The sequence below is a fragment of the Mastigoproctus giganteus genome, chromosome 13 (assembly GCF_048544385.1).
Source record: "Mastigoproctus giganteus isolate SK-2022 chromosome 13, ASM4854438v1, whole genome shotgun sequence".
NCBI lineage: Eukaryota > Metazoa > Arthropoda > Arachnida > Uropygi > Thelyphonidae > Mastigoproctus > Mastigoproctus giganteus.
Genome location: NC_143587.1, coordinates 65,973,668 through 66,045,756, shown reverse-complemented (window position 1 = coordinate 66,045,756; position 72,089 = coordinate 65,973,668).

Sequence of the window (72,089 nt, the reverse complement as noted above, 5' to 3'; positions counted from 1 at the left end):
AAAAAGAATAATAAAAAAAAGTAAGTAGATGTTTTTATCAAAATATTAATGATTAATAACTTGTAACCTCAAGATCTTATCGACAAAAAAAATAAAAAAAAAAAACAAAGAAAAAACAAATTAACCGAAGAAAGGTAGTGACTACGAGTATTATGAATTAAAATTTAAATATGCTATTCGTAACATGTAACGTTATTTGCTTTGAGATGCGTGTCACATATACCTGCATTCATTAGCTCCATAATTAATGACAAGCATCGAGAACTGAATGAAATATGAAGATTATTAATAGAATGTTCTGGAGGAATATATTTTTTCATTCTTTATGACGTGAATATAAAGAAGGTTCCGCAATTAACTATATTGAACAGCCCAGGAGTTCATAATAATGCCATTAATATCTAATTATGTTACTTCTGATAGGAATTAATTTAAATAAGATGTACTGAACTGCTACGTAAGTAATAAGAAATACATAATAATATGAAAGAGACTCGAATTTAATTTCAGAAATTGTGAAAAAAAAAAAAAAAAAAAGTTCAATGTAATGGAACGAAGCTATCATTTTTTTATTATTATTCAAGACGAATATTTTATATAAACTTTTGATCCATTTTGGATATGGTATTTATTATATATTTTAAGTGATTATTGTACTTTATATTTAAAATCCACATGATTATTTTCGCTTTATTTAAGATTATAAAATAAAGATTTAAATTAATTTATATTTAAATGCTTAATTTATTTAATTATTATTTTTTTATAGATTACCATGGAAGTCTCCATTGCTAAGCGAAGCCAAGCAAAGCCAAGCCAAGCCAACCAAAATTTAAAAATAAATAAAGATTTAGATTTTTAAAGTGGCAAAATATATACGCAGCTTAACCTCCCAATAATAAATGTTTCAAATTAATTTTTGAACTTACTATAAATCAGACACCACCTACTTATATAGATAATTCAGTTCGTATATATGGGGTGGGGTTTTTACCTTCTGGCAAAAATGTTGACAATGGAAGAACAAATTATCCCTAATGACCAGACAATAATTAGTCACGTCCACATACTCTCCACCGACAAAGAAGATTTAATTAATTATTTTTAAAATTTATTGTAGGAGATTTATGTTCCTATTGTACTCTAAGAAATTAATATTCCGGTGAACACTCAAGGGTGCGCTTTTACTTTCGTTTCATTACTCAAAGCTGCATCAAAAAATTAATTGGTCACCATTCATCAGTTCTTATAAAGCAACCAACTTCAAAAAACGAAATGTGTTAAAAGAATATTTAGAAATCATTGTAGCCAACCACCAGTCACGTAAAAATTAATTTTCTCTCTTCTTTGGTCTAAAGAAAAAATGGGGGAAGGGTGGATTTTAAAATATATTTATTCATATTATAAATCTGCGATATCTTTTATTTGACTCTAATATTTAAGATCATCTACATTCCTTCTTCTTATACTTCGAAACCAACCAATTGCTAGAACAGTGGTATTTCTGTTGAGCTGCCCAAAGAGAGATTGTCCTACTGACCACACCAATCATGGTTTAGCCGGAAAAAAATTATCAATGGTTCCAGCTTAAGCCATGAAAAACAGGCACGGACCATGGCACGCTCTTTCTTCCCCAAGCGCTTCATTGTCGGGACGATACAGTCAGGCAAGTAGCTTTCTTCGACGTCTGCCACACCCATGCATGACTATCAGACTGGAAGAGCCACCGTTTAATGTTTTTCCCCTGGAGAAAAAGTACCTTCTGCAGTGGCATAGACACTGGGTACTCACCATTTTTATAGAGATATTCTCCCTCCTTAATTCCCGTTTATTATTGAACGAATCTGGAGCCCTATTCAATCAATGGAATAATTATAACACACACTTAGGTAGATTTATAGATGAGATCGAATGGACTATACAGCTGCATTCCATGCTGGATTACACCAGTATTTGCTAACTAATACTGATGCGAGGCCCGTTTAACATATTAGACAGGTATACACGAACTATTCATTTTGATTGGACATTCGTCCGTTCAAAATCCTACCATCGAGCAACGGAGGAAAGCCCATATAAGATGAATGGGATTATTAAATTAGTTATTAGATTAATATGTACCTAGGCATAAACAATATTAATGTGCCCAAACGGCCCTACATCATTAGTTAGCAAATACTGGCATAAACCCACCAGGAATGCAGGTGTATATAATTCAACCGATCTCGCGCTCCATTAGACAGATGTCTAATGTATAAATCTACTTAAGTTATGTTGTATTAAATGTGCGTATAATAACTGATTAATTTCACATGTTTTACTTACTTTTTTAATTCAGTTTAAAATATCAATCCCACTCCATGCTTCCGTTATCTGGTCCTCATATCCACAAGCACAGCTCACTAGATACTATAAACCAGAATACTGGATCTTGAGGTTGGTCAATCAGTTAACTGGGCAACATTCATAATCTCTAAGCCAATTCTCTACAACAACTTTGGCCAAACTCCATGGAAAATACAGATTCAGCAGCAAATCTCAATCTGCTAGCAAAACTCACCACAGGGATCGTAGACGCACGCTCGATTTCAAGTATTACTGGATGCAGAAGCCTAGCAAGGCGAGAACCAGGACGCACAAGACTTCCATTTCGGACTACTATCAACAATTTAATGTCTCAAAAACATGTTTCCATCCAACACAATTGGTTTCTACAATACACTCGCCATAGGTCTTCATAAACTTTGTAAAGAGAACAGCTACAGGAAAGGCACGCTCAAGAACACTTACCACTTCGCAGTAGCCACTGCCGATGTTGAACAAGAGCGAACCGTGATGACCAGTTTATCATTTCAAAGTGGCATTCTCCTGGAAAACTTCCAGTAGGCATTCTGAAGCACGTCTTGCTTCTTCGAAAGAAATGATTGGTACTAGAGAATATATTTGATTGTCACCTTATAAAACTGTATGCAATTCCAGCCTGAATTTGTAAATACGTTTATAATCGGTAAGTATTGACGATATCCTGGTGATAGTCATAAGTATCTGTAAGTAATTATACACGTTTTCATCTGTCACTTGTAACCTTTTACCTAAATCGAAAAGCACATCATCTCGAAAATGAAACAGAAATGTTACATTGAGTTTTATCTGTTAATTCAAACTTCGTATGTTTGTGTGTATGCATGTGAATCTCAATAAGATTGATATCTGGTGTTTGGAATAGCAGTTCAAATTCATGTTCCGAGATGTTGTCCAAGTGTCTTCTTATATCCTCATACATTACGCATTCAAAGTGGAGATGTTGCCAATTTTCTTTTTCTCCACAGTAGCGCCAGTTCGGGTTGCTTCCAACAAACAACAGACGTCTGTTGGAAGCAACCCGAATTGGTGCAATTTCTCTTTAAAGAGAAATTGCAGTAACCAATATAGTAACAAACTATTATATTAGGGTCACACGGGTGACCCTAATATAATAGTTTGATTTTTTGTCCTGCTGTGTGAAACCACGTCCCAGCAGCATGAATCACAATGGGCAGAAACACAACGTTATAACTTTTGGAAGCAACCCGAATTGTTATAATACAGGGAGAGCGTCTTATATGACAATCCCCAGTCATTCCTGGAGACCCTAACGATCGCAGCAGAGAATCTTTTTATCTTAGCCCCAAAGAACAAAATGTAATCCTTTACTGTTCTGTCGGCGGGAGGTGATTCGAACCGTTCGACGCCATTCTTTGTACACAGTGGGCCGTGAGAATCTCTCTAGTGAACGAAGGTTTTTCGGCCTTTTATACTGCGAGCTATGCGGCATAGTCCATTACGGATGGGGTGATCATACTTCAGTTATTACTGAGGTGTGCTTATATAGAGGGGTTTTTGAAAGGTCTTGTCAAATTTTTGGAGTGTGTTCAGCTTATCATAGGAATAAAAAGTTCATATGCATACTCCAGAAACGCTTTCCTTTTCAGTTAGAGTCCATTTTATTTTTAAATAGAGATAAGGCAAATACGCCTGTAATTTGCATATCTGGCGTCAGAGTACATGCATGCAAATGTCGGAAAGAATCCATCTACCCTTTCTTAGTGGGACAACCTAAAAGTGCGTTCGTTGGTTGCTCTGTCAGTTGTTTTAAAGTTAAGCGAATCAATATTCCTGTTGTTATTTTGAATTCACTTTTTTTTTCTTAATCCACAAATGATTTGTATATTTTTACCATGACCGTGAGTAATCTGTATTCTAACGTTAAAATGGTAGACATTCATTTCATTCATAAGCTGAAATAAATTTATTTCAATAGTTTAATATCTCAAATGGATTAAATATTTATGAATAGAACTTAACGTACACCATTTTTAAAGTGATATGCATTTATAATATAACTTAAAAATTGCCTGAGCATTTATGCTAACCGCATATCGTCGCAATTCCTTATTTTTCGTTTTCAGGTAATCTAAGTGAAATCTTTAAGGCTAAGTGAACCGAAGGTAAGAAGGAAATATCCACATACATCTAACTCCGAAAGTGCCTTGTCATATTTAAACATCATGTTTCTTAAACAAATTTTAATTTAGACCTGATGACAGGATTCAAAAAATCCAGAAACGTTGCTGATATTAAGCTGATCAGCTGGTGCACTCTATAATTCACTTGGCAAAATAAATTCGCTTTATAATTATTCATTGGTCTATTAGAAACAAATATCTAAATAATTTATCTAGTTCAGGGTACCGCATTTTCACATAGTCCATTCAGATGAAACTCTCAGTTTTCCTTAGCCGATGGGATTTACTGTACCCCGAGTATAAAATCTTGTTTATTCAAAGATGTTATAGTATATCTCTTTTCGCCTTCTAGACATTTCTTCCTTCCGTTTTCCTCCGTTAGTTCTTATCTCAGTATGTTCTTGTACCCGCTTCCTTCATCCTCATCCTTATCACTCAACAGCAAGCTTTATCAGTGCATCGTTCGTAGTTTAGTGACTTAACAGTATCCAACCTAATACACAATGACACGATCGTGGCAGTTGTAGGCCTAATTCTCGCTTATGAAGCTTGTGGATAAACGCCTGTCGGTTTATAAAATGAGAGGAGTAGACTTTTTCTTCCATTTTTTGGAACATTAGTTTTGAGACATATTAGAAGTAGCATCAAACACTTATTCTACATATAGTCCCCGCTATCTCTGTCACTAACAAAGAGTTATGCTGGCACACGGACAGCAAGCCCGGCCGGATAATGAACACAATGTAGCAGGCGAAACTCGGCAGTAAATCTTCGTTCCCGCTGACAGCTGGATCTTCAGAAGGCTCGAGGAATACAGTAGACGGTATTTGCGCCTTTTGTCTTCCCGTTCTGCATGTCGGGACTGGGGTCATTGCAGTCTGCATACGGGATGAGAATCTAAGCCTCGATCCTCCATTACGGATAAAACCAGCGAGTGTACGAGCACTTTAGGGAGGGGGGGAGAGTGGTTTCTGCAATGAACTACGAGGTTTTGTAAGCGTAATGCCCTCTTCGGGTATTCTAATGAACTGGAGGGAGGAAGGGGAAGATGATGCTCGAGGGGGTCTTTCCATCAGAGCAGTTCTCATTTGTGGCTTCTTGTGGCTACTCTTCAATCTTGTAATTCCACGAGACGTCCCCCCAAATCCCCGCTGGTCGCGCGGTAATCCACTTAGAGAAGTGTCGGCAGTGTACTTGGTGGAAGAGATTTGCTCCTGTTTGTGTGCACACACATGGGCCTTCCCTAACCCCGCGAAGTGTCCTAACTTCATAACGTAGTTAGGCGGCCGCTAATAACAGTCCTGTAACGCTCCGGAGTTGGTTAAGACGGTTCTGATGGCGCAAAGAAAACAACAACCGAAAAAACGGAAAGGATGACGATCCTATTTGGTAGTGCTTTCTTTCTCCTCCCGTCATGCTTTCTTTTTCCTTCGCACATAATGATTAATATGAATCCGCTGTTGTCGTTTTGCATTTTCTCTCTTTTTGTAAAATAAAATTGGCATCCTGTCTTGTTGGTCGACTTATTTTGGCTTTATTCAGTAACAAGGCATCAAAGACTTTAACTTAGACGTGTTGTCTGACGAGATGCCTCACCACTCTCAGATTAATAGCCCCATCACGATTCTGTACATCAATGGTACTTCTTCCATTCGGTAATAGACTGACTTTAGATATGGTAATTGTGTTGATTCAAACTCTTTTAAAGTTTAATATTTTGCTCTTAGTTCCTGGGAATGAAAGTGTGTTTCCACTAGGGTATATCATTCATCAGTTTTTAATCAATCTGTTAAAGAAATTCTAAAAGGCAGTACATCAAAATTAACATATATTAATTGAATGTAACAATAATAGGCTTGCAGGTATATATATATATTTTTAGTGTAGTTTATACTTTGTCAAAACTTACTGCCGGTACTGAAAAATGTTGTTAGTATACAGTGAAACCACTTAAAATATTTTAGAAAAGCTGCATATTTGATACAGCAAATAGAATCGCTAGCCTTCGTGGGTAGCACAGTTGGTAGGATCGCCGTCCTCCCCCACACCGGGTGGAAAAGACCTGAGTTCGAATTCCGTCGATGACAGGAGGAATTTTTATGGGTATTTTTCACAACGTGGCTGAGTTAGTCGGTCTCAGGTGAGGATAGCATGGTTTTTCTCCCAGAAACTCGGGTTTTTCTTCCAACAAACAGAAAATCGACCACAGAACACACAGTTTATAAACAATATACACGGAGCAACATGGCCTTAGTTGCCGATGCTCCTAAAACCCAACCAACAACATAGAATCGCTGCAAATGAATTTCATCTACTATCTTTCCGGACGTAATCCTAAGTTTTACCACCGATTTTTCTACCCGAATCTCTGTTCTTACTTCAAGCTTTAATCTATGGAAACTCAGAAAACTGTTCTCGATCTAAAACTGTTGTACCATTTCTTCACTGGTTCAACCTACCGGCCGGATCTTCTATGCCACATTGACCTTTACGCTCCAGAGGTGGCTAGTAGACAGAAGACTACATTCCACATCAACAACTGTATATTAGAGATATGCATGAACTTCTTCTCTAAAAGAGCATTGGCACTCGTGAACAAGTTTCATCTGGATATGGCTTTAAACAGGAAAGAGTTTCACAGAACTATTTGGAGTAGGTTGGCTGGTTGACGTATGAATTAAAGGTTTAAGAGGTCCTCATCAATTCGTGTGTGTGATGATGTCTCCTGCAGCTATCTGCTTTCTGCGATTTTCCTGGACTTATGATGTCATGAACACCTTTTTTATTTCCTTGATTTTCTGGAGTTACCATCCAGCAAATTTGAGAATTTTCCTTCTCCGCCTCCCTAAGAAATCGATGCTCTTAAGTGAACAACATCTTTTTCCGTTTTCCATTAGTTTAGTGGGAAAAAAAATCTACGAATATCTTATCCACAGATTTATTGCAATTTATAAAAATAAATCTTTGGTTTAATGATTCCGATATCATAATAATACAGTACAGAAAAAGCAAGAAAATAACTAGACTTAATAAAAATGGAATTGTGGAGTTTTTCTAAGTCAACGTTACATCATCCGGAATATCGGCCCACTTCTAAATTGCATTTAGACATCATCTCCATCAAAAATCCATCTTATCTGTTAATGGAAGAAGCTTAGAGAATGAGATTATTTAGCGATTAATTTGATTGCACTTTCAATTAAGAATATTTAGTAACATTCAAATGAGTTTTTATTCTGGACTTAAAAAATTTAAAAAAGAATTAAACCAGGAAATTTTTAGATCCATAATCGTTAAATCAGAGTTTCAGAGTTTCTGTAGGATACCATATGAAGAGTCAGAAACAGAGAGCGTAACAGAATATTTTACAACAATTTGTTTTATATCCGGATGAAAGTTAATTGGTTCTAGATCAGGGCATAGATCAGATTGGCTAATAATTGTATTTCTACTATGATTTAATCTTTTTGGTGGAAACGATTTTAAATTATTTTAAAGTCCTGATTAGAAGACTCCAATAATTTCAATTAAAAATTGTCATATTTCCATGCAAATAGTCTACTACTATTATTGCTTTGAAGGAGAAATTTCAGTTCGGTACTCTGTAGCTACTCCTATTTTATTTTCCTTCAACCTCGTGTGTAGAATGAAATTATATCCCTGAAGCATCTAAATCTATCTATAGAAAAATCCGAATCGATTGCAATAATCAACTAAAGCATATCCGAATATCTGTAGCAGAACATTACTAAATAAATGATTTCAAAGAAAAGACATCGACACGCATGCGTGAATCCATACAGGGAACTCTGTGGCCTCCCTAAAACACAAAACGCCTCATTAAAAGTTTGCTCGCCGGATAAATTAGAATGGAAGTTGTGCAAGCTTCTTCGTACATAAGCAAAAGAGAAGGGGGAGGAGGAGGAGGAGTTAAAAGTTTGTGTTGAACTGAGAAAGCAGAAAAGAAAAGACACAGAAAGATATGGAGATAAACGCATGGCCGTGTCCAAATTAATGTCGCAAGCAAATCTAGAAATATTACCATTGTTACGAAGCGAGACATGAACAAGCGGGTCACGCAATGTTTGCGTGCTGGGGGTACGAAACATCGCAGCAGACGAAAGTGAATCACAATAAGTGTGATATGTGTGTTATGGCTGTTTCATCAGGTATTCTCCAAACATCCTATTCGGCGTCTTTTCTGAGCACCCTAACTTCACACATCGATGAACACAAGTTTGGTAAGAAGTTGAAAGAAAGCTGTTTCTCTTCCCCCTGCTCTCTTTCCCCGCTTTATTCTCCAAGTTTTTTTTTAGATAAATGACAAATGTACGTTGTCTTTGTTACAGGAAATACATTAAAAAAGTCCAAGAAAGGATTTGAGTTTCTCTTTTTATCTATCTGTCTGGTCTTAGGCCTCTTTGCAATAACAGGTTCTCTAACTATCCATTAGATTATTCGCAGAAAACCAGTTCATAAACGCGAAGGAGGCTTAATTGGCAAAGTAGTAATTTATATAACTGCTTCTGTATTACTCTTTCCTCTCCATGTCCCTATCGTTCGTTCTCTATATGAAATTAATATTCATTAAAATCCGGGCCTTATTTCAACTAAAAAAAAAACAGGTTTTACAAGCATCATGATCATTACAGTCATTAAAAACTTGTAGGCTATTTGTTCGGTCACAGTCGTCTGCAATAATCATTTCTTTTCTTGGCCATTGTTGTGTTGTCGTTTGGCCATTTAGCATTGTCACTTTTTTCTTTTCATTCTTGTTTCATCGTTTGGTTTTTAATATTTTTAGGATTTTTTTTTATTATAAACTTAATTATTGTTAAAACAACTTGGAAAAGGACTTTTAGCTTTTTTTCTGATTAAAATCTTACCATACATACTTGCCTGGTGGACTTTGAAAACAATGAGGGTTGCTCTAGTGATTTTCCAGACAGATTCTTTATCGAATAAAACACTCTTCCGTGAACTTATCGAAAATATTTAAAGAAAACAACAAAAAAAACTATTAATTGTTCTTTTTTACACCATTCTGAAGAAATCTTTTGCTCGTTATATCATGCGTGATAAAATCTGGTAATTTATTATTTTTTAAAGTTGATCAAGGTGTGTCCTTGGCAGTAGAAGCACAACTATAAGTCTGCTTCGTCTAGCACAAATCAACTGCATTAGTAAGGATAAAAAACTGAAGATAATTTTTCCTCGGAAGAATTAAAATTCTCTCTGTTTTTTGCAATATACTTTTATTTCTTCTGAGTTTATTACAGTCAGAAATTAGTCATAAACAGGACTTGGAAATATTCATTGCCCTTTGAAACCCAAACAAAGTAAAGATGTAATGGGCCATATTGCATACTTTTCTATGAATCCATCTGGGAAAAACACTTCCGCAATACTATTGTCGCTAGATGGCGCTCGGTTTCAAGGCATTCCCTTTGGCGGATGGTTGATGAAGAGCCGTTTCTTCCCGTTAACCTTGGATACGGCCCTGAAGAATGGAAAAGGAGGATAATAGCCTGTTATATGGAGCATATTTGACTTAAGAAAGTTTCCTTATCTCTCAGACTTATCAGTCTCTCTCTCTCTCGAAGTGAGCTATAATCCTCACTTATCAGTTTTGAAGGTTGAAATGGTTATAGAAAAACTGGGATGTGATGTTGCCGAAGGTAATCGTTATGACGGAAGTCATGACAGAAATTATACGATGTTTTCTTTAAATATACGGTTTAAGGATTCAGATAAGGGAAATATTTTCTCTCTCCAGAAATTGTATGGGCGGGAGAGGGGATTTCTCCACTTAGATACAGCGTGCATCTGCTTTAGAGAACAAACTGATCCGAAACGCAGTTGAATATTTTGTTTTAAAAAACAAGAAGTTTATCGAAGCAGAGCTGGTAGAAATGTTGACAGGATTTCATCTGGTTTTAAGGCACCCACGAGTTAAAATAAAGGGAAACGTAGAGTATTTTTCATATAATAGTTTTTATACGTTATATTAATTATAATCTTTCACTGCACGGCCAGCACTCATTTTTAGTAAAGCTAAATAATTAATAAAATTAATTATATTTTTATTTAAGCGTTTTATTACAGTTTTTTTTTTATTTTTTATTTCGGACTTCGAATGGGATTATGTTCTTTCGCTATGAAAATTATATGTGGAAAGGGCACAAATTTGACGAGGACTTAGTAACTTTAATTATTACAATTTAGAACTAAAATGCGCAATTTCATCTCCTATAACGAAATATGTGCTTCCAAGCCATTGATTAATAATTAAAAAGAATTTCTAAAATTGTTTTAGAACTTCATAGAATATTATGAAACATTCTCTCTGTTTACAGACCGGGAGTTCTAAAAGAATTAATATGACCAGGTTATTAATCATAACATTAGGGTCACATACACACATACATATTTTTGAGAAACAGAAAGTGTATAATAATAAACCAGTGATCTCTTTAATAATCCCAAGTTGAGTACATAAGATATACGGATTACATGGAAATCCCAGAACAGAGATCATGGGGCCTTTATAAATAATAAAAAGGTAACAAATCAAAGTTTAAATATAAAACTATAAATTATTAATTGCTAAGTTTGCAGCAAGCATCATTTATTTATAGTTTATATTAAATTCAACAACACACCATCTTTGATCATGTATATGTGTAGTATATATTTTTAAATTTTATCATTTTTGTTGATGGATTGTGGAGTTCTTCACCATAGAACACTTAGCGCCATTAATATGAAACAAAGTAAGGGATTTCATTTCAGCAAGAGGTAGAGAGAATATAAAAAAAAACGAAGAGAGCGAATTGGAGCAAAAGACAGAGAATTAGAGAGAGGAGAAAGAAACAAAGAGAGAGAGACAGCAAATTAGAGAAATAGCGAGAACAGAAAGAAGAAGAGACAGCGAATTAGAGAAATAGAGACAAAGAATTAGAGAGAAGAGAAAGACAGAGAGAAAATTAGAGAACGGAGAGACAAAGAAAGAGCAAATTAGAGAGACAGCGAATTAGAGAACGATATTGAAGAGAGACAAAGAAAGAATGAATCAGAAAGAAGAGAAAAAACAGAGAGAAACAGCCATTTAGAGAACGATATAGAAGAGAGACAAATAAAGAGAAAGAGAGAATTAAAAAGAGAAAAATAGCGAATTAAAAAGGGAAAGAGAGGGTGGAGAGAAAGTAAGAGAGAGAGAGTTAGAAAAAGAATAAGAAAGAGAATTAGAAAGTATGAGAGAAAGAGAAAATTCTAAAGAACAAAAGAGAAAGAGTGAATTATAGAGAGAAAAAAGAAAGAGATTTAGAAATAAAAAAGAGAAAGAAAGCGAATTAAAAAGTGTGTGAGAGAGAAAGAAAGATAAAGGAGGAGGAGAGAGAATTAGAAAGTGATAGAGAGAGTCGAAAACTTAATGGAAAAACTAGTTTTAAATTGCTAGTGCTGCAGTTGTTGACGTCTGCACCCCTCCATTACATTTGCATGCTTTTCCATATCTTCCCCAAACTGTGTCCTTGTCATGCGCAGCCTTAAAATATATTTCGCCTAATAAATCGGCCCCGATTATTGCTGTTTTATCTTAATTTTGTGCCATTCAGGCTAAACTGCAACCAGGCTGCAAAACGCAATTTTAATATTGCGCAGGTTAACGTAATTAAAGCAAGAATTGGCCAGCACGGGAGCATTTTTTCCTTTTTTTCACTTCGCAGATAGAAAAGAGAAAGCCACGCTGGATATCCGAGAGGAATGGCATTTTTACAGATAACATATCAGAGAGAAAGAGAGAGAGAGAGAAAGAAAGATGTGGGCTGCTGGCCAAGCGTGCACAGTTCTACACTACTACGGGCGTGATTGTAGCGTGACCTGGTGGCTTTTATATTATTAAACCGAGTTCATTTATTCCGTCCACACTAAAAGACGTAGACAGCAGATTTTGCAATAACACAATCCTATTAACTGTAATATGTTTTTTATTAAGCGTCACACTAAATAAATTATCAGAGGAAATGCGGGGGTACCAACTCACACGTGCCATTAGGGCCTACGCTGTATGCTGATGAACTCTATAGACGGCGCTGCAGTAGAAAGATGAAAAAAAGTAAAACTACTTTTAAAGCCTTCGAGTTTTCTTAACCAAAGTCTTCAGCTTTGGTTAAGAAAACTCGAAGGCTTTAAACGGAGTAAAAATAATAAATGCCAATAGCCTTCCACTGCTCCAGCATTTGTGTGTGGGAAAATACATTTGTCACGTGACCACATCGTGTGATTCTTTCATTTATATACACTGGGTGTTCACAATTTAAGCACACCTATTTAGAGCTGTGTGGAGAGCGAGCTAATGAAGGAAATGCGACACATCGTTCTTCCGAATAGTTCGGAGGATGCGGAAGAGAATTATACGAAAAATAACATTACGAGCGGAAAGTTACAAGGAGTGAGGTCCATAGCCATAGTACAATTGTCATATATCCCGTTATCATATATTACAAATCGTTTCACAATACACTCTTCCACCTGGAAGTCATTTCTCGTAAATTTGTTTTTCGGGCAATTCTCTTCCGCATCCTCCGAACAACATAGAAAATATTTTTGCGGCTACGTGGTATTTCATTTGTATGAAATTATTATACAGGCTGTTTCAAAAATGGTGGTAAATAATTTAAAGATGAATAGTACAAACTAAAACAAGCAAAAAAAAAAAAAAACTCCCAGTGAACATCGGGCCGCAAATGAACCGTTTTCGAGATAATGCACATTTTCTTTTAAGACCCGTTACTGACTATGGGAGCACTAGTTTAGCAAAAAGCTGTGAATCCTTTGCTAAGGGTGGTTAGTTTTATTAAACATAAGATAATATATTTTTAATTTTTGGTTTCAACACCACAGGATTTTACAGATGTTACATGTTACAAAAGGTGTTCAAAATGGTGTCCTTGCATCCGTACGCAGCTTTGTAGTCTTCTCTGCATTGAGTTGCGAATCCTCTCAGGCGTTCCTGGGTCATTTTTGATTCGGTCACTTCAATCCGACGCTGCAATTCCTCCTCAACTGTGTTAATGTCAGAAGTGTACCAAGCTTTTTTACATGACCCCAGATACAAAATTCCACAGGATTTAAGTCTGATTATCTGGGAGGCCACATTACAGGCCCACCTCTACCTATCCACCGCTGGCCATACCTTCTAATTAGATACCGAGTCACAACTCGAGAAAAATGTGCCAGTGCACCATCATGCATAAACCACATGTTCTGGCGTTGCTGAAGTGGAACATTATCATCATCAAGGAGGTTTGGAAGAACATTCTGCAGGAACTGAAGGTACAGCTCTCCTGTTAGCCTGTTTGGCAGAAAGTGTGATCCAATTAGACGGTCTCCTAATAGTCCTGCCCAGACATTCAACGAGAAACGTTGCTGATGTCGTGACTCGTGAATTGCATTAGGATTTTCGTCGGACTAAACGTGACAGTTATAAAAATTAAAAATACCATCACGAGTAAACCCAGCTTCGTTAGTGAACAAAATGTTGTTTAAAAATTGTGGGTTCGGGACACTGTTTTTGCAACCACTGGCAGAAGTTCACTCTGGGAGGGTAGTCTGTATTGCTGAGACCTTGTACACGATGGATATGGTAGGGGTACAGTAATTGGCGATGTAAAATTCGCCACACACACTGCTGACTCAGTACACGCTCTTGCAGAGCAACCCTCCTTGTCGAAATTCATGGATTTTGTTCTATTTTTTCTAACACCCTTTCTTCAAAATCAGGTGTTGTGCTCCTGGGCCTACCTGCTCGTACTCCATGTTCTCTAAGGCGTTGGTGTACCCTGATGAATGTACGCCTGTTAGGCTGCCTCCGGAGAAATGCTTCTTGGTACAAACGTGCACTGCCGTTGGCTTTACCATACATGAAGCGTATGTCCGCATACTCTTCGTTGCTGTAACATCTGTCCATGTTGACTATCCTTTGACAAGTACTAGTATGCCTGCTACGTCTCAGAGCATTGAGAAAGGGAGAGAATGAGCATAACCTAACCGAAACAAACAAGTCAGTGGTGGATCCCAACTCTGTACAGTTCACCTTGTCAGTGGTGGAACCCAAGTAGAAATGTGCAATATCTCGAAATCGATTCACTTAAGGACTCATGTTTACTTGACTTTTTTTGCATATTGTAGTCTGTACAGTTCACCTTCAAATTATTGACCATCACTTTTGAAACAACCTGTATATAGGTTACCGTGTCTAATATTTTTGGGAGTGAGTATATATTATGACTAGTTTTATTGTAATTGGTATTTCCAAGTTTCAAATTTAATCCTAGGGATTTCTCAGTTGCATACGAATTCCGAAAAGGATTTATTCCTCGGTTAAAGTACAGATTGGCAATCTCCTATTTTCAATAAGAATTTTAATGGGAGATTATTCGTATCATGGAATTCTCAATGACGTTTCGAATTTTCATATCGTAGAATCTCGATGGAATATTGGTTTCCATTTTCAAGGAAATGATGATCTTTACGTGTTAAATTGACTTATTAAATGAGCCTGAAACTATATAGTTATCAAATGAGCTTTATAAGGATATTTAGGAATGGTGATGCTTCGAATATGAATTGAAAGAAAATTTTGGAAACTGATTTTATATTAATTCGGGAGTTCGTGTTTTTTTTTTTTTTGAAAATATCAAACAAATCATGGAAATTTTGTTGTTTGACATTATTGTCAATGCGAAGTCCGTCCAAAACCTCTTCCTTTGTCTTGAACATAGTCGAGGGTTTTATTTTTATCTGATCTTTTCGAGATTTATCTCGCGTGCTGAACGGAAATCGAATATTTCAGCCGCTTCTGTGGCGGGTTAATGTTGTCGTTAGGTGACCAATTACCGATTTTGACGGCCATATTAATGGATCTGTCAGCGTGCTGATATCAGCGTTCGTTGCTCAGCTAAAAGCAGCGTTTAAAAGAAAATATTTTGATTAAGTGCCCATTTAAGGTTAGCTAAGATATTAATAACCAAATGTTCGGCTCCATGAAAAATCTGTTCTAAACTGGCACTCTCGATTATTTTTTTAAATTTTTATTTTCGTTACTTCGGGAAATAGATCGCCCCTTATAAATTTGTGAACGGTGCCACATGAGAATATTTCTCTAATTTTGCACACGGGTCTGTTCACGAAATAATAATCGAACAAATAGCACTAAGGTGCCGTTCTCAAATTAAATGCGACACAAAAAAAATTATACCGAGGCGTCGTTCATCAATAAAAACCGGACAACTTAATACGTCACGCACTAAAGGCGCCGTTCACGAATGTCATTTCGGCTGTTTTTGATCCCTCTTTTGTACTGCCCATTCATCTTATGGTACATATGAGTTAGGTGAGCGAGGAAGAAGAACGCAGATAAGAAAAACAACCCTCAAATGTCCTTTAAAAGAAATAAAAAAATTAAATGACTACCGAAGGAAAGAATTGAACTGAAAACATCTAATAGCTTTAAGCGAAACTCGTTCTGGAACTTCAAACTCTGAGTGACAAAAGCGCCCCCTACGGTAGAAAGTATATGTTTCAATGGTGATTACGAGTTATACAGTTATACAAATAGCCCCCTTTGTGTCTGGTAGCCCGGAACGTTTTTTTTTTTTTTTTTTTTCGACTTATCCATCAATGTCTGCAGCTACCCCTGCTAGAAAAACAATTTTCGCTCAGACGCAAGAGGCAACACTGACTATTAGTGGCGTTCATCCATAGCATAGGCCAAGCTGAAATGTAAAAAAAAAGAACCCCCTCAGGTTCCTACCTTCTATTACAGAACAGGTGAAGCGGTACAGCGAACTGTTCCGAGATATCTTTCCGCTGAGGTCAAACGACAAACTGCGTTTTTTACGCTTTTTTTTTTTTTTAACCAATGCACCTGCTGACACTTTTACCGCGATCAGCGAACTGCTTCAAGACGCAAATGCTGTTTCTATAGCAACCAAGAATCGTTTTGAATCCGGTAATTAGTGTTTGACTGTCAGAGAAAAGATACATTAGAAAAAAATTAAAACCATTTTGTCAGTATGAATACTACCAATACATAAATGATGACATAACTCTTTGAGCATGCGTAGTAATTGAGGAAACACAACTGGAGAATAACGGAAGTGACTACTGCAAGCGATGCTCTTTTGTTCCCACAAGCATTTACAGTATTAAATTAGAAATAATTTTAATTAAACGAATTAATTAATTTATTTGAGTTAATTTAACTTAAAATAACTGAAATGATCCAAGTCTCGTAGCAACAATAATTGATTAATAACCAGATAGTAAAGCTGTCTATAAAAAACAGATTTGAAACTCATTATTTGATAAATAAAACTGATACGCTTAAACGTTGGTAAATACTTTTTAATTTTCCAAATTAAAGATTTAATATTATTCTATAGAATAAATATAATTAAGTTTATTTAAATGAATAAACCGATTTTTTTAAAAATAATTTGTTATAATAATTTATCTGAGATTTATTTCAGTGTTATCTGTTGGATATGTTTGATTTCTGCAGTCCTATCGTCTTTACACCATTTTTTTTGTCATATCTGGATGGCTAATTAGAATTGTGAACGACATATCAATATGTCGTTCACAATTCTGATGATGTGAACGACATATCAATATGTCGTTCACTATCAATATGTCGTTCACAATTCACATTTTCTATTCATCCACTGCAGGATGAAGGCCTCTCCAGCAATTTTCTTGTTCCTTCTGTTTTGTGCAATGGGCATCCATTTACTACCCATGAACTCGTGTATTTCATCTGTCCATCTCCATTGTTGTCTTCCAGGTTTTCTTCCTCTAGCTCCTCTTGGGTACCTCTGTTATTTTCTTAGTCCATCTGTCGTCATGTCTTCGAGCTGTGTCCTGCCCAAGACCATTTCAGTTCTTTAGTTTTGATAAGAATGTCCTTTACTTGTGTTTCTCTTCATATCTAACAGTCTGATTACTAATACAATTCGTTCAATTCTTCGCTGTGTAGTTTTCAGCTTCTCTTCCATTCTTTTGGCGGCCCGTGCCCAAGTTTCACTTCCATAAGTTATGATGGGGAGTATACACTGAAAGGACGAAATTCATGGGACACCTTATTCTTGGGCAACGCGACACTATCACTCCTCTCACTAGTGGACGGACCCACCACTTGGGAAAGTATATAGGTACACTGTATTCACATAGACGGTAATTCGATGTCAATATCGATAAACGTCGTGAGTTAACCAGCTTTGAAAGAGGGATGATAGCGGTGCACGGGTCACTCTATCACGGAGATGGTAGGGAAACTGCACTATCCTCGTTCGTCAGTATCAAGAGTGTATCGGAAACACGCCATTTCCGGAATAACAACTCATCGTGGACAGCTCTGTGGAAGGAGAAATGCGGTGGGTCAAAAAGGCCGTCGACGTCTGTCTCGCAGTTTCAGCCAACCGGCGAGCGACAGTGGCACAAATCACAGCCGACTTCAACGAGGGAGGTGCCAGAAATATCTCCACCAAGACCATCGGGCGATCATTAGCCGCAATAGGTTATGGGAGCCGCCGACCCACCAGAGTCCTATTGCTAACACCCCGACACAGGACTCTAAGCTTCAACTGGGGGAAACAACATCGGCACTGGACCTTGGATGATTGAAAACGGGTCTCCTGGTCCGATGAGTCTCATTTCCAGATAGTTCGAGCAGACGGGAGGAGGGGGCATATCTGGGGGGAACCGCACGAAGCTATGCACCCGTCATGTCAACAAGGAACTGTTCAAGCACGTGGACGGTCAGTAATGGTCTGTGGCGTGTTCAACTGGCACACGTTGGGACCTCTGGTACATCTAGACACATCTCTGAACGGTCCAGGTTGTGGACATGTGTATATGTAAGGACGGCACTTAGAACGTTTTTTCAACTCCTCGTCGTATCTCTGTGACGAATAACACCACTATAAAAGGGCCAGAATTGTGTCTAGTGTAGGTTTGTGTGTGTTGTGTTGTTATGTTCTGACTTCTTGACTACCCAGAAGCATCAGTCACCCTGACAGATGTTTCTGGGTACTCGTCCACACCACGGGAAGGTGGGCCAGTCCTAGAAAAACACGTATCGTCTCAAAAGAGATTCTGACCCTTGATGTTTGCAGCGGGTGGGCCAGGATCTTCTGGGGGCCCATTCTAGAGCGAAGAGAGGAGGGAAAAAAAGAAAAGAAAAAATCCCGTAGTGCCGGTTGTAAAAAAAAAAAAGGCAGGTAAAAAAATAATAATAATGAAAAATTAATTGAAAATATAATAAATAAATAATAAAAAGAAGCTAGTGGTGCCGGTAAAAATAAAATAAAATTATATATAAAAAAGTAATAAGTATGGCAAATTTAGCAAAAAATAATAATAATAAATGAAATAAAAAAATAAATATTATTATTATTATTTTTAATTTAGCCTTTCTTTTCACCAGTGAATTCTAGGCTGTAGAATCACTTATGTGGTTTTGGTTGGCATTGACATACAAGGTCTTCCGCGCGGGTAAAGATTAGTTGATCCACCTGGTTTGGGGAGAAGTTGGGAATTTCTCTCCGAAGTTGATCTCTGAGATCCTTGTACAAGTCGCAATCAAAAAGAAGATGGTACCAGTTTTCTTTGGCTCCACAAAAGCATAGGTCAGTAACTAGAAGCCTCAGTTGGTATAGCTTTTCATTCAGGGAATCGTGGCCAGTCACCAAAAAGGACGTCTCAAGGCTGAGAGAGAACAGGATCTCTCTCAGAGAACAGGAATGTGGACATGTGGACATGTATATATGTAAGGGCGGCACCTAGAACGTTTGTTCAACTCCGCCTCGTATCTCTGTGAAGAACAGTATCACTACAGATGGGCCAGATGTGTGTGACGTCGGTTTGTGTGTATTATGTGTGTGTTCTGTTGTTCTGTTCTGGCCGCTTGGCTACCCAGAAGCATCAGTCACCTGGACAGATGATTCTGGGTACTCGTCCACACCACGGGAAGGTGGGCCAGTCCCAGTAAAACACGTACCGTCTCGAAAGAGACTCTGACCCACCTGCTGACAACAGCAGGTGGGCCAGGAACCTCTGGGGGGCCCATTCCAGAGGGAAGAGAGGAGAGGAAAAAAAAAAAAAAAAAAAAAAAAACTACCCGTGGTGAAAGTTGTAAAATAAAAAAATAAAAATAAAAAAACTACCCGTGGTGCAAGTTGAAAAAAAAAAAATAAAAAATAAAATAATAATAATAATAATAATAAAAGTAATCCATTGTAATATATTATAATAATACAGTAATATATTTATGTATGAGAAAAAAATAAATAAAGAAATAAAATAAAATAAAAATTGATAGTATGGCAAATTTAGCAAAAAATAAATAAATAAAAATAAAGTAAAATAAAAAAAAATATATATAAAAAAAAAAAAAAAAAAAAGAAAAAGAAAAAAAAAATTAGAATTTAGCCTTTCCCTTCACAAGAGTGAAATCTAGGCTGTAGAATTGCTTATCTGGTTTTGATTGGCATTGGCATACAAGGTCTTTCGCCGGGTAAAGATGCCGGATGCAAAGGCCTGCAGGGAGGAAAGATTCTCTTCGTTACTGTGCCTTGTGGCGATGTGTTCCACCTGGTTTTCCAGACGTTGACCAGTTCGTCGTAACATCGTGTTTTTTCACGCCTTACATCCGCAGTGAGATTAAGCTCAATATCCAGTATACAGGTTGGTATTTTCTTTTTGATTCTGAAGAAGAGCACGCGGAAACTGTAAACAAATCAAGCGGGAAAGTTCCCGCAATGACCTGAATAGCTGCCGTGGAGACAGTCCTGAAGTTTCGGTGGGTGGCCAGGATCAATCCTCTTTGAATGGAGTTGAGTTTGTTTCTCATTTTTACAATAATTGCACGATGGAACCACACACCAGCAGCATAATTTACAATGGATAGGAATACTGCTTTGTAGTATAGCGATAACGTTCTCTTGGACAAACCCCAATCAGTTCGGGAGACTGAAAATGGAAACAGAAACACCTTTAACTTTAGTGCTGAGGTGTTGGAGGTGTGGGAAGAAGCAGAGTTTGTGGACAGTGGTGACTCCTAAAGCCTTTGCCTGCGTAACTAAGGGCAGTTGCACACCCGAGATCTTGACTTGCGGGAGTCTCCGCAGGTCAAGTTTGTTCTTGAAGAGCATTATTTTGGATTTAGCTGGATTTATGTGGAGCTTGTTTAAGGTTACATGTTCATCCTTGCAGACCATCTGCATCCGCTCATGGTCATCGTGCACCCACAGAGCAATGGACTCTTCCATCAGGATAATGCGCATCTCCACAGAGCCGTAGTGACTAGAACATGGTTCGAAGAGCATTCCGCAGATTTTTACCACCGGACATGAACCCTGTGGAGCATCTTTGGGATGCTGTGGAAAGGACCGTTAGAGTTTTGGATCCTCCACCCAGGAATGCGACGGAATTAAGGACAGCGGTGCAGCAAGCATGGACGGAAATACCTATGGAACGCTTTCTTTACCTAATGGACTCAATGACTCACCGTGTGACTGGTTTTATTCGGGTGAAAGGTGGCCTACCCATTACTAGATATGTATCCCATGATTTCTGTCCACTCAATGTACATTGGTTCATTATTTTACGTTTCAGACAAATTGGGATATTGCCCCGTCCTCAGTATGTGACTGTGTTTCCCGAATGCTATCCATCCGAGATTTATTCTTCTCTCGACTTCCAGCTATTTATCATTATTACAGCTAATGACTTGTCCCAGATAAGTATATGAATCCACCTTTTCAATTACAGCTCCTTCAATCATTATATCCCTTTCTGCGGCATACTTGTTCACCATTACTGTTGTTTTAGCCATATTCATCTTTAGTCCGAAATCCTCACTAACTCTGCATCACTAATTAGGATTTTCTTCTAATTCTTTGTGATCGTGGCTTATGACCACAATGTCATCTGCAAATTGTAAGCAGTTTAGGTATTCTCCTTTCACATTGACTCCTTTCTGCGACCAGTCTAATCTTCTGAAAGCTTCCTCAAAGGCAGCAGTAAACAACTTCGGAGATATTGTGTCTCCTTGTCGAACTCCTTTCTCAATTTTAAATATGCTACTTTCTTTGTCTAGTCTAATAAAGGAGGTAGCGTTCTCATATATTTTCTCCAAAATCATAATATGTGGGGTATCTAGGCCTTGTCTTTCCAGTGCCCGAAACATTTCCTTATGCTGTATGGAGTCAAATGCCTTTTCATAATCCACAAATGCCAGGCATAATGGTGTTTTATATTCATTCGCTTTCTCCATTAGCTGTGATATTACGTGAAGGTGATCCATAATTGAGAATCCTGTCCTAAAACCAGCTTGCTCTTTCGGTTGATGTTGATTCTCATCAAGTATTCTTTCTAATCTGCTAGTAATGACCCTTGTGAACAACTTGTAGATGTGGGGTAACAAGCTAATTGGTCTATAATTTTCAATTTCTGATTTATCTCCTTTCTTATGCAGCAAAACTATGATTGCACTTTGTGAAGAGCCTTGCCAGTTTTTGTGTTATGTCTCTTCCTCCCAATTTTAACAACTCTGCAGTAACTTCATCTTCACCGGAGGCTTTTTTGATACTTCATTTTCTTCAACGCATGTTCTACCTCATCAGGAAGGATATCGGGTATGTCCTATGTGTTACTAATTTGCACTCCATCTTCCCCACTGCTGACATCATTCCCTCCTCCTTGTAAAATTCTCTATAATAGTCTTCTGCTATTTGAATTATGCCTTCTCTGCTGTTTATAAGTACACCATCGCTATTCTTCAGTTTCAGTATCATTTGTCTTTCTGTATTACTGCTCATGGCTGCCGAATTAAGTTCTTTGTTGGTGTCCCTTAATACTTATTCTACTTTTTTTGTGTTAAATTTTCTTATGTCCTCTTTGAGTCTCTTTCCAATGGCTTTGCATAACTCAGTAATTTTGTCCTTTTCAGTGTTTATCTTGCTCTTCATTTGTCGCCTTCGGTTCATCATGACAAGTGTTTCTTGACTAATTTTTTCTTCTTTAGATTTCTTTTTCCCTATAGGTTTCTTGGGCTTTATCACTTTCAGAAAGTTGTAATATTCCTCGTCGATATCTTGGTTCTGAGCAGTTTGCAGAAGCTCAAACTTGTTCTTAAGTTCCAGTACATACTGCTTTTTCTCCTCTTCTGTTATCTCAAAGACATTCATATTATTTACTGGAGTCAGTATTTTCCTTTCTTTTCTTAATCTATATCAAGTGTACATCTTACCATTCTGTGATCACTTCCAACATTTACCTTATTCAGAATGGTAACGTCATTCACGATATATCTTCTGTTAGTGAGGCTTAAGTCGATTTCATTAGTTGTTAATCCATTTGGACTCTTCCATGTCCACTTTCTGTTCACCTTTTTCTTGAAAAAAGTGTTCATTACTGACAATCCTCGAGATTCTGCAAATTCCACAAGTCTTTCGCCTCTTTCATTTCTTTCACCAATTCCAAAATTTCCTATAGTTCCCCTTTCTGCGCTGTTTTGTCTCTTTCCAACCTTAGCATTGAAGTCCCCCATAATGATAGTGTAATGAGTTTTCTATTCATCTTGAAGTCTCTTAATTTCGGTGTACATTTCTTGAACCTCTTCATCATCAGGGCTCGATGTTGATGCATAAATCATTATAACCTTTAGTTTGTACCTCTTAGAAATCCTGAGTAGTAATCTTAATACCCTTGGTTATGTTCTTTTGAATTCCAAAATGTTGCTTTTTATATCTTTATGGACCAAAAGCCAACTCCACATTCAAGAAGAAGAAATGAATCACTTATAAGTGATTCATTTCTTCTTCTTGTTACAACCAAGCCGATGATAATCCAATTCATATTTTCTAATTCCTTTTCAGGTTCTAATATCCTCTCTTCACCGATGAGCGATCTTACATTGTAGACCAAGTTCAGTTTGCTTACATGGCAGCCTGGTCGTATCCAGAGATTATTAGAACCCTCTGTTTCCAGCCTGATCCTCTCGCTGCCATAAGAGGGAAAGTGAAAGCCTCTGAAGACTGAGGGCCATTTGTTTCGTCGTGTTGTCATAAAGTGCTGAAGGGTTTGGTCTTTTCCTCTTCACACTGACCAGGCGTCTTGAAGAGAACCCTCTCCACGTTCGTTGCCATCAAAGTGACGTAACAGGGCTTACCAACGAGAATGTGTGCACGAGTGGATTTTAGGGAAGCAGGCCAACCGGACTTCTTCTAAAATAGAAAGATATTGGATCCATCAGTGTTTTAGACTGAGTGTCTGTTCCCCTGTAAGCTCCCACATACGGAATACGAGGGGAAGGGGGGTTCAAAAAAGATTTGTAGTCACTCAGAAGTAGTTGTGATAGAAGGTTGAAACAAACACGATGCCTTACACTTTTTCAACACAGTCACCACACACATTGACACATTTCTGCCACCTCTCAATACACTGTCTTTCAAAGCACGACTAGGTAGCGGAAATCACCTCATCATCATCATCAGCAAATTGTTTTCCACGAGAACACGAAAGAGGAAGAAATCCGAGGGAGCAAGGTCGGAGGAATAAGCAGGATTCAGTAATATTTCAAACCCACATTCGTGGGCGCACCTCACTGCAGCATGCGAAGAATGTGCAGGGGTATTATCGTGGAATAGGAGCACACCTTTTGACAGCATTCTTTTTTTTTTTTTTTTTTTTTCTTTTAGAAGGTTGGAATAATACTTTGCCGTCACAGTACAGCCCTTTTTGAATGTACTCTTGTTAGTATTACACCATTCTGACCCCAAAAAACTGACAGCATCACGTTGCCAGTACTTGGTTTCACTTTGCCTTTTTTTTGGGAGAGGGGGGGGGGTGATTCTGCATGCTTGCATTGCAGAATAACTCAGGTACATTACCTCATTATGAATTTCAAAATCAATACGCAAGTACGCCTTTCTTTTCTTATCAGAAATAATTAAATTATTTTAAATTGTGTCTACAATACACGTTGGAAGAAATGAACACTCAAATAAACATTGGGTGAGTGTACCTAAACACAGCTCGTGTAATAATTCTCACATGAATTTGAAAGAAAAAAAAAGAAAAAAGAGGTTAAATTTAGTAGATTAAAAGTTAATTACATTAGTGTTCATAATACATCCATGGCTGGAATCCTAACTGCGTGTGTCCAAATAACTGTGAATAGTTGAGGGGGGTTTTTTTGGCTTTCCGTTCCATTTTTTTCCTTTTATTTCGAGTTAATTTACCTTAAGTAGCTGAAGTTGAACAATTCACTTCTTTTATTAGATTATGCACTAATCAATTTGGCATCTCAGTAATTTGAATAATAAATGACTTATCTATATATAGTAAAATAAAAATAATATCCCGAGTGCATGTCTAGGGCAGGTATATGTCAACACATCATTAAAAAAGAGTCGCCTAATTTAAATAATATTAAGTAGGTTTTGGTCTTTAAACTTTGTCCGAGAATATTTCCCTCTGTGTTGTAATTATTGCTACTTTTATTTTGCTTTCATATTTATTAGAATCTAACTTATTGCCCCTCCCCCAAAAGGTGAATACGTTGTTTCGATTTTTATCAAGGCAACTGAAGCGGTGTGGTGCAAATTGCCCATCTAGACGGACTCGAACCCATGCCCAAGAGTGCATAAACTTTTATATATAGAAAGCTATCTAAAAATAGCAAAAGCTATTTGCAGATTAAATAGTTTATTAATCACTTTATGCAATATACTTAATGTTTCTCCAATTGCAATAAGTATTTGATTTAATATGATTTAAAGAAAATTAAAAACACTATTACACCACCTGATAGAGTCATAAATGTTTCTTGAAGTGTAGCACATCGATTTACACTTAATACTTTTGCAACGTTTCGAGGCTAAACTGAATTCCCCTTCATCAAGCCTATAAGGGAACTTAAAGCATGAAAGAAATCAAATTAGCAATTGCAGGATTACAACTAGATTGCATCATGAAGTTTCATTAATGAATTTTAATACGCTATTGGCATTAAGTTAAGATAAATTGCTTTAAAATAAATTCTTTACAAAATTGCGAAGAATATTTTACGAAAAATTGTCCACAAAGAATATTGAGAAGATTTGAATTTAAATTTAATTACAGTGAGTTAACTCTCAAGAGTGGAAGGAATATGGAAGTAAAATCTAAAGATGGCTTATCAGTTAAGTAAGATTTTGGAAAGGCTTCCAAATATCTTAGCCTACTGCAGATCAAAATTATCCCAGAGATTAATGACATATTAATCCATATTGACAAACATATCTAACAACTCCTAGGAGATACTTGCACGAAAGAGCGAATTATTAGTCGCTATTTTCCACTTCCTTAGCCTGCAAGATCACTCGTCCTGACTCCAGCAAACATTTGGTTGTGGACATATCTGAAATACCATGTTTACAATCTCCCTTCAACTCCTGTTTTGAAGGACAGAGTTCGCGGGGTCAGAAACTATTAAACTTTCCATCAAAAATTTTACCGTTGTGTTATTTTTCTAAATTAACCACTTCGCGCGCCCCCGACGGTAGGTTTCCGAACTACTTTTTTCTTTAAACAAAATTTCAGAACAAAGGTGATGATGTATTATTACTCTAGACCTAACGTGATTATTATTAAAGAATTTCTGTTGAATTGTTGGTACTCCAATAACTCATTAGGGGGTTGATTTCCGTGCAGGGGAACTGTACTTAATGCTTTATACTAATGCCATTCGTTTCTTATATCTTGTGTTTCTTGTAGTACTTTATATTGCGCATTGTTTTGGCAGTCTGCATTATTCGAAGTCTGTTTTCTTTGCTTTCTTTCTACAAATAATGGCGAAACATTACTTTCAAAACAGAGCAATTTAACTCTTTACGAATACAAATATAGTAAAGCAGAAAGAATGGATCCTTAAATAATATAAGTATATAAACGATTAAAATAACTTACAGCCGAAAGACTTTGCGATTTTATTGTTTGAAGAGACTACGAAGCTTAAGATTTGCTAAGGCTATTATCTAGCGTTTTCAAAGTTCTCTTAAGTCTTTCCATGACCTGTAAAAAGAAATACAAACCATTATTTGTAAGATGGGTTGCCTCTGAGCGAAGAAAGAGAATATTTATTATCGTAATGAGACACCAAAAGAAAAATCAAAACTCTGGAAAAGTTGGAAAACAAATTGTGTATTTTGGGGGGAAGAATTAAATAATAAAAAAATAATTTATAGTTAAATTATGAATTTATTTATTATTTAAACAAATGAAACTCTAGTAATATTATAATATTAATAAAATTATGAAATAAAATAATTATTAAATTATATGATTATATGATTACTATCCTGCCCACTTATTTTTATTTATTTATTTGCGATTAGCAGGATTTAAACTTAAACTGCTTATTTAATTCTTACTAAATTCAGAGATAATCGCTGTTTAAGACTGTTCACTGCATACCGTTTCATTCTCGAGATTTGATCTGTTTTTCTTTGCTCACTAAATGAATAGAATCAAAGAATTTTACTCTGAGCCCTGACCTTGCCACGTACGATTTCCACCAATTTATACTAATTACAGTTCAGTAGCCAGCTTGGTTCATTTGAGTACCTTTACAGCGCATGTCAAGATTAAATCCAAAGAGACACAACAGACAGCAGGTCGTTCAATTACTGCGCACAAACAAAAGCAAAAGAAATAGGATTGCGCTTGTGCAGTCATCGAGTACATAAAAAAGTGCAGCAACAAACAAATAAGAAGTAAATGGCAAAAGCTGACATATTGCGTCACGTCATTAGCTGGTGCAAGCTGCAAGGAGATAGAGTGCGCGTCAAGCAAGATGTTGTACTAGGGTAGTCTTGACGTTTTTCCCACCAAAGATGATGGAGCATCTGCCTTCTCCCCAACTTATGGATTGTCTGGACACGAACAACAAGCGGGCACAAATATCTAGTTTGGATAAAATAATCTGTCTTATCTGGGATGACACTGATGAGGATAGACAATCTAAAAAGTTCCGGACACTACGTATGAAGACGGATCTTTCTGTTAAATGCTCTTTGCCGATATCAGGTACAGGTGTGCGTACACCTGTGGAGGAGTGAACAGGCGCGCGCGCTTTATCAGTGCACTCTTTCGCAGAGATCACTGGGCCAATTCGTCATCTCCGTGAAGCGACATTAAAATATTTTCTCAGACAACTTCCCTTTTACTTCTTTACATTCCTTTTTCTGTGTTTCTTTCCTCCTCCTTTCACATTTATCGCTCACCTATTTTAGAATTCATAATTTCAACCATCCGTCTCTCTTTCCTTTTATCCCCTCATCATTCTTATTGTCCTTTCCACACACACTCTCTCCTCTTCTGTCTGCATATCTCTGTCTCATTTCTTTCTCTATCTGTGTATCTCTTCTCCCTCTCAATTCTTTCTCTTTGTCTGTCTCTCGGATTATTCTCTCTCCTTTCTTCCCCCATCAATATCATTTTTCCTTCTTTCCACTCTCTTTCTCTCTCTCGTTTTCCATTCCTCTCTCTATCTTTCTCTTTCTGTCTGTATGTATCTCTCTCATTTCTTTTTCTTTTTTTTCTCTCTCTCTCTCTCTCTTTTTCATTTCTTTCTCTTTGTGTGTCCCTCTTATTATCTCTCCCTATTTTTTCTATTTGTCTTTTTGTTTTTTTTCATCTGTCTCTATCTTAGAGAAAGAGAAACAGAGACAGACAAAGAGAAATAAATGAGAGAAAGAAATTCTCTGTGATTCTTACCCTGTCTGCATGTGTGTCTCTTTCTGCCTGCCTTTGTGTTTTCCTTTCTGTTTGCATGGAAAGGCAAATAAGAGTAGGAGTGTGTTATAGGCCTAAATAAACTGATAAGTATAATGAGGAATTGTGCAGAATGCAGTAAACCAGAATGTCTTATAATAGGGGATTTTAATTTTCCAGATATCGACTGGAACATGTGGGTTGGTCACTCACTCACACACTAGCGAGACTTTTGTGGATTTATTGGATGACTGTTTTCTGCAGCAACACGTTAGAGAGGCAACCAGAGAGGGTAATACTCTTGATCTGGTTATCAGCAGGGATTCTTCATGCATTAAGAATTTGCAGATAAAGGAATCACTGGGTGACAGTGATCACAATGTACTGATGTGGGAATTACTTAAAGGTGTAACTACCATCAGGGATAAAGGGAAGGGTTTTTACTTTCGTAAAGGTGACTATGGCGGTCTGAGACAGTATTTAAATTCTGTACAGTGGGACCGACTGATGATGCTACCATCACCAAAAGCAGTCAAAGAAATAATCTTTGAAGCTTCTAAGATTTTCATACCAACTAAGAAATACTGTTCAAGGTTTAGGCCTAAATGGTTGTCAGATGAACTAATGAGACTCGTGTCAGAGAAGAAATATGCATGGGATGCATATAAATTATCAGATGACACAGAAGCCTGTGGCAGATATAAACTAGTCTGTGATTCAGTCACAATGGAGGTTAAGCAAGTGAAGGCAGATTATGAGAATTGATTTGGCAAAGGATGCAAAGAAAAACAGCAAACGCTTCTTTACTTATGTAAACTCTAAAAGGAAGGGGATGAATCTGATTGGTCCACTTGATATCGATGGTTCAACTGTTGATGATCCTGCTCACATAGCAAACAAACTGAATGAGTATTTTGCATCTACATTCACACAGTTATTAAGGGAGGAAAATGCCAGAAAGTTATCAAATTGTAGCAGGGTACTTAATGATTTTGTAATAGCAGAGGAGAAATTGCTGAAGCTAAACATAAACAAGGCACCTGGGCTGGATGGGATCTATCCAGTTATATTAAAGGAAGCAGCAAAGGAAATAAGCAAACTCTTAGTCATAATTATGGGAGGTTCCCACGGACTGGAGATGTGCAAATGTATTCCCAATCCACAAAGGGGGATCGAAGGGTGACACGAGTAATTACAGACCAGTTAGTTTAACTTCTGTTCCGGGTAAAATAATGGAGGCACTGATTAAAGATGCATTGCATGATCATCTAGACAAGACTGCAGCAATAATTCAGAGACAGCATGGGTTTGTTAGGGAAAGTGTTGTCTGACAAATTTGATAGGATATTATGATGTGGTTACAAAGGAACTGGAGGTAAAAAATAATTTTGATATCATATATTTGGATTTCAGGCAAGCTTTTGACACTGTTGCGCATGGAAGACTATTGTACAAATTGGAGTAGAATGGTATTAAGGGTAAGTTGCTACAATGGATAAAAGGATGGTTAAGTGGGAGAAGACAGAGGGTGGTAATCAATGGGTGCTGCTCTTCTTGGACTAATGTTATTAGTGGAGTCATGCAGGTTTCGGTGTTGGGTTCACTGTTGTTTTGTATATTTATCAAGGATATTGATGAATATATAAAGGCCGCCGTAGCCTAGTGGTCAGGCGCGCGGGTGTGCATAAGTACACGTGCCTTCAGTGACCGGGGTTCAAGCCCGTGACTGCTGAATACGGTGCTGTTTCTTGTATTCTGTCTACCTTGTGAACTCCTCTGACCGTTTGGTCGTCCCGGAGTATAAACAGAAAATTTATTTTATATCAGGCTTAATGCGTCCAAGTTTGTAGACGATACGAAAGTTGGCAGGGTTGTTAATGACAGTAACGAGGGTACGCGACTGCAACAAAATCTAGAAAATTTGGGCAGATGGGCTGAGAAGTGGCAACTGAAGTTTAATATTGACAAATGCAAAGTACTGAATATAGGTATCAGTAACCCCAGCGAAACGTACTAACTCTGTGGTACTACATTTAGGGGTGGTAGAAAATGAAAAAGACCTGGGAGTAATTCTGCAGTCAAATATAACGTTTTCTGAACAATGCAGAGAGGCTGCAAGTGTAGCTCATGGAGTTTTGTCAATGATTTACAGGAACTTCGCTAGCAGGGAAAAGGAGGTGATTATCCTTTTGTACAAGGCGATGGTCAGGCCACGCCTTGAGTACTGCGTACAGGTCTGGAGGCCTCATTTTAGGAAGGATGTAGATTTGCTTGAGCGTGTACAGAGAAGGGCAACAAGATTGATGAGGGGAATGAAGGGATCCTCTTACCAAGAGAGGCTTAAGTTCTGCAAATTGCAGTGGCTGGAGACTAGGCACATGCGCGGTGATCTGATTGAGGTGTATAAGGCCTTGAATGGGTTGAGCACGCTGAATTCTGATGGGATTCTTCCACTTGTTCAGAATACGAACCTAAGGGGACATAATTCAAATTGAGGAAAGGCAGTTGTAGAACAGATGTGCGGGAATTTGCCTTTCGCCAGCGGGCGGTTAATTGCTGGAACAAACTTCCATCTGTCGTTGTGGAAGTTGATAGCTCAAATAAATTCGAGGAGGAACTGGACAAACTTTTAGAGGGAATGGTTGTGTGATTTTTTTTTTTTTTTTTTGCTGATGCTACGTAAGCTAATAAGCTTGCTTTCTTGCATCACATTGCCTCTATTACTACATATCTCTATCTTTCTCTTTGTGTGTGTGTGTTCCCTCTGCATGTCCCTCTTCTTTTTATTTTTATTTGTCTCTCTCTCGGTTTCTGTCTCTCTTTTTCTCTTCCTGTCTGCATATCTCTCTCATTTCTTTCTCTTTCTATCTCTGTGTATCTCTTATGTCTCTCGTTTCTTTCTCTTTATCTGTCTCTGATTATTCTCTCTCCTTCCTTCCTTCCCTCATCATTCTTATTTTTCGTTCTTTCCACTCTCTTTCTATCGTTCTCTGGCTTTCTCTTTCTCTCTCTCCCTTCTTCATTTCTTTTTCTTTCTATCTGTATGCCTCGCTGTAATTTATTTATTTTTGTGTATCCCCCTGATTATCTCTCTCTCTCTCTCTCTCTCTCTCTCTCCTCTTCTATTTGCCTTTTATTTGTTTTTCTTTATCTGTCTCAGAGAGAGAGAGAGACAAAGAGAAATAAACGACAGAAAGAAATTTTCTCTGTGATTCTCTACCCTGCCTGTATAGCTGTCTCTCTTTCTGTCTCTCACTCCTGACTCGCTATGTAGTAGTAGTAGTAGTAGTAGTAGTAGTAGTAGTGGCACATGATGCAAGAAAGCAAGTGTAGGAGCTTATGCAGCATCAGCCAAAAAAAAAAAAAAAAAAATCACGACCATTCCCTCCAAATGCCTGTCCAGTTCCTCCTTAAATTTATTTAACCTATCAACTTCCACAACGACAGATGGAAGTTTGTTCCAGCAATTAACCACCCGCTGGCTAAAGGCAAATTTCCGCACATCTATTCTACATCTATCCTTTCTTAATTTGAACTTATGTCCCCGTAGGTTCGTAATCTGAACAAGTGGAAGGATCCCATCAGAATTCAGCGTGATGAACCCATTCAAGGCCTTATAGACCTCAATCAGATCACCGCGCAGGTGCCTAGTCTCCAGCCACTGCAATTTGCAGAACTTAAGCCTCTCTTGGTAAGAGAATCCCTTCATTCCCCTCACCAATCGTGTTGCTCTTCTCTGTACACGCTCAAGCAAATCTACATCCTTCCTAAAATGAGGCCACCAGACCTGTACGCAGTACTCAAGGCGTGGCCTGACCATTGCCTTATACAGAGGGACAATCACCTCCTTTTCCCTGCTAGCAAAATTCCTATATATCATTGACAAAACCCCATGACCTGCCCTAGCAGCCTGTCTGCATTGCTCAGAAAACTTCATATCTGCCTGCACAATTACTCCCAGGTCTTTTTCATTTTCTACCACCTTAAGTGTAGTACCACACAGTTGGTACGTTTCTCTGGAGTTACCTCTACCCATATGCAGTACTTTGCATTTGTCAATGTTAAACTTCAGTTGCCACTTCTAAGTTCATCTGCCCAAATTATCAAGATCCTGTTGCAGTAGCACACTGCCATTACTGTCATTAACAACCCTGCCAACCTTTGTATCATCTGCAAACTTCGACATTAAGCCTGATATACCTTCATCAATATCATTGATAAATATACAAAACAACAGTGGACCCAACACCGAACCCTGTGGGACTCCACTAATAACATTAGTCCACGAAGAGCAGCACCCATTGATTACCACCCTCTGTCTTCTCCCACTTAACCATCCTTTTATCCATTGTAGCAACTTACCCTTAATACCATTCTGCTCCAATTTGTACAGTAGTCTTCCATGCGCAACAGTGTCAAAAGCTTTCCTGAAATCCAAGTATATGATATCAAAATTATTTTTTGCATCCAGCTCCTTTGTGACCACATCATAATATCCTATCAAATTTGTCAGACAAGACTTTCCCTTAACATACCCATGCTGTGTTTGAATTATTGCTGCAGTCTTGTCTAGATGTTCCTGCAATGCATCTTTAACCAGTGACTCCATTATTTTACCCGGAACAGAAGTTAAACTAACTGGTCTGTAATTACTCGTGTCACCCTTCGATCCACCTTTGTGAATTGGGGACACATTTGCACATCTCCAGTCCGTGGGAACCTCCCCTGAGTCGTAGGATGCTCTCATAATTATGGCTAAGGGTTTGCTTAGTTGCTTTGCCGCCTCCTTTAAAATAACTGGATAGATCCCATCCACCCCAGGTGCCTTTCTTATGTTTAACTTCAACAATTTCTCCTCCACTTTGCTCTCAGTTATTACAAAATCATTAAGCACACTGCTACAATTTGATAACCTTCTTCCATTTTCAAACTGTAATAATTCCTCACGTGTGAATGTAGATGCAAAATACTCATTCAGTTTGTTTGCTATCTGAGCTATGTTTCTCTTCCTGTTTCCATGTCGCTCTGTCTATCTTGCTTTCTCTTTTTATTTCTCTATCTCGCTCTTGTCTTTCTGTCGGCATATCTCTCGGTCTTTCTCTTCCCGTCTGTCTCCCTCTCTCTTTCTATTTGTCTATCTCTCTCTTTCTCTCTCACTACTTCTGTATGTGTGTGTCTCTTTGTGTGTGTCGCTCTCTATCTTCCTAGTTCTCTCTGCATGTCTCTCTTCTTTCTCTCTTTATTTGTCTCTCCCTCTGTCTTTCTCCCTCTTTATTCTTCTGTTTGTTTCCTTTCCTTTCCTTGTCATTACAGTTCGTCATTTACCTGTATGCGGAATAAATAATTGGATGCGTGCTCTGTTCAAGCAGCACAACCGAACGAACGTGCACACTTTCTTTCTGACTTTCATTACCGAATTTGATCTCAAACAACACTTCTTTGCGGCTAAACTATTATCGTACAAGACATTCTTTTGTGTAGAAGGGGCGGCTCGTTTTGCCTGGAACTCTTACGCGGATCAGTCTTTGAGATTACAGCAAAAGAGAAATCCTACCGATTGTTACGTAAGAATCCATTAAGTATTAACGTGTCGGTAGTTTGAAGTCCATTAGAATGTGTAATCTTCAGGCGCGTGTTCATGGTTAAAAACATCAATAGCTGTAGCAGGCAGAGACCATGCCAACAAATACTCCATTAGTCTCCTTTACACGGCGCACTTCATTAATTAGACAATACCTGCTATTGGATTGCAAAGTCACGTCAAATCTGTGCCTTTTTAACGTACAAAACTTCCAGTACAGGAAACATTAAAAAAAATTGCGGAGATAATTAATGAACATCCAAACTTGCGAACTTTCAATACGTATTCAAATGAACTGCTCTCGAAGGCAAATTGGACTCTTCGCATAATCTGCTCTCTGCTCATCTTTCTTGCTTCATAACCGTAATAGAAGTTTTTAATGCAAAAGAGTATCATAATACTCGCCACCTTCACCACGAGCTGCCTTGGTATTGCACTGCCTCAAATAAACAGCACTGTACTTATCACAGAGAAGCAGTTTATTTCAATATGAATTACTCTCACCGTCGTGGTGTTGCATACCTCAAATAATCAGCACTTCTTTCAGATGAAGAGGTTGGTTATTTGAATACAGTGGAGTCTTATTAAGTCGTTCAATAAATATCGTTGCCCAAGTGCACCGCCTGTTTGTTTACCTTGTGTGCGCTAATCAGTATTCATATTCATAATAGTTTTCGTGATAATCACCTTGTCTATTTACATTATGAGGGAAAAATTGTGATTTCTAAGAGAGGCCAGCATTACCCAAGCACTGGCCTTTCTCAGAGATATATTTGTTAACTGTCTTTTTGTATAATTGTATTTTTCGCGTTAAGACTCTAGCATAACATCTGTACCCAGTGCAATACTGTACGTAGCAGCGTATAATGGTCTTATTTAGCACTATTTTAATATAATGCTCTGTCCTCAGGAACCGAATAAAGGCACATATGATGCCACTGTACTGAGAGCTAAATTCCCTCATAACGAGTTGCTTTATTCTTGCACTACTTCAAACAATACTTCCTTTGAGACTTACGGAAGTGATACCTATTGCATTACTTTTAAACAAATTATATCACCATTAGGTTAATCTGCCATTTAACCAGAGCACGTGATCTCTTTTAGATAGATGTCTGCAAACTTTTTGTCGTATTAGAGGCTTTTTTTCCTTTAACATCGCCCGATTCTTGATCATGTTAGAACTTCTTTTAATTCGATAGATTTAGAACTTTAAAAGGTGCAAAATAAAATGACTTCAGAATAGTTTTATAAAATCCTTTCCTGTCAGCTTGTTTAATTTATCTTTAAGAAGCCAATAATTTTAGAGAAAGAAAACAAGGAATACCTTCATTTCATACATTTAAATACTTGAAACGATTACAGAATACAAATTGCCTTCTAATCCTTTATACATTATGTTTTCTTGTTTTAAATTGTTCACGTGCACAGTGAACAAGAATATATAGTATAGGGTGATGCTTATTTATCAAAATATTTATGATGGTGTATAAAGTGTTGGAACAGTTTATATTGTGAATATATATATATATATATATATATATATATCTTGATTTTTGTATATATCTTTACGTTTATTTTGGATATTAATTTGTATAGCCTTCCTCCATACGCATTTCTTGAAATGCGTATGGAGGAAGGCTGTTCCAGAAAAAAGGCTGTTTCTGGTACGTGTAATATTTCTGATACCATCAGTCTTCTTTTGTCTCATTTTCTTCCAGTCCATGTTTACTTCCATATGACATACGGGTCCTCTAAGTTTTATTTAAATTTACTAATTTAAATAGATTTATTGAATTCATTATTTAATTCAATAGATTTTAAGTTTAATTAAATAAAAAATTTAATACGTTAATTATATTTATTAAAATTAATTTAAATTTATTTAAAAGCAGCAACTTTCCTTTTTCAGTTGATATATCCGTACAGAGAGTCTTGGCAACTGTATTTAAGAATTTATTTTAATGTTCCTCTAGATGCGAAGTACAGTATTCAAAGTTCTAGTTGAAACAGTCGTATTAACTGATGTGTTTCAAGTTGCACAAAAATAAAATGAAAGAAAGAACAATTCTAAATGCAATAAAGTATGATATACGCTTTCATAGCTGTATATTTTTATATATTCGGATAAATACAGGAACTGGAGTGTCGCAATTAAAAACAGAATCGATTTAACAAGGATTGAAGCTCGATTGAGCCTCTCGGCAAACCTAAATTACTGTTCCTGACATTTGTAATATCAAGACGTGGATGTGCTGTATGCATATTATACCGTTTTGATGAAATAAAGTCCGTTGTCACTCATGACACTGATTTGAGAAAGGAACGAAGCATATTTAGCTCGCAACCCCCCTTCCCCTTACGTTTGTGTTATCGATTTATTTTTTGCTGCAAATTACCAAGAGTAATGAGGAGAGGACTTTACGTAGCTGGACGAAGCTGTTATTTCGTTTCAAGAAGTACCACATTTCCACAAATGCGGGTCATTAAAAAGAAATAAAACTTTGGGGCCCTGATTACTATCTCCTTGCCTACGGGAACTAATCACACGGCAAATCTGCCATTTAGATAGACGCAAGCAATTATTAAATTCATCAAATTTTTCTCAAAGAAGCTCAAAGACTGGTATAAAACACATTGGCAAGGAAACAAATATTACATCAGGTAGGAAATCTCATCGATCAAACACTACTGATGAGAAAAATAATGAAAGAGTCGGGATGGTTCGAAGGATCATTATTTATAGGCAGTACACTTTCGGATGAAATTATGCGCTGCAAATCCGCCTGGGAATACAAAAATATAGCTAAGAATTCATCAGCAAATTCTCTCCGAAAATAAATGATGGAAACTTATGATAATAATTGGCCCTTGTGATTGAAGATACGAACTTGTTCTAAAGTATCACAGGTCTTGAGTTTCCTTCGCATATGATCTCTTCTGATTCTTTAATTTAGGTGTAGTCCACTATTTAGAATACTTTACACTTACACTAGTTATATAAAAAAATGTTTTTATAGACTGAAAAATCCAGATACAGCTCAGAATGTGAAAATTGTAAATACATTTTCACATGCGTAATAAAGAATTCCCATAAAGTGAATATCAATACCAACAAGAAATAATAAAAAAAGGTTTATTTGCATATATTCGGAAAATAATTAAAAATATTAATAATTTAATTATTTATTCCTTAATAAAATTATAATTATCAAAATTATAACATATATTATAGTATACTGTATTTAAGTATAATTTTAATAATTATTAAATTAATAATTTAGTAATCATTAAGCTCACAAGATACGAAAATACATAGTGCAAATCATGTTAATTAAAAAAACTGAACTTGCTTTAAAATATGCAATTTTTTGGTTCATAAGTACAGGGTGTGCATAAAATAATTTCCCACGGTTAATCTAATATTCTTTTAAATGGGGTAAAAATGACAGCTTTCAATAATCCGCGAGATAGAAATTTTAGGTACGGGATGTTTATGCATTTAAGAATTCTCAATGATAGATTGGATGAGTTCTATTCCCTTTTCGATCATTCTGAAATGACAAATATTTGAAGGAGATTTTATTGTTATCATTTGTTATTGTATAAATTGTTCATTAAAATGGCCACTAAAGCATTCATTGTCATCGCGAAAAAATACCTGACCCTGACTGGCTAACTAACGCGGTGTGGAGTCCTTCCTGACAGTATAGTGGTTTCGCCACTTGTCACTCGTTTGGAGAGGTCCGGTTCCAGTTCCGTCCACGACTGGAAGAATTTCTAAAGTCCTCTTCAATAGTTAGCCGATCTCAGGCGGGGGGAATAGGGTTTTCCCGTGAGTTATTACGGGTTTGCAGCCCGCACAAATCGGCCCGTGAACATACACGATAAGCAAATACGGATATGGTTCACGCCGGGGAAAGTTAAAATAATAATTATTATAATTAATGTGTTGTGAATAGAACACGCGGCATATCTACCATCATGGTATCGTATAAGCAGCATATTTGACTTGGGCTTATGTTCATCTTGGAGACCAATACCGTTATCCACTGTTTTGCCTACGTTGCAAATATCTTATTTAATTTCAATTACTATTTCAAATAACCCTGCAATCCTCAGCTCATTTTAATACGGAAATCCTTCTACCAGACGTGATCATTTAATTCGGGGACTGGTGCAAGATCTTATCTTAATTGTCGTCATCTGAATCTTCTGTGGATTTCTCCTTCTCGAAATGCTCTCCCTTGAACTTTACACACTTTCGCCACCGTCGTACCCACGCGTTAAATGCTTCTTGCAAGCCATTTTTCGAAAGACTGTGAAGTGCTTTCGTTTTGTCGGACGCGAAACGCTTGCCTTTCATAGCTTTTTTCAGAAGTGGAAACAGGAAGAAATCGCACAGGGCTAGGTCCGATGAATAAGGGAGATGTGGCAGAACTTCGGCACCTATGGCAGTGATTATTGCCTGCACAATATCAGCCATATAGGGCCCGGAATTGTCTTATATTCTTTAACTGTTTAACTCTTTAACCATCTCTTTAACTGTTTCCGATGCATTTAAGCCCGTCTAATACAATAACAAATCCTTTATCGCTGTTCAATCTGTATGTCCGACATGATACTTGCTTCAAAAAAGCATTTTTAACACCCGTTCGTATTTTCTGTTGCTCAACACCGGCAGTTGTGTCAACTAACAAAACCACCAACGTGAAACACAGCCTCGTCACTCCAAACTGCTCTGGCCACTCTTCCTTCCAACTCGACATAATTTCTACAAATTCCATCCTTCCATCTAGTCATCAGGAAATAGTTGCTGAACGCAACGTGGCGTCCATGGTTTGAAAGACAGTTCTTTCCTGAGGATGGTCGCAGTTGCATAACGGGAGAGTCCTCATTCACGAGATCCTTCACGCACTGATTTCTGTGGGTTCCTTGTTAAATGTCAATCACCGCTGAAATGTTGTATTGAGTCCACGAGGTTGGAGGCCTTCCTCTTCTCTTTGTAACGGTGACAGCCTGTTGCCATTAACTTCTGGTGGCAATTTTTTAAATTGTTTTTTGCGACCAGTGTTGCCTAGATTCCACGTTCAGCCCTCCACCACCTTTGAACACTTATAACGTATTCAGAAACCTCGTAGCCGGTTAAAAAATAAAGAAGTTACAACGATTGAAAAACAGGATATTAGGATGTACAAGAATTCTACGTCTCTGGGGAGTTGGAATTCCTTCGAAGATGTGCTACATTTTATTTGGTCATCTTTTATATTCTTTAAAATACATAATGTTCAATAGAGAGACCTTTTCGGTATTTTGACTGTCTCCACCTTTCGTTACGTATGGCTGGATGTGTTAACAGAGTTCTGTGTGAAATACGAACGAAATATGGATCTAAATAGTTTCCAGAAATACTTCGCTACCATCTGGATTTCACAAGAATGTTTTCAAGGAGAACAAACATGTTTGGAGTTTAATAAACTACGCTTTCATCTTATACAAAACAAAAAAAAAAAGCAGCAGGAAAAATTTCTCGAAGGGAAGGTGAAATAATATCAAGAGATTAGGAAACCATTAAAATGTCTTCTTCTTTGCCATTCTGCGAATTGAAAATTCTCTTGAAAGGTTTCCGCTTGAAATCACGGAACAAAAGCAAAATCTCATTTTAATGAATGAAATGGAATATATTTCTTTTTCCCTTTAATGCTTTCTCTCTCTCTTCGTCTTAGGGGCTCGCATTTCCTTGGTTCGAGTATTTCACGAAAAATATTAACAAAATTCATAGATTTTTAATGCGAGTGAGTAAACGAACTAAGAATGGGAAAAAAATTTGTGTAATAAGATGCTCAGAGAATTCACAACTCTCTCTGTAAGTTCACCTTCTTTTTAGTGAATCTTCGAGACGAAATGACTCTCGTGTAGCTTAATATGCTCGTTCTGTTTCCTTAAAAGTTGTTTTCATTTTCCAACACGCCTTCGTTTTAAATTAACTCCATAGCCAATGCTTTGTTCTGTTCTATTTCGTCTCCAGCAACTCACAATTATTCATCTCCTCAGTTCAAAACAATACTACCTGAAAACTGTAGTGCTCTATTTACATCTTTCAATTGAACTACGTAATGCGCAATTGGTATTGCGCATTACGTAGTTCAATTACTGTATATTGATTGAGTCATTAAAGGAAAAATCACACCATACCACATCCACACAGAATAAAACTAATAATCCGATTCGTGAAAGTCATAATAATTTTAATTTATACTATTTTATGTATTATATAATTTTATATAATTTATTCTATTTATTAGTTGTTTTTTTTTTCATTAGTTTTAATTTTATTTTGAATGTCTTAATATACCTTATTTTCGCAGATGTGCATTAAAGACTTGTGAATAATAATTTTTAATTATTTATAATTATAATTACATTAAATTAGAATTATTATAATAATTATAAAATGTTATGTTTAATAAAAACTAATAATGATTAGAATTATTTTTTTCAATCATGATTTAAAAGAGTACATGATTCACTACAATCTTACAATATCACATTTGTTCGATTGGGAATTTGCTTATAAGTTACGAAGGCATCACACACTGAGATGCACTATCCTACCATGACTTTCATGGGATGGCAATCTAATCGCAGATAATTGTGTGCGTGATCACGATTGCAGTCGTTCGTTTCCATATGATAGGTAGAGAGCTACATGCTATGAATTTTCAAGGAAGGGCTGAAGCCAATTTTGATAAAAACAAATGCACACTGTCGTTTGTCATAGTGCAAAACACACCGAAAATCGACTGTGAATCGATGGAAATCTCATGGACATGTTTGGGTATGGAGGATGCTAGAAGAACACTTACTATCTGAGCGTGTTGTCCCAAATCACTGTGGAGGAGATGTTAATTGTGCTACGGACTAGAGTCACTGATCGCATTACACTTGAAGCCACGAATGCTGTGTCCTACAAAATTGTCCTAGACAACCCTGTGTACTCCACATTGTGACGGTTTTAGGGTAGCGCCATTTACACCTTAATGAAATGTCAGCGCTTCATGTCAAAAAGAAATAATGATTGCGCACGACATCAGAAGATTGCAGTGGCCAGCACAATAAACCGATCTCAACCCAGTTGAACATCTTTCGGATGAAATGTAACACAGAATTCGGCAAGGTAAAGATAGGCCTCTTTATTAGTAACACTTACGCATGCTTTAAATGAAAAATTATAAGTGCCCCTAACTTTTGGTGTATTTGTGTAAGTTCTCCAAACTTGTTCTCGTTAATGAAAGTATTCTTTCTCTCTCTCTCTCTGTCATCCAGCCCTTTTAATCCAGTCTGTTTGTTCTCTTTCCTCCTCCCATTCTTTTTTTCGCTCTATAGCTGACTGTCTTTTTCTTCGTTTATGCTTTTCTTCTCTTTTTCTTTTACAGTTAAAAATATTTCATGCCTTTTTGGGAAGCATTAAATTAAGGAAATGAACTATTGCGCCTATGATTTGTTTATCAGTTTAAAGATTCATTATTTCTATTTATATAAACAAATAGAGAGAGAGAGCTGCCTAAATATATTACAGTAAGAAATAATGAAAGGATGGATCAAATTAGCGAAATATTTCTTTGAAGCAAATATAATTAACATTGGATACCCAAGTATTGAATATTAAAAACAAAATAGTTGCCTTTAAAACCACACCCTAATTAAGGGTAGTTGTATCACCACGAAACACCATTATAACTTCTAACTTGGCTAGCCATTTACAATTCTACAATTACAGCGACAATAGTGCGCATGCGTAATGGTTTCACGGGACGCTGATTCCTCTATGGAAGCTGTAAATCTTTTTTTTTTTTTTTTGCTTTCTTAATAACTTATTTCCATCTTTCATGACCCCAACCACTGAGCTATTGATTTGTAGTGCCCCCTGGTGACAGGAACTAGTAAATTCCCAACTTGTCTCTTATAATCATCGTTTTGCTGCCCTCTTCTAAGCGCACTAAATTCGCCTCGGAGACATCAGAGTACAGTGCCCTCTGGTGTGGATAAGCAGCCATCGAACTTGACTGTCCCAAATCTTGCGTGTCCTCTCTGTGGAACGGACTTCGTGTCCCGAACGATAAATTACAAACGAGCAAGCAGCTGACAGTAAACTGAAACAATCCCCTCTATCTGCAGCCACTATTACTGAGGGAAAGTATAAGGGAGGGGGGGAAGACTACTTTTCATGCCAAGACCTTCTTAAATGCGCGCGCTACGAGAGATTCTGAAAGCGTTCTACCCACCTCCTTTAACAAACGACCTGTCTCCTTATTATATACCAATCAATGCACATTCCGTCACGCCATCCCCCGATTCTGCATTACACAGGGTCTCTTAATCACCATCTTCTACTCAAAGACGGATCTATAGAGTGTCTTTGTAAGTGTGGACAACATGCTGCTCAGGTAATAAATACTGGAGCGCATTTATAATGGCAGATCTGTAATAGCGTCACCAAATGATACGGTAGGAGCATATCGGAAGGTGTTCCTTCATCTCTACCATTAAAGCCTATCGGTAGCATCATTTTCCATCTCCCTCATCCCTCCCCTCTCCATCAAAATTTGGAATAAAAGATCCACAAAGTTAGTTGGGTGGCGCCACCTTTTGGAATTTTGTTTTACTAATTCTGGAAACGACTCTTGTGATTTTTCTCTATAGAGGTACTTGAGAACTCAAAGAGTGGCATCTATTTTAGAGATTTCTTTGGCTTTTATGGAATTTACCCTCGAGGGGTTTGCTTTAGATTGGTTTATCTGATGGATTTCTACTCTGTGAATATACTGTACTTCCAGGCGTACTTAAAGAATGTATACATCTTCCATTAGGTGCGCAATAACCTTTCAATGGGCCCCTGCCTCTGTGTGTTTAAAATTTATTGGGTCTACTCCCATCGCATTAGCAGTGAATGACTGGATGTGAATATGACACCGGATGTCGGCGAGTCCCTCCCGTAAAATTCTGCTGTTTTTTCTATAAGACGTCTTTATAAAACCTGTTTCGTCTTTATTTCAGGGTGGCTGATTTGGGGAAAGCTTTTCAGCTCTCAACAAAGGGACTTTTCAAGATTTTCATGCGAAATGCTTCCTCCAGTGATCTGTTTGGTGCAGTAACTGCAAGCCTTGATTATTTATAGAAAGTTCTCTTAATGTAAAGAAGTACTGAAAAAAATCAGCACCATCTGAAAAGTATTTCTAGTATTTAAACAGCGGAAACCGCAAAAATTAAAATAAAACTTGCACGCCGAAGAATACTTTGTAAATGTTTATTTAAATCTGTACATTAGCAACAATTCTAGTATATTTTGGGCGAAAAATCAATAAAACATGATGTATCGGGAGGAAAAAACACTAATTCTTGTCATACATATTTTTAAATTAAGATTTTAACTGATTTTTCTCATCAAAACAAGCATTTTTTGGTATTAATATTACAATGACTAAATAATGCAAAAATAAAAATCCACATTCTCTATATCGCCTGTCCATCCTTCTAATAATATGTCTAATTCTCCGTTAAATTTATTCAAAGTATCACCTCTAGCCGAGTGGTCAAGAGCGGGACTGCAATAGCACATGCTCTTTGAGTAGACCGGGGTTCAAGCCCCTGATCTGCCAACCCGCACTGGACCAGCGTGGCAGATTATGGTAACATTTCCCTCAATGTGAATTGTTGAGGAGTCTTCCATCCTGCAGTGGATTGATGATGGCTGCAGTTTACCTTTTACCACCTCTACAACACTAGATCGAAGTTTGTTCCAACAATTACATCACTCTCCAGCTGAAAGCAAAGGATTGGCAATACGCCTTGTGGATTCAACTTTCTGGACGACTGCTATTGCTCCAACATGTCAGAGAAAGTACAAGATTTCTCCTGCACGAAGGATGCCATTTCCATCATATATCGTATGCATCTCTTGCCATCCATTTTGGGGTGTTTCTGTTGTACTGGTTTTCTTCACTGAACCGAATGCGTTTGTGGAGTCCACGATGAAGCTTTTAAATGTCTTCATCTCCCCTTATCCACCATCCTCTCTATCATAGTTTCACTTGCCGAGAGTACACCCACATGAGGGGCATAAATTCAAGTTGAGGAAGGATGGTTGCAGGACAGATGTGCGGAAGGTTGCCTTCAGCTAGCGAGTGGTTGATTGTTGGAATAGGCTTTAATATGTTGTTGTGGAAGTGGATGGGTTATTCAGCCCATTCACTTCTAAATTCTTGGTGGGTACAGATGGGTGAACCTTTTTTTTGGCTGATGCTATATGAGTTGGGGATGGATTCAATTTTTAAAGCAACTCTATACGAATAACGTGGAAGCAGGAGTTGATTTTTATCGCCACATGAGACTTAAAAAATAATTCTCAATATAAGCTTTAAAAAAGTTTTTAAACTTTGCTTAATTTGGGGGGATGTTTACTTTTGAGAGTATAGCGAAATAGTCGATTAATATAAAATGTTCTGTCATAAAACAGAGACATAATAAAGTATGTAAAGGCCATGCATAATTAGTGAATATGTATAAAAACAGTTTCAAATACAGAACTGCTCTTTATTATTTATTCATTATGCAAAAGAACTGTAAAAACAAGATGGATAATTTGTATGCAGCAACGAAAAGTAAAAAGTAATAAACTAGAAAACACGTTGATGCCCTCGCATTTATTAGCCGCGACACCACAAACAAAAAAAAAAAAAAGATTTGTTTTTTGTTTGTGATTTTGTTATTTTTATTTATTTTTTGAAATAGGAAACTTTTTTCTTTTACCTTTTTTTATTTTTCTCAGCTGAAATGCTTTTTTCCCATTCGTAACATTCTTTGTTTAATATAACGAAGCTTTAGTAATCACAGGAGTATGTAAATAACCGTGGCACAGTTTCTTCCATAGTGCCATGCTCCCACTTTGTCTCTTTATATACACCGTCCTCTCAAAATTTTGGACACCACATGTTCACTCCAAAAATCCTCGTAGCTAGTGCAGTGGCTAAAATCATTTCCCTTCCACATATGGCTCCTCATGGCTTTAGTGGTCCCAATGTTAAACCTAAACATCCAGCCTTCCTTTGTCCATAATAACGGTGGAGATCCTTCCCTATTGGGAAAGCTTTCCACCAATTTATATGTTTTGTTATGCTAACATTTTGATATGGGTCCATTTCGTGATTCTCTACTTTTTTTTGGATATATTTTTTGGAAGAGAGTTTCTAATATTTCGGATAAGCAGTGTATATACAATGCCCTAGTATTATATATATGTATATTAAAGCAGTTGTAGCGAACATTACGTTTTTATGCATTAGACGATCCTTAAATGAATCAGCAAATGATTATAGCTGAGTTGCCCGTCACGCTTGGAACGGCTTTCTTAAACAAAAAAAAAAAAACTCACTCAAATGGTTCCATTAACAGAGGTGAAGACTCCCTACACCACTGTGTTCACCGAATTGCATTAAAACTTGTAATCAGCTTCTCATCAGGGGCCTGCAGTTTCTTTTCACATAAAACGTCGTCTCTTAGAAACGGGATAACATTAATCAAAACTACTGTCACTTTTGGAATAGCGATAGCCGAAAGGGGACCCGACCCCCCCTAAAGTGAGGGATGGGAGGGGAATTTGCGACTCTGCATACATAGAAGGAAGGATTTGGGACTTAACGTTTCAGTTAAATATGTAGAACACAAATTCCAGCAAAAATGGACGAAAATCGCAATGTTCTTTACGATCGTCTTCTTTATTATTTAAAATTATTATTTTTTTAGGGTTCAAGACTAAAAGCGGATCCTAAAAAAGAAAACCGAAGTAGATAAAGAATTAAATTAAAATAAAGTTTGTAAAAGCGAGACAGAAATGGATGAAAAGTAATTAAAAACCAAATAAAAGTCCAACCAATAATCCTTTTACTCAATCTAAGTTTTGATGAGTGGTAAATGGTTGAATATTGCTAAATAACGCCGAGGATGTTCAGGTCACTTACACTGACAGTAAAAATGTTGAAATAAAACGCCTTAAACTCTAAATCACACATCTTTAAAAACTTTTCCATGACCTACACATCAACTACGATTTTTCTGAACTACACAATTCCAATCTCTCCAACACTGAGATAGAAGCTGGCATATTCTAAAATGGCATCTCTTCTGAAACTTCTCTGTAAATGTCCATTTTAATATCAGCTGTATTCCCTTTTAAAGAGAGAATTTCCTGTACTGATCCACAGCGACTAATTTCTAATAGTTTCTTCGAAGAAAATCGAAAACAGAAATGGAAAATATAAAAGGGAATATCCAAACGAGTGAAGAAAAATCACTTGGGCAGATTCCGATGACAGAAACAGAGAGAAATCACTCCATCACTTAAGTTATCGCAAAGGATGGATTTCTAGACGTGTGCGCAAGTTGTTATTTGCACGACTAAACCACCCATTATGGGAAAAGATAGTGAGACTTCCATTAGAATTCGCTTTCAACAATGCACTTAAATACTGGAGTACGAAGCAATAGTTGGAGTGAGGGAAGGAAACACTCGAAGGTGAAAGAAACGCAATAACACTGCTGCGTGTTTGCTGCATTGATACATTATATAAGCTTTGGCACCCTCGCAAGAGAAAGTGGAGTTTGTTTTCTGTGAGGATGTCTGAAAAGCTTTTCCGTTTCTGTGAAGAGTACAAGAAACTTTGGTGAACAGTTTAACCAGTTCTGCGAAGACAAAAAGGGTAAACAAGTTCACGCACACGTACGTAGAAGAGTAGTGGACGCCTTTTCTGCGTTTCTTGTGATGTCACAGTCCAGCACGTTTGACACAGAAACTCGATACGTCCGACCCACTTCATTCTCTTCTCTTGGCTCCTAGCAAGACTCTTCAAACATCGCACCACAGTTTCATAGACCATCCTTCGAGACTACAGGTCGAAGGATTAGCCAACCGTTTCACCAGAGAAAGAAGAAAAAAAAAAAAGTTCGTGTACTGTCGCAACTTTACTGGAGTAAATTGATTTTCCTAAAATTTTTTCTCTGTTTTTCTTTATCTCCTTGAAAAGTAACAAAAAAATAAATAAATAATGAAGAATGTCTTTCAATAGATCCTTATCAAAGACTACATGTCGGAATGAAACTGATAGTTAATGAAAAGCACGAAAGTTCAGGTCCATTAAATTACGATGCCCATTTTTTTTTACACTCGTGTATATTATCCCTTTAAAATCTCAAATATTAAATTTATAAAATATTGAAATTGCTGTAATTAAACTAGCTAAGTAACTCGTAAAATATGGACGGTAGCTAGAAAAACATATAAAATTTTATTAAAATATAATATATATAACAAAATATTTTATACCTTGCAATAACAGTTATACAACACTAGAATACAGCTTAGAGCGAAAGCCTCAGTACGTAGCTGTCATCAAACCTAGTTTTGATCACCACGAGTTGCCACGGTATTGCACTATGCACTTAAAAAAAAAATCGTTGCCCCCAGGAGAAGTATATTGCTATTTATTTAAAATGCATACCATTACCCAGACCTTTCAACCCTGGTTGGGGTCTCATCGGTGGGTAGATAGGCATCGAGTAATGAAGACCTGGCAACTTAGTGATAATAAATATTGTAACTCGGCCCATTCTTACCCAATCAGAATCGATCCTGTAGTCTGAGTAAAAGTATGCATTTTAAATGATAATATACTTCTCTGGAGCAGTGCTTTTGATTTTAAGTTAGTAGTGCAATATGAGGCAACTCGTAGTAAAGTGCTTCACAATATGAGAGTGTTCGTAGTTTGCTCACAGCTACGTATAAACCTGAGGCTTTTGCCCGAATCTATACTAAACCTTTTAGCTTTAACGTTTTTATAAAAATAATTTAACTTTGAAATTAATTTAAATTTAAGATCTTGCACCAGCCCTCGAATACTTGACCCTCTACTATCCTGGATGGTGAGTTATATTTCATATCGAAAACATAGGGTGATCATTGGACAGGAAGTCTCAAGGGAATTTTTTCATCGAGAGGAGTACCACAAGGATCATCTCTTGGGCCTCTTTTATTCACCATCTTTATCAATGATCTACCGCAATTTGTTGAGAGAGGTGGTATTAAGATCCTAATATTTGCCAATGATGGCGAAAATATATTCACGTATCAGCAGTCAAGATGATTCAGTTAAACTTATGGCTGCTCTCAACTATTTCGCTGATTGGGTTGCTTTGAATGGTCTGAAGGTTAATCCTACGAAATGCAGCTCTATTTCCCTTGCAGCTTCGAGGAAAACTAAGGCTTTAGTTAATCAATATTACACCAAGAAGATGCCGATTTCCAGAGTTGCCGAAGTTAAAGTTCTGGAAGTTACTTTTACCTCTGGATATCGATTAGATAAACATGTTAGAAATATATTAACACAAGCGAAAAAACAAAGCGGCTTCATTAAACGGCAGACGTACAGATTTATAAGATCCTCAGTTCTCTGTGCTCCTGTTCAAAACAACTGTACTCCCATATACTGGAGTTTGCTTCTCGTATATGGAACCCACACTATGCACACTTGACCCAGCAAATAGAATCGCTCCAAATGAAATTTATCCACTATCTTTCCAGACGTAATCCCATGTTTACCACAGAATCTTCTACCGGGTTCTCTGTTCCTACTTCAAGCTTCAGTCTTTGGAAACTCGGAGAACTGTTCTGATCTGAAACTGTTGTACCATATCTCCGCTGGTTCAACCTTCCTGCCGGATCTTCTATGCCATATTGATCTTCTCGCTCCAGCGGTGGCTACTGGACAGAAGACTACATTCCTCATCGGTAACTCGAGATTAGAGATGTCCGGGAACTCCTTCTGCAAAAGAACATTGGCACTCATGAACATGTTTGATTTGGATATGGCCGCTGTAAACAAGAAACTATTTGCAGTAGGTTGACTGGCTGACGGATGAGTTCTGGGTTGATGATGTCCTCATTAATTCGTGTGTATGTGATGTCTCCTGCAGCAATCTCTCTGCAATTTTTCATGGCGCTAGACTTGACATCATGAATATCTTTTTATTTCCGTGAATTGGACTTTCCCCGTTTGAATGAACTTTCATTGCACAAAGTGTGTTATTCTGCTATTCACTTTAACTGGGCGCATTGCTGTTGTGTATATTATATGTTAAAAATAAAATAAAAATTAAATGATAACCCTGGTAAAACAACCCCATTTTCTAAACGCAGCTAAAACTGGATGAGAATAGCAAACTGGACGCAATAAATAGCAAAAGCCTTCCAAATGGAAGTAAAATCGATTTATTGAAGTCAGAAGAGAAAACTGCAAGAGAAATCAGAAGCATTTTTTTCACTTACAGCTGATAGAAGTTGGAATTGTTATACAAACAACAAAAGTCAAGTTACGCAACTAATTGTATAAGGTCTTGTCGAAAACAGCAACAACAAAATGAAGCGTTAAGCTCGAGAGAGAGAGAGAGAGAGAGAAAGAGAGAGTTTCCATTTTCCCTGAACAATAGTCGAATTCATCAGTCAATAATACCGTGGCGTTTTCTTCTCTCTCAATTACACAGCATCCATTGAGATCATATGGACCGCGATAAATCATTGTTACCATTGAGTTTCAAAGAATTCCGTGTGTATGTGTGTGTTTTATTTATATTTTTCTTCATCTGCTTCTATCTCTGTTCGTGCATCTATTTTTGACACAATTTACATACGTCATCCGGGACTTATTTTACCGAGTTTTTCCTGGATTTCAACGAGTACCTGATGCTGTTTTATTGCTGGCACAAGAAGACAATTCAATTCTGTCTTTATGTATCCGTTCACTTTAAAATATTGCCGTGTATCTAATGGGAAAATTACGACTTTCACTAGCTGGGAAATACTGACAGCAATCGTCATCACTCAAATTAATATTAGCAAGCGGCAAGCAGAAAATAGCTTTCAAAACGAAGCCGAAGTTACGGCCAATATTTTATTGGATTTTCAGCGACGAGTTTTATTTGTGCGCTCACAAATCCCGTCTTCGGCTCTCATAAAGTGTACTCTATACTGTGGCCCCAAAAAAATAAAAATACTCCCAGCACACTATATTTTCTTTCTCCTCTCGATTTATATATACTCATATTCCAAAAATAGCGACTACTGCGGCTTTATTTTGCGATTATTGAATTAGATAATTCACACCATTTAAGTTTTTAAATATAGGTAATACATTAGAAAGGTAGAAGTTGCATTTAAGTTTCTTTTTTATAAAATTAAAAACCATACTTTTCATATGATATTCTGCTACTATTTTCTTATTTCATTCTGAAGAGCTCATTACATGCGAAAAGGGTAAAGGTAAATTAAATTCCGAAGAAATTTAAAATGTACATGGAGCTCCCTCTATCGGATGCTGTGTGAAAGCCGTGCCCAATTTCCTTCACAGCTTTTATTAAAGAATATTGTGTTGATGCACATAATATTTTAGTCCCAAGGAGGACGGAAGAAGGAGAATATAAAGTAAAGACGTCCTCTTTTCAAAGAAACCACCTGTCTACCCACAGACTTTCTATTTTTTCTTTGTGAACGTAGCTTGTTTACATGCAGACCAAATGCAAAGTAGGTTCGGGTCTACTTCTCATTATTTGTTCCTCATAAAGGGAGGTTCACTCGAAAGAATTTTCTTAAGAGTTTACGGCCCGTACAGCGCCCTTCGCCATCGCTTACTCTTGCTCTATCGCAACGTACGAATAATGACTGACAAAACTCAGCGAGAGGCTATAGAAGCACCAGTCAAAACGGCCCATTCATTCTTTATCTTCAAAAAAGGGAGTCACGATTTTAACAATAAATAAAGCGACTGACAGCCTCCTCCGAGAGGTAAGATATTTAAAAATATCTTTTCTTATTTTTACTCTGTTTTAGTAAGATAAGCTTGTCACCGAGCGATTCTAGGAGACTTCATGGCAGTAGAGATAAGAAATCAAGCCTATGGAAGTTAACCCTAAACTTGGGTTTCCATTAATTCAATTTCAGGCTGCGAGGTTCTTCTGTTTGGCTCAAGATCTTTCATTAGACCAATGGTTGCACATTTATGGAATACAGTAAATCCACACTCCTGACATTGTGTGCCAAAAAAAACAAGAAAAGAAACTGGCAGCCTTACCTATTGAGCAAATATAGTACCGTGATCTATAAATGAAAGAAGAGTTTTGTGTTTTATTGGTTTCTGTTGATCAAATTGGTAATTTCCTTGCCAACACAACGATATTTCATTTTCTGTCCTGACAGGTGGTTATCCGTGGTAGGCTCGTTGAGCTACTTTGGTTTCAAACAACAGGTGAAGTTGCTATGGTTAATTTTAAGAAATAGAAACATTTCCGGAAATTAAAGGAATTAATTTCTTATACTGTAAAGTATTATACGTTTAAAATTATGGATTTCAAAGACAAGGATTGTAAAAATCATGATATCTTAAAAATTATTAAAACTATTGATTAAGTATAAAAATAGATTCATACATTTGTTCTTTATTAGTAATACAAAATATATCCTACGAAAGTGCTACTTAGAGAAGCAAATTAAGTAAAAATAAAAAATCCTAAAAACGCATTGTAGAAATTGTTTGTTTGTTTTTTTAATCAATGGTAATTTTGCGAAAACAAAGGAAAACGTGCTTAAAACTCGAGTGAAAACGTGCTTTATGAACAGTAAGTTAAATACGGCCCTGTTTCTTGTATTCTTTCTATCTTGTGAAATCCTCTTACCGTGTTGTCGTCCCACAGTATAAACAGAAAAGTTTAAATTCATTTACAATCGGTTAAATCAATGTGGTCACTTTCTGAATAATATTTGTATAATCGGACAATTAAGAGGAGCTATTAGCTCCTCTCTCACTAATATTCCATTTGATATCGTTAGTAGAGATAACAATCACAGTGTCGATACATAATATTTCAGAACGTTGTTATACTGCAGTATTCACTACCACTGACATTCTAATCGTGAAAACCTCGCGATTTGTAGAGGATTTTGGTTGAAAAGCTGCTTTATGGTTAGCAGTAATAACCGTTAATCATTTAAAAATTCGAATGTCAAGAGTGTCTGTAATTAAATTACTTAAATTACTGTAAAAAATAAATAAAAAACTTTTTACAAATTAATACCGTAATAATATCCTAACACAAAAAAATACAAGTTAGGTATTTAGGGCAGCTGGTATCGAGGGGGCCAAGGGCTCACACTATTTGACTGGATCTGCTTCTGCACAGGGTTGTTTTAGGTTTCTCTTTCAATCCACATTAGGATCGGACGAGAATCCAACTGCAGGGAGTACTTGGACGCATCTGCGAAGAGAAGAGTGCACGGTACCATTTCTTGTCGGTCCGATTACGATATTCGAGTGCCTACATTTCTGATTCTACGACGCCTGGCATTCAACAGAACAGATGCAACGGGTATTCTAGCATCACCAATGCCTGTGCAGACGATTTCAGATTGTTTAGATCGACATCCGAGACCCTGTTACTGCTGAAAAGTGTCCGAGTAGTTGCGTGGCATTCAAGCGCCAATTGACATAGGCATTGAGATAGAGAGAGAGAGCAGGAGAGCAATCGTGCCTCGGGGTTGTTGATGATCTACGACCCTGACGTGCACGTCTACAAGTTTCTAGGAACCGATTTCACAACCTGCTGATGACACTTCATGACACACCAAGCCATGCTGCAACTTGGTGTTGTGACTATCCCGCCTTCAGTGTCTGGATGACTCGCCATGTATTTGTTAGAAAACTCAGTAAAATTCAAATCTGCACGTCAGTCCATGGGCGCATGCCCTAATTGCAGACACAATGAATATCCATATTATAAATTACTATAAATTCTCCAGTAGATCGTGAAGTGATTCTCTAATTGTTTTGACTAGTAAAAGGTTCCAGAAACGGGGGGGGGGGGAAAGTCCATGATGCTTTCCTGTGCTTCAAATGTCTGCACCAATCGCAAACTTGTTTCCATAACTTGGCTAAGTAGAATGAGGAACAGTTAAACTTAAACAAGGTACATTTAAATTAAAATTAAATCACTTGTTTCTCTGTAGTACGTTCGTAGATTCTATTTAACTTTTATCAGACATCGTTTCATTTTGCCTTTGTGATTCCATATTTTTATTATCTCTCTTTCTCACATTCTCCTCGTTTCTCTGTTTCCTTCCCCTTCCCATTTTACGATCCCTTTTAATCTCTTTCATGATCTATTTACCGTTCTTCCGCCGCTGCCTTATTTTCCTTTTATGTTCTCCCCCAGTTTGCCTTTCTATGTATCTTATAAGGAGTACACAATACTATAGTTCTATCAATGTACATTGTGCACCAACGTACCATCCCTGCCGTATAAAGGAATCTTGGCATGGGGTCTCCATGACCCTGTTGCCGCCCAAACCAAACCCAGGGTTAAAAGCATCGTCCCACAAAGAGCGAGGAGAAACCCAATTCAGAAAAAAAGACAACCTGCGGCCTACGCAAGTTTGCAGAAGCTGCTACAAGTCAAAAACGGTAAAATAAATCCCAGAAAGCCATCACAATGGTTAACAACATGAGACGAATGAATGTAATTTAATTTTCTCAAAAAAAAAACGAGCTTTGCAAATACAGAAACTCCATGGAAACTCTTCAAAAACAATTCATTAGCAAAATTTTTTCCCCACAGAGTTTAGAAAACAAAAGAAGTATTCCTAGTGGCGCCACCTTTCAAGTTCAAAAGGATTTTGCATTTCTTTACTCAAGTATTTTTCTTTATTTTTCTTTTCACGTAAATGCAAATAGTGCAGTCTAGCTATAAAAAATGCTACAGTTTATTAAGAACTATGCACTTTCAATTATCTTTTCTCAGGAGGATTTCTCTTTGTTTTCATTTAAGAGAAGAGAAAAGAAGATAGTTGCATAAAACATCATATTATTTCTTATATCCACATTAATAAAATAAAATTCGCCTGCAATAGCAGTTTTCTTATCATGGGAGCGACACCTGTTGAGAAAGTATATTAACATATAGCCATCGTAAAATTATGGGGAAACTGTGAAAAACAAAATTGGAGCTGAAAAATTTAGTCTAACATTTGTTATTCAGAGTATTTACTCAATAAACATAAGATTAAAAATGAGTTTTGAATTAAGAAGCAATTTTGTTTTTTTAGAGTTTTGAAAACCTCCGTAAAATTTCTAAAAACATCTTTGATTTTCCCCTCCCGATTATTACATAACGAAATTCTCCAGTTCAGATCACATGCGTACAAATCTCTTCAATTACCCACCTCCTCCTCATAAGTGCAATAATTTTGATATTTTACCTAATCCTTCGTATTCTTTATTCCGAAAATTAAAAAATAATTATTAAGTCATCCGAAACCAAGCAAGCAACGTTATCAATTCTATACAGCTTAATGTAAGAGCGCGTTGGATATCGCGAGGCCTAAAAAACGTCGCGAAGTTATATATAAAACTAATTTAGAGAAATAATGAATTACACTTATTAATAATTTCAGTAATATAATTTGATTTTTTTTAGTAATAATAAGAACGAATAAGCATTTTAATAAATGATTTAAAGAATGATTATACATATAATGGGAGAACTGATTAGCACCGGACACTGAAGTAACTACTAATATTATTTATTAAAAATATATTTATTAAAGAAGTCATTTCTACTTCATAAGGTGTAAATTGGCTTTCAAGTCCACCATTTCTTTTTTTTTTTTACTTCAGTACCCTTTTCTTTAATTCAGAATTAGACCCTTTATTGAATGTTGCCTCTGGATGGTGATTTCTGTGTAAGGACAAGAGATCAGTATTTCTCTTTTTTAAATTCATCTTTTCTAGCTGTGCTTCTTCTATAATTATGCCGACCGGGCTAGCCAAGTGGGTAAAGTACCTGCCCGGCAACCCAAAGGTCGCGGGTTCGATTCCCGCCTCGGGCTTGGATCAAAGTACTGCAAAAAACCTTGGGAGGTGCAATATGGCCACAGAAGCCGATGCGCCAACAACTATCAAATCAAAAAAAAAAAAAAAAATCTATAATTATGTCCAGAGTTACTCTAACACCACTGAAATCTAACCAAAATGGCTATTTTCAAGTATTTATTTTAAAAAAAATGCTGTAATTTGTTAAGAACTATGCATTTTCAAATTTTTTTTTCTAAGAAAGATTTCTTTTAAAGCTAGAAAGCTAGTTATCATAATACACCATATTATTTCATATATCATATTAAAAACATTAAACTTCTAATCTCTCATAGCTCTTAATTTCTCTATTATGTATTTAATAATTGTAAAGTGATCGGAAATTGTTTTTTTTTATTATACAATACACGAATCGAAATCGCGTACTTCTATCCAAACTCAAGATCCGAATAATCACAGGCGTTCAAAAGAAAAAGATGTTCTCTCTTTCCAAACACATCACTGCTATAAGTGAGAATGGCATCCATCAGTGACTGTGTTTACGTGGTATTCACCCATATTGCAGCTCATAGTATAGATTATTCGCTTCTTAAATTATCTCACACGGTTTTCTTCTGCGGTTCCATCACTACAACTACTACTATACATCCACCACAACCGGCTAATGCTGTGGTGAATGCCTGTGAGAGAAAGTTTGTATACGTGAGAGAGAGGCAAAACGTTGCCAAAGCGACCATCAGAGTCAGATAGTGGCAGTCACGCGTTAGTGCGTGCTTTTGTGTCTCTCAAAATAGGAACATATCCGATCTGTTTACCATACCATCAATCGGAATGTTTTGGAAAGATTTCAGTGAATCTCATCGAAAAAGGAAGTGACACTGCACCGTCTATCGTTTAACTCGCTTGCTTTTGCACGAATATTCGCATTGTATGAATTTAAATAGCCATATTCGGCCTGTTGGCGTCTTATTCGAATTTTTCTCCCTTCTGGACAAGCCAGTGATGAGACTCGCCCTCCACTCAAGATTAAATTCACCTATCATTACTCTCAGATTCGTAAACACTTAATATCAAGTATCATTAAAACACTGGCTAAACTTGTTTGGCTTATTCTAACAGTAGCTGCATCGAGTTTTATGCTGTTTATTGTGTACACTCGTTCCACAACCAACAACCACTGTCTTGTCTGTGGCATTCATTACCTCCTGTCTGAAGCAGGCCAACCCACCCAACACCTAATTAAAGTAATTTATCGTCTTAAAACAACTTCTTTAGGATGTGATATATGCCTTAGCAGCAATAATGACGGGGGCATTAATGACATATTCTAAACTACCCAGATATCGAGCTGAAAAAGGTCATAGCAGGGGTCAAGTAGCTCTAGGCTTTTGTTGCTTCGTTTGAGGTTGATGACTTAGTGTATCGGGCCTGTAATGGATGCCAGCGTTGCGAGACACAGAATGGTTTATTTTCCCTCGTCGACGGGGGCAGATAATTGGAAAATAAACGCTGTCTGTGCGTTAAAATTATAAGCAGAGTTTGCGCGTGTCAACAGTATATTTTTTGCTATCACTATCTGCAGCGCCCTCTGTCGTAAGAAGATAATTACTTTTTTAATAAATATTATTCTAAAGCGCCCTCTGCTTTACAGAGATCGTCACCTTTTTACTTTAATTTTCAAAATGTCATTAATGTGCAGCGCCCCCTGACGTAAGAAGGGGGTATTAATACTATATATAAATATATAAATACTAATACAGTATTATTAAGACAGCAAACTTTCAATAGCGTCATTTTTTTTACAGAATTGAAAAAAAAAAATAAAAAAATAAATCACGCATCAATTCAGAAGATTAAGGGACAGACTTTAATTCAAATTATGATAACCATAGGTGGTATAAAAAATTAAAAAAAAAAAAGCTTCTGAAGGAAGTCTTTGGGTGCATGAAATACCCTGTCGCTCTGCTATCTACGCTCCTGCTTGGGCAGTTTGATATGTCAAACTGTCGGAAAGAGGACATTAATAGTTGGTTTGAACAGATATTTACACCTGGAAAATCTTAGCCCGAGGCAGAGGTATCTTGCGATGATATAAGCAAAAGCACCAAAAGAGAGACAAAAAAAAAAAAAAAAAAGTAGGCTTCTTTAAACTTAAAAAAAAAAAGACTGATTGTGACAACGTATGTTTTGGGAGCGTAATTAGATAGAATCCAACATAGCAATCTACATCTATAATGTGCACCCGTTTCACACTTTTCTCCTTCTCATGAGCACATCCTTCATGAAAAAAAAAAAAAAAATCTAAATCACGCAGTAGTATATTTTAAAAAAAATTCTCTTAGAAAACGGGTTTTCTATTTTTCTTTTTAATCTTCCTGGTAGTTTTTGTTTCAAAATATTACTCGCTCTAGTTGTAACAATGAAGAACAGGCCGACGCTCCCAGCACGAGATTTATATTTCGGCTAATGGAGGGAAAGTACCAACTGCGCTGTTATTTTAAGGGATTTAAAAAGGCGGATGATGGATAAGCAAATCAGTTATGATAAGAAATGGTCAAGAAATTATACAGCCATGCATGATGCTGTTCGCCATTTATTCACTCGATATTTTCTCCAATGAAGGAGTCCTAAAGGATTTAGTTCGTGTATTTTCGTAAGATGCTACGATGGAAATGCATGGCCACTGATGAGTTCGCTTTCTTTAAGAGGAGTCAAATTGTCAATACTACTGAAATTATAAAGATCAATAATAACTATCCAATATGGAATAATAGTTAATTAACAGATAAACTTAAAGCTATAAATACAGATGCGTATAATCGATTTAAACAATTCAGATCGGACTATGAGACCTCAATTAATATTTTAAAAAGTATGGCAATGTTTTGTTATGTTGTTAGGGTTGAGAACTGACTCTCCTTAGATGGATCAGGGATTGGATGACGGACAGGAGCCAGTAATCATTAAAACGTATAGTTCAGGTTGGACAAGAAAACTAATGGAGTCCCTCGAGGATCTTTGCTAGGCTGTTTCTTGTTTCTATAACCTCCTTTAACGACACTAATGAAGGTGTATAACGTAAGCTGTGAAAGCTCGCTGATGGTGTAAAAGTAGGAAAGGTTAACGACCAGAACTAGTCCACGTTGCTAAAATAACTTTGACTAGTTGCAGATAAGGACTGAAAAATTACAACTGAAGTTTAATGATACTAAATTCAACGCCTCACACCTGGACAACAGAAACCCACGAATAACCCAGGCTAGGGAAGGGAGTTGAAAGGTGATTCGGTACGGGAAAGATTTGAGCGTTTACAATACAAATAGAGGCGAATTTTTCCTGTGCAATAAAAACAAGTGGCTGGAAAGGCACATCGTGCCCATCTGTGATTCATAGACAGGACACTATGTGTGCCTTGAAATTAGGGAGAGGGATGTAATTCCTCCTCTGTACAGAACCACAGTGTATTCATGTCGGGTAGCCATATACACCGATGAGCCAAAACATTATGACCAGCGAGTCGTTATGCAAATCGAAGCAACTGCAGGCGAATTACGGCGCGTGCGCGGGTCGGGACACGGTATAAAAAACACCTGATACTGAGCTCCGTTAATCAGCGTTACTCTTGTTTTTCAGATGGGACAGGCAGCGGACTTAAGCGACTTTGACAAAGGCCAAATTGTAATGGCCAGACGTCTGGGTCAGAGCATATCCGAAAGGGCACAGCTGGTAAGATGTTTACGGTCAGCCGTGGTTAGTACCTACCAAAAGTGGTCTGAGGAGGAAAAAATTTAGGCCTGACGTAGCCGAGTGGTCAGGAGCGAGAGTGCATAGCACACGTTCCTTGAGTGGACCGGGATTCAAGCCCGTGACTACTAAATACGATAAATATTTGTATTGACGATTGATTGTAAACTCTACTGACTTGGTTGTCGTGCCGGAGTATAAACAGAAAATTTATTTTTTTAAAACCCACAAACGGCTCATCGATTCTCGAGGTGAGTGAAGGCTCTCCCAGATGGTATGTGGCAACAGAAGGGCGACTGTGGCGCAACTCGCCGGTAATTGGAATACTGGGGACGGAAGTAATGTGTCACAACACACAGTACATCGAACCCTGCTGAAAACGGGGCTACATAACCGCAGGTCACGCCGAGTGCCCATCTAACCACGGTTCGCTGGCGACAGCGCCTACAATGGGCAAGTGAGCATCGAAACTGGACGTTGAGTGATTGGAAGAAGGTCCTCTGGTTCGATGAATCACATTTCCCGTTGCACAATGTGGACGGCCGGGTGCGTGTGCGTTGTTTACCTGGGGAAGTGATGGCACGGATGCACTGTGGGGCGAAAACAAGCTGTGGCGGTGGTATCATGCTTTGGGGGGACATTCTGCTGGGATACCCTGGGTCTAGTCATCCATATGCCGGGCACTCTGACGTCTACCACCTACCAAATTATCCTTGAGGACTTCATTCTGGCCCACAACTGGATGATACACAATGAAGGTGGTAAACCCTACACTTTCTCCAACAGGCATGGGGAGTTCAACATCGATCCCACTTTAACCTCACCCCCAGTTTCGAATCACATTGCAGAGTGGGACGTTCTAGCAGACATTTCTAACAGCGACCACCGTGCCATTTCCTTCACTATCACAGCTGCAGCGCCAAAGAACAATGGCAACAATCTGGAGGACCTTAGAAGATTCTTAATCCGAAATATTAATTGGGCTAAATTTAGAGTATCTCTGAACCTTGACTTCAAAGCGACAGCTCCAAACCTTAACAACCTCTCTGCAGCTGAATACGCTTGTTATGTACAGTCATCCCTCTTCACGCCATTTAATATGTTGCCAAACGAAAGAAAGTGCACACTCCTCATACTCCTTGGTGGTCACAGGAACTTACCGATCTCAGAAAACAAACTCACGTGGCATGGAGAGCTTTTCAACGACGCAGGCACTGGCCCGATCCTGAAGTCAATTCTCTCAAGCAAGAATACAAGGAGAAGCATAAAATCTACTATAAAGCCATCGCAGAGAACAAATTAAGGTCTTGGAGACAATTGGTTTCCCAAGCAGGGAACACAGACCCCTGGGGACTCATATACAATATCTGTGGGAACAAAATTATCTGCCCAAATATATACAACAGTGCAATATCAAAACAGTGAAACATATGACTGGCACTCAACAGTTGAGAAAACCAGTGAACACATCTTTCCCGAAGATGATCCCAATCTTGACAATATGCACCAAATTCAGATTCGAGCAGACAATGCCACTTACGAAATTACCCTGGGCGTTGATCTGCTGTTGAGCTTGGTGCTGTGGTGGCGAAGTTTAATTCTAAAAAGTGTCCAGGCCTGGACCTGTAGAAAATGCAGTCATCACCAGATTTCATGAGCTCTACCCTAATATTTTGTTAAATCTTTACAACAAGTGCCTCTTGGAAGGCATATTCCCCAATTTCTGGAAGCAGGCACTGCTTAAAATTATTCAAAAACCGGGAAAACCTAATACCGACCCAAGAGTGTACCGCCCAATCTCTCTGTTAGCCAACTTTGGAAAGCTATTTGAAAGAATGATTGGTCCCAGAATTCAAACTGTCCTAAACTCACAAAACCTTTCATCCAACTCGCAGTATGACTTCAAGAAAGGATCCTCCGGGGAAGACGCCATTACAGCCCTTGTAAAACACTGTACACATTCCACAGCAGTCTATGAGATGGCCATCTTTGTGGATTTTGAGGATGCCTTTGATACCCTTTGGTGGGAGAGTTCCCTTAGGTCCCTTAGACTGGCAAACTGCAATCAATATCTTTACAAAGTCATAAGATCCTACTTCAGTAACAGATCAATTCAGGTCACTGCCCAACACCTGTCATATTCAAAATTTAAAAACAGAGGTTGCCCACAGGGGTCAGTGCTAGGACCACTCCTTTGGAACTCCGTACTTGACCAGTGGCTCACCATAAGCTTTGACAACTGGGTAAATTTCGCCTATGCAGACGACTTGGTTATTTGCATTGCAGGAAGATCCAGGAGAACCATTGAGGACCATGCAAAGATTGTCCTGGATGACATGATAAGCTGGACCCTCACAAATAAATTAAAAATATCAAACACAAAAACAAAGCTAATGATCTTCAAAAACAGGTTGAATTACCGCAGACCCCCTAAAGTTATTCACGGGAAGCAAATTCCATATGTGGCACAAAATGAACACCTTGGCATAATATTGGATGACAGGCTGGTCAGTTTCCAACCACACGTGAACAGTTTAGCAAACAAAACCAAAGCCTTCACTGCAGACGTCATCAGGATCTTCCGTTCGGACTGGGGACTCACCAAAATAACCCTATCTCTCTACTATAAAGCTGTGTTCTTGCCAATTGCCTCCTATGCTGCTGGGGTCTGGTTCCATAGGGTCACTAACAGTAAAATCCGGGCCAAATTCTTTTCCATGCAAAGAACCATGCTGCTTGCGACACACCGAGTACCAAGAACAACATCAACTAATGCACTGCATGTTCTATCAGAAGCCCTTCCCCTGGACCTATATATAGCTTATAGAGGCTTCATCTACAAACACAAAAAAGGCCTACCAACCTCACTCCTTGGAATAGACTGCCATCCTTCTACAAATATCAAACAGAAAAAAATAAACCTATGGAATAAACTCCTCTCCCTTTGGCAGATTAGATGGGATGAAAGTCCCACTGGAGAGGTCACCTGACTTTTTATCCCGGATGCCACCTTTGCCATGAATAAGTCACATTGTAATTGGTTCTACCCATCCATGAGCACATCCTGCATCCTAACAGGACATGGCGCTCTTAAAGCGAAACTGTTCCAATTCGAAGTGGCGACAAATCCTCATTGTTCCTGTGGGGAAGAGGAACCCTGGAACGACATCCTATTGCCCTGCCCCAACTACAAAGAACAAGGGCAACACTTAAAAATAAGGTTCAGAACATCTCAGAAGTCAATCTTAAAGACTTAATTGAAAATGAGACTAACTTTCAAGCCCTTCAAATCTTCACCAAAGACGTCTTCAGCAAAAGAATGCAGATGCTTCGCCACACTGGATAATTCAACACGCTCTTGCTGAGCTGTTCCCTGTGTCACCTACCAGTCATCCTGGACTTGAATTCTTTTGATCTCTGAGGTTGTTCAGAGGTGTCAACCACTGGTGTTTTTTTTTATTATTATTTTATTTATTTATTATTATTAATTTATATATTTTATTTATTTATTTTTCCTTCTGCTGGTATTCAAGGACTGGGCATCTTGAGTACGGGATTGCTGGAATCCACTGGTATTGCACTACCTCCAGTAGATGCAGGATTTTAGCGCACTACTGAGGCGCAGAGAGTAGATTATGCCCAGCTCCATGTACCTTGGGACGGCATCAGGCAGCAGTTGCTCAGGTGTTGGCTGCTCACATTTCAGACCCTGCTTACAGAGATTCTGTAGTCAAGACAGAGACAATTTGCGGACATGGACCCAGGTCCTGGAGCCGCTACAAACAGGCCACATACATACACGAATACATAAATGTCATTGAGCCTGCATGCATGCATTTCTTTTACTTTTGAGTCTTGTGAGTTTTACAATTTTGTAAGAGAAGCTCCATTCTCTGCTGGGGTTTCTTACACAGGTTCGAATGATTGTAAATAGAGTGTTTATGTATTTATGTAAATAAATAAAAAAAAAAACCAAAACATCAATGCTGACCAGGTAAACCCTTTCAGGGCACGGTCTTCCCCTCTGGAGGCGCCGTCTTTCAGCAGGATAATGCGCCATGCCACACCGCCCGGATTATTCGAGACTGGTTCGCGGAACATGAGGAAGACTTCCAGGTATTGCCCTAGCCTACAATGAAAAGCTCTTCGGGCTGGGTCTCACCGACGATCCCAGCTGTACATGTGGAGAGAGCGAAAGCTGGAGCCACATAGCTTATGAATGTCCACAATATGAGGACCTCAGAGGGATTCTCATAACAAGAATCAGATACCTTCCGAAGGGATTGGAGTCTCACTTCCTGGACTCAGAGGAAGAATACAGGGCGCTCTCCCTCTTCGCGCAGGATCTATTCCCCAGGAGGAAAATGCTAATTGCAATCTACAGCAATCAACACAGAGACTGACAAGAAACGCTACCAGATGAAACAGAAAATCGAAATTCTCGGGACACCAGACTCGACCAAATGGAACGCTGACAACTGGAAGAGAAGTTAGGACGGGGATTACCCCATGAGTGACATTGAAAACAGAGAAGAGACAAAAAGCAGCATAACTGCCAACAGACTGATGGCGACCTGAAGAGGGCACTCTAGCTCCCTTCACCTTTTATTCCCACATCCTTGGGGAGGGGGGAGGGGACGACCTTTGCTCCCTCCCCTTCTCGCCACCCTACATCTTCTACTCTGGTGGGGCATGGGCATGCCTCACTGAAAATTGGGGCTACCTACTCTATTGGTCCCATATTTCTGTCTCTCACCCCCCAGTCTTCTGTCTCCCCCCACTTCTGTCTTTACGCTAACGAAAGCCCCACACAACAAAAATTTACGTGCCAAAAATCCTTTGAGCCTGAATTCGGCATAACAACCTTAGCGATCATACCCCCACGCCAACGCATATGTGTATGTATACACGTGTATGTAATTGTACATGTGTGTATATATGTGTGTGCATCGTCACTGACCTAATGGATTTTTTTTTTTTTTTTTTTTTTTTTTTAGGTCCTAGCCGCCGAAATCTCAGGAAATTAAGCGGCAGGACCTGCCAGAGTAAATCTTAGTCTACTGGTGTTTCCTGGTCTGCCTCCACGGGGCGAAAGTGGGGCAACGTTGGGCCTCAGTAGGGGTCCAGCGGCTAAATGACCAGATGAACAACGGTACACGACACTACACATGTACAATATCCATATACTTTTAAATCTCTGGCATTTCCCAGCGAACTGGTTCACTCACAATGAAAGCAACGCGGAGATGGGGGAAACCCCTGGTGCCGTTTGACCCTAAACACACTTTACACTTTACACTTTACACTTTATTGCCCTAGCCTCCAAATTCCTCAGACATCAGTCCCATCGACCACCTGTGGTTTGTGTTGGAACAGCAACTCCGATCTGCGGCGTCTCAATCACGGACCTTACAGGAGTTAAAGGATCTGCTCGTTACGTGTTGGTACCAGATACCACAAGATATTTAGAAATCTTGTAGCGTCCATACCTCGCCGGGTACGAGCTGTTTTGGCTGCACGTGGAGGACCAACATCATATTAGGTAGGTGGTCATAATGTTTTGGCTCATCGGTGTATAAAAAGCAAGTATTCAACTTCTAGAGATGGGTCAAAGAAGAAAACAGGATTGGTAAGCAGTGAAAAAATTTGTTTGTATGAGAAACGACTTGACAACCAGACATCTCGAGGGCGGGGAGGGAGATTTGATTGAGTAGCACGAGACCCTGAAGGGATAAGTAATTAGATAACTTATTTGTTTATTTTTCTGGCTGATCCAGATTAATTTCACTTTCTTGCATTTATTGCCCATTATATTACTAATAATCATGGACAGTTGGTACTAACGTGAAGGACTAACGTTGGAGGGAAGCCATTAATTTGTACTTTCTTGTCTGCTTTTTTTGGCCGGTGTAGCAAAGGCTAATACTGATAGATTTTTCCACAAATCTAAGTTTAAACAAACGATTTCGTACAAAAATTACTAAGCATATGGAATCAACGCGAGCTTATCTAATAGCTTCGATATCTAAAATATATTGTCAAAAGTATCGGGACATACTTGCGATTTGGGAAAAATAAAGGGTACCCGCTGTCAGCGGGTCACAAAGTCAATATAGTACTGTAAAAGCAAACTGCATTCACGCCAGAAATAAGCATAGTACAATATATGGATCGATGCGTTCAGTCTAGAGTCTTCCAACCGGAATTCATCATAGGATCATTCATTCATCGATCTATTCGTGCCACTGCAGCAAAACTGGAAAACTCAAGATCAAAGGTGGTTGAAGTAACCATCAAACAGAAACGTCATGACGATACTACAGCCGGAAAACAGTTAACGAGACCGCAGAAACTGACGAAAAGACCACCGGAGGACGTTCCAAAGGGTGGTTCGTTGATCCCGCCAGTCTTCATCCAGTACTAACAACCAGGAGTTCTGGGTGGCCGATATTAGTAGGATGATACGTAATGAGCTGCTGCATAATCAGCATAATGGATGAATAATAAGCCGGTGGCTTAACTAATACTAATTGAGAGTAAAATGATCTGATAACAGAAGGGACTAAAAGGGGAATATTGAAATTAAAAACGAACAAGGTACTAGGTAAGTTATAATAATGACAGGATCCTTGGATTCAGGCGAGTCCTGTAGATTGGAGATATGAATACATGTCTCCTACTCCCACAAGGTGGCTCAGTTTGCCTTCCGCATCAAGGAAGCTTATGGAGTCTTTATTTAACGATGCAATTTGAAGTTATCTTGATAGGAGTGAAACCGTTACCCAACCAAGGCAGGCATTTGTTACAGGGAGATCACCTCTGACCAATCTAATCAGCTACAATGAGGTTTTTCGAAGTATCTAGATGCCAAGAATAATTTGGACATCAGATACTTAGATTTCAAGATGACCTTTGACACTGTAGCACATGTACGATTGTTGTATGAAGTTCAGTGGTGTGGCATTAGGAGAAAGTTACTGTTATGGATAAAGGGATGGTTAAGTGGGAGGAGTGGGTTAGGAGACGAGCAGGGTGGTTGTAAATGGACTGCCCTTAATGGACTAATGTGATGGGGTTTAACAGGGTCGATGTTGTCAATAAGTCTGCTTATGATACAAAGGTGGATAGGTTATTTAATGAGGGTAATCTGGGTATGTTACTTAGATTTGGGTGTCTAAGAAATAGCAGTTCAGGTTTAACACTGATAAATGCAAGGTGCTGAATTGGTTAAGCAGTAGTCCTAGAGTAATGTACCACCAAACTCAAATTGTAGATAATGAATGGACTTTGGACTAGCTATATAATCTGATATGAAGTATTCTGAAGAGCATAGACCAAATATCCAGTTTTTGTGAATAATATGCAGAAGCCCCTTTCCAGTGAGATGAAGAGATGGTTGCTCTATTATATGTACGACAATGATTAGGCTGCATCTTGAAAGTTGCAAACAGACTTCGATAAACGATTTCAGGAACGATGGAGGCTTCATCTAATGGAGGCTTTTAAGGCCTTGATGATTTGAGTACTCTAAATGGCAAGGGAACTCTTACGCTTAGTCAAGTGATACACACCAGGGGACAAAATTTTAAATTCAGAGGGGATAATTGTAGACCGGTTGCTTGAAGATTTCTTTAGTCAAAGCGTGTTTTGGAAGAAACTCTCACCTGCTCTGTGGAGGTCCAAAGTTTTTTCCTAAATTTAAAGCTCGAAAGAAAAAGGCAATGAAGTGAGGGGGGGGGGATGACATCGATTGCTTTTTTTTTGGCAGTTGCAAGAAAGCAAGCTATATAAACTTGCTGTCTTGCATCGTTTTTCCAATAGTAATATTAAAAACGCAGAGGGTGAGAAAGTACCCGTGCTAGTACTTTTATATAATTCAAATGCTGAAATAAGGTACTTTAATTTTCGAATCAAATGCCCGATGGAGCGGGGCAATATTTTTCTTCACTCGACTTTACTTTTATATCTGCTAAACTCATTCCAAAATATAAATTTTACTATAAAATGGCAAGCAATGCGCTTTGTTTGTTTATGCTACACTTTCCAACCAGTTTTTCTGAAAATGAGCATTCCAGTCCCATAAAATTTGACCGAGATGCTTCTCTCTTTATTTTATTTTTTTTTTTTTCCTACAGTAATCTCTACCGGGAGTGATTTCCAGGCAAAGTGGTGCGGGAGGTCATAAAATTATAGCCTAAAAATGGAAGCAGTTTAGTATAATGCGCAGAAACGGTTTTTCTCTTCTATAAGACAGCAAATGATGCGTACAAAGGTGAGTCGATAATGAACAGTGAGTGAGCATTTGGGTTCCAGAGGGTCAATTGTTGCATGACGTCATGTTGCGCTTCGTAGCTTTATAATGTTAATGACACCAATTGTTGATTTCTCGGTCTGCTGATGCATATCAGTGTCAATTGTTGCGTATAATAGTTTCTGAGCATCAAAGAACAAATCGTTTGGTTTTTTTTTTTTTTTTTATAGGACGAAATTCCATTTGTAGCCTTAAGAACTTTTGTTATTTGATACATCCAGTCATGATGTATCATCACGCAGTTTCTTACGAAGGAGGGTTTCTTCGTCAAACATTTCGGATGTAGTAGCCATGTCCTATCGTGTCCTAAAGGAGAAGGAAATAACTACACAGTCTGGTCTTTAATTCAAGGAATGGCAGCGCCACCGTACCACCACCCAAGTTTAGGCGAACTGTCGGCAGATGGCAGGACAGTGTATGTCCAAAAATACGCTGACAGTTCAGGAACTTTGATAGTTGCAAAGATGCTTTAAGTTGTGCTGTAAATAGGAATCATTTTGTGAACTGAATAATGAAGATTTTACGACTGAGCAGCGTGTTATGCGCCTTTGTTTTCAGAGTGTTATGGATGCTACAGAGATTGTGAGAGTACTCCTCAAATCTTCCATTATGCAGTCGCAAAATGGTTCTCGCGTAATTTAAAGCCACTTTGCAGCGTATCAGCGTGTTCTTGTGCATGCACTCTTCTGCCATCTAAAGGCAGTTCATCGAAACTTGAATGGTTGTACGGTGGCGCTGCCATTCAGCAAATTAAATGAGCTGATATGCTGTTTGGGGATGAGATCATTTTCAGCACCGATTTATAATAAATAAAATGAAATAAATTGGTGATATTGTAGAAGGGAAATAGTCCAAGAGGAAGAAAACTTGTGTGGTGAAGCCGAATAGGGAGTGGGAAAAAGCAAAAAGGTGTTTTCTGTTTGTCTGCGTTAATGCTGAAAGGCTCTGAAGTTGCTGATTACCTTCGAAGTGAACTTATAATTACAGGTGCTGACATCTAGTGCGTAAAAGTGACAGTAAATGACTGACTAAAAGAAGAAAGATGAAGATTGGAATGTGGTAGAAGCTAACCAACCGCAAACACGAAAGGGGCGAACTCGCAAATGGTGTTGGAAGTTGTGCAACGGTGAAACAACCCCTGGCTGCGTACCCGCTCAACCCTTGTGTACCATTAGATGTATGTTAGTAGCGGAATGATCCTTCCCTCGCGACCCCTTTCCCACTTAGAGTCTTCCTAATAACGACTCGTTCGGGCCAATGCCTCATAACAACCGTAGGCAGGTGCGAACGTAGCAGAGGATCACGTGACCACCTGCCGGACAAGTTGCATGCCTACGAAGCGCGCAGCACGTCACAAGCAGGCTTGGACTACTAATTACCGGCCCTACAGGGAGACCCAGTGTCGCGTGACTCAAGTTTACAATGCCGCGGGACCATTCCTGACACTTCGGTGTCTGGACGCCAGAAAGGTGAACTTACATATCCTGCGGCACGCGGCACGTGGTCGGCATGGAGTTGCTTGGGCAATAGACAGGGGGACGAGCACGCGCCACGACCGTGGGAACAGCTTCACTTTCTCACTCCTCACCTGCAGGTATTCGTTTTTTAACCTCCGACCTTGAAGCGCAACCCGGCGGCTATGTGTTGCAGCTGCCACTGGTGCCCACCCCCCTGTCAGTCTACGCCAGGTGGTGGCCTGGCCCAGAACGCGACCTCTTTGGCTCGCCCCTTGACGAGAGAAGAAATGGAACCGAACGACCTGGAAACGTGGTTGTGTGAGATTTGCGTCTTTTGGTTCTTTCTTCCGTGTAAGACGCTCAGCGGGGGGAAGTTTTCTCCGTCAGTGTCGCCATCGGTCTGGACGTCAAAAGCCTTGGGTTCACTAAAGTCGCACTCCGACCGACTCCCCATTTGTTCCTCATTAATTGTTCGTAATGGGTGTAGCAGACGTTGTTTATCTGGTCTTGCTAAACGTGTTGAACCGCTATATAAAAAGAAAAGAAAAGGAAAAAAAAATTGTCATTATAACACACTTCACTGCTATTTGGTATCAAAAACCACGACGCTGTCGTTGTGCTCATAACTTAATATAAAAGAGTGAGAGAATAATTAATGAATTTTCGTTTTTTCAAGACTTAAGCACCATTTATAAATTTATGCGATATAAAGTTGGAAATACTGGCACTAACGTACATTTTTCAAAACGATAACCGCTCTTTAAAATTCAGAATTAGCAGTGATAACACGATAACTTATTTTATCCAGTGATTGGTTATAATCGAGAGATCATAATCGATTATGGCAAATCATTCGATCATTTCGATTATACTCATATCATTCGATTATTGAAAGTCCTTCAATTATTTTAGTCATATCATTTGAACGACTCATTCGATTATGGAAAATCATTCGAATGATACAATTGATTTTCCTTTTCCATCCACTATGGAAGAACAGAGAAAGTGGGCAATGGTTGAGTTTGATCTACAGATGAGTCTCTGCTATTTTTTTTAGACCTTAGAAGTACGCATTATCACTTATCCATTCCCTCTTAGTATTCTTTACATGTCTCGGAGTAATGCACGCAAGTTTCACGTAGGCTTAATCCTTTTACATGCGGGACTATTTTTGAGACGTTTGATAGATGGAAAATGTTAATCCAACAAGCATCCGAGCCATTTGAAGACGCAAACAAGTTATGCAAAACACCTGTTATTTGGAGGATGTGCTTTTTATCAGAAAAATTTCAAACCTAACGACGTGTATCTTCTAACAACCTTACGATGTGGATAAACAGAAGATGAGAGAGAGAGAGGGATGCACAAAAATAAGTTAAGATGTGCATCGCTTGACAAAGGAACACGTGCTTTGAAAACGTAATATTACATACTTTATTATTTTGTTTTATCTCTGCCCAGTAGCCAGCTCGATGTTCCAGTACTTACGTGGCCCAAATCAGCGAAGTCTAAATGACAAGGAAGGGCTGCAAATCATTGTTCAATCGTCTCTCTAGATCTGTTAAAGAGCAACACCTGCTTTCCACATGTCTCGGACGTCCTCACACCCTTCCCTTAATTGCTACTTGTCTTCCGTGTGCACACCGCATACACACCAACCACCACCTGCTGCGGTAATGGAGAGAAAACAGGTGTGTCCCTCGTTGGTTCTCGCTTTTACCTTTGGCATTTTAAACGATGTATTGCGATAAACAGCCCCACCACAACTCGGGAAACATCACAAATTCCATTGATTTATACCGAAACCAGTTATATTTAATCTATGTGGGCCTGATGTGGGTTATTTTCCAAAACTTTTCAGCATCCTTGTTCTCTAACTCAGCAAGGTTGCAGTAAACATAGGCGAAGATTGGCCGCGTGTGACTCAAAACACTTTGATCAACTGCAGGTGATTTTTCGCCTCATATGTGTCCTCGCGAGTAGCACAGTGGATGTAATCACAGTCCTCCTACACCTAATGGAAATGGCTTGGTAACAATACCGTCAATAACGCGAGGAATTATGGACCTTTCACAACGTGGCTGAGTTAGACTCAGCATGGTTTTTCATCCTGGAAACCCCGATTTTTCGTCCATCAGACTCAAATCTACTACAGAATTTACTAACTCCTCATAGCCTTAATTTCTCAGGCGAGTAGCTTAAGCCTCATATGTCACGTGGGAATGATAGGTAACTGGGCTTTATTAAAAAGACTTAACTCACCTATGTTGGTCCTGGATCAGGATCGTGATTTTTATCGAATTTCTCTTAACAACCTTGGGCAAATCTCAGCTCAGAGCACAAATGAATTGTAACACTTAGAGATGGATCAACACGCCCCTTCGGGCGTGTTGATCCATCTATAAGTGTTGATCTATCTATCCGTTCGCCAGCAATTGGGTGATATATTTATTTAGGAAAATAAGAGGCTATATTTTCTATGAAATATCTAGGAAATTTAACTTTGTAGCTCTAATGGTGAAAAGTATCTGAGACCAGGAAAAACTGAAGAAGATTTACATTTTCGTTTTGGTTCAACTTTTGCCAATGGACAGTTGCATCTTTAAAACGATTTGCAGCAACCTATGGGGTGCTCATATTCGTACGAGTATTTGTCTGTTGATTGGTTGTTGTTGGGTTTTAGGAGCATCGGCAACTAAGGCCATTCTGCTTCGTGTATACAGTCTGTAAATTGCGTGTATTCCGAGGTCGATTTTCTATTTGCTGGATGAAAAACCAGGCTGCCCTCGTCTGAGACCGCCTAATTCAGTCGCGTTGTGAAAAAGACCCATAACTCAGGTGTTTTCCACCCAGTGTGGGAGGACGGTGATCCTACCAACTGTGCTACCCACGAGGGCTTATCTGTAGAAGTGTGTGTTCATGGGTCAATTTGTGTGTCATATCGAATGAAAAATCCCATTTCTTGCGTTGCACCTTACATAGTGTGTGTTTTTTAGGCCGTGTCAGTTGTTTCCCACAAAACCGTGGAACCTTACAATGTTAACCAATGGATAACTCTTCATAATACCAATATCGTGCCCTCGTGGGTTGCTACAGTTAGTGGGATCGCGTCCTCCCCACAGCGGGTGGAAAAGACTTGAGCTCGAATCCCGTCGATGACGAGAGGAATTTTTATGAGTCTTTTTCATAGCGTGGCTGAGTTAGTCGGTCTCAGTCGAGGCTAGCATGGTTTTTATCTCCCGGAAACTCGGGTTTTTCATCCAGCAAACAGAAAATCTACCTGAGAACACACGCAATTTACAGACAATATACACGGAGCAATACGGCCTTAGTCGCTGATGCTTCTAAAACCCATCTACAACAACAACAGCAACCAATAGCGTTTTGAAAGTATTCATTACCATTAGTGTGGATGCACACCAACTTACGAAGTCATTTAAAGATGCTACTGCAAAAAAGCAGTAATAGTTTTCCAAATTTCTCCACAACCCTGATTCTTTCTCAACATTCCATCACACGGTCGTGAGCTTGTCATTATAGAAAGCGTCAGCAGGTGTAAGATCCGATGTAAGCTCCAGGAATGGAATCCAAGATAGAGAAAACTCGAAGTGCTTGTCAGATCTGGGCAATGCGGGAGACATACACGATGTTTGTCACTTGGGGTTTCAGAGGCAGAAATGAGTGACAATGGAAACCGGTTTGTTTTAG